Genomic DNA, 72,089 nt, shown 5'->3' on the forward strand with positions numbered 1-72,089 from the left:
AACTTAGAATAAATGCAGAGATTTATTCCCATCATCAGATTGTAACACTTTTATACTTCAACTACTTGTTGGACTGTTTAGACAACTGTAATGAGGGATTTAAATGATTATATTTACATTTATTTAACATTTGATTTGTTTTATTAAATAATATCCACATGCAGAGAGTAAGGGATGTTTTTGTTTGAAGGAGCAGAGACTGTTTTAAGGGGGCAGTAAGAAGTTCAATTTATCTAAATAAATTGTTGGAATATAAATAATGCATGTCTTTTTCTTTTTTTTCTCCACTGTCTGCATTGGCGGCCCACGTTCTGGGTGAACCTAACCAAAGCAGGAAGTCACATACTTAAAGCCGCAGTGCGTAACTTTTGGTGATTTGTAGAAACGATGTAATGTTATTACTGTATTTTTATTATTATTATTATTATTATTATTATTGTTATTATTATTGCTGTGTCCATCATCTGACAGTAGGCTCTGTACAGCAACACTATCAGACATGACTAAGGGTGCGTTAGTTTGTATACAGCAGCAGTGCCGGGGGCGGGTGGAAGCAGGAAGCACTTATCCCGTCAAACTGCTGGACAACCGTGTTTTTGGGCAGTAGGCTTTTCTTAGGCGCTTCTTTTTTCCAACATACTCCAACCTGTTGGCAGCCATCTTGGCATACAGCAGCAGCACAACAGCATAATGCTGATGTTGCCTTCATCAGTCTCGACACAAAAATGAATCCCTTCCTGTGTGCAGCATGTGACTGTTGCTGGGAGAGAGAGGGTCGTGTGGAGCCGGCCGGCTTAATCAACACCGTGTGAACTAATGTCACAATGGTTTGAAAGTAAAGGACAGTTTGTATTTTAAAGCTGTGCACTACAGTCTTATTCGTCGCATGTTTTCATACATCCTTTTTCATTTAAGGAGACGTGCAAACCCACATGCAGACAGCAGAAGGGCAATCAAATTTAAAAAAAATAATAATAATTGAGGTAGGAGTGGACATTAGATTAGCCAGGCATTCAGCAGGAGGCCTTTCTGCTGGTTTCATAGCTCACCACGCATACAGAAAACATGTGAGCTGGCTATTTTGGGTCATGCCTGCCCCCCCCCCTCCCCCCAAGCAGCCCCTCTAACCACACTCCCACATCTCTTTCTCCTTCCATCATTCCCTTCCTGCTGCCACCCACTGCCACTCTCCACATACAACTTCCCCTTGCTGTAACGGTTTATACGTCATAGATAGTGTTACTTCACTTCCTTACTTTTTGAGCAATGAATGTTCTGACTACTACTGACCTAGATGTGAGTGTAACTGCTGAATATGAGTTATGTTGGTTTTCTTTTTTTTCCCCGGCTGTGTTCACATATTATCTGATCAAATCTTTCCTGCCCTGAATCTTTGTGTTGTAGAAGTTTGTCTTTTTGCTCGTGGGTTGGTGTTTGTGTATGGCAATCAATGATTTTCTATTCTCTGCAAACAGTACGTTTAACAATCGGATGGGCAGGAATTCAGTCTCCTTTTGATGGATTATCATTACACTGACCTTTATGGCAGACAGACAGGATCAAATCTCACATCCATTTTATATAAAATCATGGGACAGTGGAGGTGTAGGAGCACTGATCTGCAGTAAGAGGTGACTTATGCAATCTCAGTTTACTGCATGAAGAGAGATCGACCAAACGAGACGTGACACAGCAGATTTATATGGATATACTGTGTCAAAGTAACAAGGCCAAATCCAAATACATTCAAATACTGAAGCTGTAACATTGTGACTTATGTTCTGTGGATTCATTTTAAATTGAACGTAGGCTAACCTCACTTTTCATTCTGACACCCCACATGACTTTAACTGTGGTTTACACGAACTTTTAAGCAGAGAGCATGTTGCACTTGAAAAAAGCAGCACTGGAGGAAACAGTGCAGAGAGGCCTTCCTATTGTCTAGAGGTAGAGACGGACAACCACATGCTAAGACCTCAAAAACAAACTCCTACGGTTTCTTTCCAGAAAACAAACACAGACACACGCACACTAGACAAAAACACAACCCCACCACAGCAAATGAACAGACACACACACATACATGGCACGTAAAGATGCAGACGAGCAAATGTTTGTATTTCATGACGGTCTGTCAACATTCTCAATGTGCCTACAGCTGCTTCAAATTCAAAATTCAATCTCATCAGTGGGTGAGGGTACACACCTGTCAAAGTAAAGCAGTAACAATCAAGTGTCACTCCATTCTGTCAATCAGAACCACAGCTTTCATTTGTGATCGATATCACTTGAGCAGAAATGGACAGATCCAATTTTAATCATGTGGATGTTGGATTGTGACAGAGAAGCTCTGCTTTAGCTGACAGATTGTGTCACGGGCTGTCCTTCCAATTGTGTTGTTTGTGTCTGTGTGCACGTGTGTGTGTTTGTGCGCGTGTCCCGTTTGTCTAGCTCCTGATGTGTCCGAAATCCACTATTTTTTCGGATCAGCTGCTGACCGGCGCTTCTCTCTATTGCATTGGCAGAGATAACTTTTCATCACAGTCTATCATGTCAGGAGCTGCTAGTCTGGTCGGTGTGTCTGACCCTGATAAGAAGAACTGAGTGCACTGCTTTCAGTCACCTCAATCATCCCACATACCCTTGAGCCTGTTTCCATAATGTTGTGGCTGTGCTTCAATGAATTGAAAGCCTTATTGTCATTGTACTGAAATACAAAGAGATTGCAATGCAAAACTCCGACGCTTAAGTGCTTAAACACAGTACACAGTTCACGGTCAACTTTCACTCTCGCACTGACACCATCTCAACAGATCTAAGGTGTGTTTTGCTGATCAGTCTCCACGGATACAGAATATAATAGTGTGGCTTGAAGATTATTGGGTGATTGTGCACAGATTTATGCGTGTGTGTGATGATAGACTAAAGATTCTCTAGTAGATCATTTAATATAACCTAAAGAGATTCACCTTGAACCTGACAAGAACAGTGCCTAACACTAACCCTGTTCTTTATGTCCTATTCAAAAGGTGATGTTCATTTTATATAAATTATTTTCCAATTTAGGGAAAACTACACAATACAGCACAGTACATATGACTGTACGCCAGTGTGATTAACAGCTGGTATTGTCCAGTAGGTGCCTCGTTGCAGGTGACACCTCTGAACTTCAGTTTGGAAAAACACCAACAAGTCGCAAAAGTACAAAATACAAATATATTTTGGCTGGTCCTCCACCTTTAAAGGGCTGTTTATGGGTTAATAACTGGGTTTACATTAGGGTTAGGTTAACCACACTTGTTTTTTATTATTTACAATCACCTGATTGTACAACACATTGTTGTTTTCATTAACCCAGAATGAGCTTTTTATATTACATGGACCACGATGTTAAACCAGCTAAGCATCATCTGAGTTTTGATGCTAAATGAAAGCTGCAAATGTTGTCCAATACACTTAGATGGCATGAGAGATATTTAACTTCCCCAATAAATGTTGATAATTCGCACTGTACCTTTGAGGGGTTAGACATTTAGATGTGATGGCTAGTGTTAGGGCAGTATGTCAATGTGGACTCCTCACTAAGATAGGTTTGTGCGTGTGTGTGTGTGTGAGAGAGATCATGAGCAACCTTTTTACAGCAAACCAACAGGACAGGCATCACGACACTAGCCTAAAACACAAACATACGACAACACACGGGCAAAAAAAAAGCACCACAAAGATACTCATTTAACTGTTTCCTCAAACTTTTTCACTTGGTACAGTAATTGTGGTACACTGACGCACAGCACGCACACAAACCATGCCCCCCCGTCCACCTAGAAAAGTGTGGTCAACTTCCTAACGCGCAACTTACCAGCTCTCTTCCTCTCTTTCCCCCGACTTTGTACCTCCTGTCCACGGAGCCGTCACCGCACAAAACTTCAGCTCACTTTCATCTAACAGGAACAAAGGGGGCCGATGGTTTTTGTCCGCTTCTCACTTTAGAGTAACTTCATATGATTTGAGTCTAAACTTCTTCTTCTTCTTCTTCTTTACTCTCCCTTTCCTTCCCTTCCTCCTCCTCCCCTGCCTCCCCCCTCCACGGTCACGACAGAAGCCACTTCCGCGAACAAATGGCAACGTCATCTGGCCGTGTGTGTGTGTGTGTGTGTGTGTGTGTGTGCGCGCGCGCGCGCGTGTGTGGTTTGGCCCTGTTTTGCACCTGGCCCATTCAGTGCAGATTGCGCAAAAGTAGATATTCCAAAATCGCTAAACCAAAAGCACATACGTGTGTGTTGAAGGCATCGCTATACTATTGTTCTTTTAACCCAGTATAATACACCACCTTCATTATTCCAATTTCTACTATTTTTTAGACATTTTCTACTTATTTTTGATACTTCTAAAATACTTTTTTTCTTCTTTTAATAATGTAATTTCTTCAGAATTATTTTTCATTATCTTTTGAAACAATATATTTTGATAATAATTTCGACTTTCTATTGACTTATTTCAATTCTATCCCTGTTAGTTGTGTCTGTGTGAAATATACTTGATTAAAAAGGGGGGAGCTTTTCTTCCCTTACATTTTCATCAAGAGAGTAATGGTTCACATTGGTCTCGGTTTCACGATTGCATCTATTTTCAGACCAGAAGGACTTTTGTAGTCATGACAAAACGCGCCACACTCAGGTCAGAGGAGTAAGTGTCTTAAATATGGGAGGCTGTAATTAGCCCTTCCAGCCAGCAGGGGCAGATCATGGCTTTTGTCTCTTATATTCATCATGCAGAAGAAGACCTTGGTTCGACATCTGTTAAGACCATGTTAATCGAGTGCTGAAGCTGCAGAGTAATTCTCTCTCTCTTTCTGTCCTTGTCTCTCAGGTGGACGACTTGTTAGTCTCTGTCAAATGACACGCGCTACTCCATACCAGCTTAGTTTATTGGAGCACAACACACGATTTATTTTCTGACAGTCACTTCCGTGTGCAGTGAATGACGCTCTGCATTTAGGCCCGCCTTCTTCATTCTGATTGGCTGTCGTAGAACTCGTGAACCATTTACTCGTTTGTGATTGGACGATCAACGGTTATGCCTTTGAGTGACACATTGGTACAAACATGTTACGAAAGGAGTCAGCGGCTCAGGAGGAGAAGTGCCTCGTTATTGTTGTCACATTAGTAAAGTAAGATATTTTGTGCTTCTTCTCACCATTAAGTGCTAGAAAGAAAGCAACAATATAACCATATCTGCTATGGGAGTGTTATTGAATGCACTGCTTGTATGTTTCCGGTGTCTCAAAGCCTAGCAAGGAGACGGATACAAACAGTCGTCAACTGTTAAAGTATGAAAGCGGGGTGATGTTCATGATGTATATTACATTTTATCTCAGAAGTTTTCAGTTACTCACATGTTATAGTGTGGTTTAGGCGAGAGTAGCGTGCAACTGTCCTGTATACATTTGTAATAACTCTAAAGGACTAAAAAAAAGTAGCTATAGATTAACACACTCCCTGTACTTCGTCATCTGGCAGCTGCTCTATCGACCTTTGCTCCCAGTTTCAGTTATACTTCACATCTTAGCACGTCTTATAAGTTCTTCTTTTAAAATGCTCAGCCAATTAGCAAGCGTAAGCATTGCTCGTCACTTTGGCACACATACTTATTGCTCTGTCTGCTTAAGCCCTAATCTGGGCATTTAAATTAGCACTTAAAGTACAAATCATGTGGGTCATTTAGTCTGTGATTAATTAATATGTGCTGCAGAAGACAGAAGGTGGTTCACATCTGCGTCAGACAACTAATCCACAGGACTCGCTTGTTGTAGCATTGACCACTTAAAGACTTGGCTGTCCAGCATGAACATGTATCAGTATTTTATTACATTACATTACATTACATTACATGTCATTTAGCAGACGCTTTTATCCAAAGCGACTTACAAAAGTATTTTGTAAGAGATGAGCAGATACAATACATAGTATTGGTCTGATACTGGTCAAACTCACTGGATCAGATGAAAACATCCAAGTAGAATATTGTCATACAGTTGTGGTAAATGCATCAGCACAAATGTGTTGTTAACAGCTTAGTAATTATATTGATGTGAAATGTCTGTATCAGATCATCATAGGTATTGATATATACTCAAAGTTGTGATTTTGCCTATACAATTAATAGAGTGATTTTGAATCATCACAAATCGATGTAGTTGTGGAGATCCATGGGGGTCCATTTTGGGGTGGGGGGGGTGTGGACCACAATTGTTTACCAAAACCTGTTTATTTTTTCTAATCTGCAACTTCATGTCTGTCTCCCAAGATTTTTCCTCACAGGACAAGTTATGAAGGAGAAGAGGACCTGAGCTTCATCGAAACCCTTTGGGATAGTCCAAATGGATTCCTTATGTTGATGTGAGACTAAAAATGATATTTTCTTTTTTTCTTGTGGCCATAGAATTGCCATAAAGCGCTGAGAATTAACACTTTTATATATTTTAGCAAGTTAGCATAATTGCATATTTATGCTCATGTCTCCCAGGTTTACTCTTCCCAACTTGAGTAGAGCAGTGGTGCGTGTGAGGAGACTGGCAGCTCAACTCAGCAAAGCAACAATGTCCACAAACCACCAGGGTTCAAGTCCGTCCTCTGCAGTCAGTGGAGATGTTCCCACTGCAGCCATTGTCATCATTGGAGATGAGATACTGAAGGTGATTTGGTGTTAGTGGATACTTGTGGCTTGTATTACTTTGAAGCTATATTTGTATTATTGATATGAACTTTGTGGATTTATAAATAAATATGTGCACTTGAAGGTATGATTTTATGATGTACATTTTCATCAGTGTACCGCAGCGCTAAAAATACTTTAAAAGTACTTTTAAAATGGCATTTATAACCATTATTTCGACACTTGACAAATAGTGATTTCAACATGAAGCCATCATGAAGATTTTGTCTCGATTTTTGAAATGTACTTTTTAGTAATGCATTTTGTTGTTTCTTGTCCTTCATCTCCCAGGGCCACACAGTGGACACCAACAGTGCCTTTCTGACACGTGCACTAAGGAAGCTTGGAGTGTCCGTGCAGCGCATCACAGTCATACCAGACGTACAGGAGGTCATTGCCAAAGAGGTGGCCCTCCTTTCACCTCAGTATACTTACCTCATTACCTCTGGAGGCATAGGCCCCACCCATGATGATGTCACTTTTCAAAGCATTGCCATGGCATTCCAAGAGGAGTTATATGTTCACCCTGAGCTTGAACAGCTGGTGAAACAATTCTTTGGGACAGTGGACAAGAACAGTGCAGCTATGAAGATGGCCATGGTGCCAAACTCAGCCAAACTCAACTATGGGACGGATCCTCAGACTGGACAGCTGCTCCGCTACCCACTGGTGAGTGAGTGCGGGACAGAGCAGGAATACAGCAGTTGTTTTTAAGATTATCTGGGAAATGCATTCACTTATGTTATTAAAGAAAAATATACATGCCATCCACACAAATTATTGGTGTATTGCACTTTCTTTAGGTTTTTAGTAAAAATGTTAAATTGAAGATGAAAACATGTTAAGTCAAAATCCTCTAATGCCTGTTTGTTTAATCTTGTTTTGGTGTAATTTTAATAACACAGATTGGCATTCTTTGATTTAGTGCATGAAGCAAATATTACTACAGTAATGTATTGAAGCAGCAACGAGACATGACCATATATAATAGCTACTGACGTTCTTTATTTACGTCATCAAGTTGTGCCATTTTATCTTTCTGTGGTGGCAGGGACTTTTGTGCCATCTACTGCTTATATCAGTGAACTAACTGATGGAAACAGATATTCTTTCACTAAATATTTGAAAATGTATTCAAAATTTCCTGTACTTGTTAATGGAAACTAGGCTGTTGACGATCTGGCCAATATATTATTATTGTATATCTTGTGTCCATCCCTTGTTCCCAGGTCAGTGTGCGTAATGTGTATATCTTTCCTGGGATTCCATATCTGATGGAGCGGGCCTTCACTGGGCTGGAGCACCTCTTTGTTTTCTCTGGGACTACTTTTCACACTCGAGAGGTAACACCTACACCAGACATTTATTATTTAAAGTTTCTGTCTTAATACTGAACATTAATACAGAGAAGCTCATCCAAAATTGTTGTTCTAGGTGTTTGTGGATGCAGATGAAACAGAGATCGCTCCTGTGCTCACTAAATTGCAAGCTAGTTGTGGTAGAAAGGTGGCTATAGGCTCTTACCCTGACTGGCTTAGCAACTATCACAAAGTCAGGCTGGTCCTGGACTCGGACAGCCAGGACGAGGTGGACAAAGCGCGTGCACAGCTGCTTGATGAACTGCCCAAGGGGAGAGTGGTGCCCTTAGTGACTGACCCTGTGTCCATTGCTACTGCTGAGGTTTACATGCTGGCAAATAATGGTGAGGCGGGTGGTGGGAGAGGATAGTTAAACTGTGTCGGCTTAATATAAAAGTGAATATTATAACTTCTACTTTTTACACAAGCATTGAGACCAATGAAGCCAAGAGACAATTATAACAAGCTGTAAAATCATAATGGGTTGTTATAAAAAAAGAAAAAAAGAATACGAGCAGAGGGAATAGATCCCTGCATCAATAACAAAGACGAGGGATGAGAAGATAATTTTATTTTTATTTGATGTAGATATGAGCGATCATTGATATTACTCCTAACATTTTTTTTTATATCCTCTGTAGAACTGTAAAATGTCCTTCGTTGATTTCATTCACCACAGGGACACCGCTGGGTGAGAAAGTTCTGTCTGCTCTGAAGACGATAGAGGCTGCACTAGATCAGTATTCGACAGAGGAGGTCTGTGTCGGGTTCAACGGAGGCAAAGACTGCACGGCGCTGCTCCATCTCTACCATGCTGCACTGAGACGGTAACAGTAGGGGATAAGACCAAATGAGACAATTAGCGCAATTAATGAGGAGAAAAGATTTAATCAGGACAGAACAAATGACCTAAGAGAAAAGAGTCGAAAAGGAGACTTAAATTAAAACTATAATGATGTCACTTGTGCACAGTAAGGTGTAACAGTAAGAAATAAGGAAATTAGGTGGAGACCAACTACACAGAGAAAAATCTCACACAAGACAGACTTATTTCACTTAATTGACATACCAGGACAGATAGTGGGACATAATGATAAGGAGAATGGACTTTTATCTAATCTTTTTCTGTCCCGCTGTTATTTATCTGTTTTTAATGTCTCTGTTCTCTCTTCCTGTCACTTTCAGGCAATATCCAGATGGTAAAGACAGGTTGAAAGCTTTGTATATCCGTACCGTTTCTCCATTCCCAGAAATTGAGAGATTTGTCCAGGACACAATAAAAAGGTGAGTATTGTGGAAATTTGTTATAAATTAATTTCAATCGATTTTATACATTTTAAAAAGATGATATTTCAATATTTGCATTTTCTGGTGGAAAAAATGTTCCTCATCCTCCCTGTGTGACAACACGGCAGCTGATCTTTTTTTAAAAAACGTGTCACCCTAGATACGATCTGGATCTGTTCTCTGTGGAGGGCAGTATTCGGCAGGCGCTGAGCGAGGTGCAGGAGAGGAAGCCGGAGCTGAAGGCCGTCCTGATGGGGACCAGGAGGACTGACCCCTACTCACTCACACTCACACCCTTGTGCCTCACTGACCCTGGCTGGCCAGAATACATGAGGGTCAACCCATTACTAGTGAGACACTCACACACACACAAAGCACTCAATTCATGTAGAGACCCTCTCTCAGTATGTCTCTAATACTGGATTGTGTTTCCAAGCACGTGGTGTAGCAACTCCCATAAACAAATTCCTTTAAATGCAACACATATGTAACCAAAACACAACGGATACTCGAAATAAGGTTACATGTGGAAATTCACGGTTACTTCCCCTATCAAGCACCGGAATCCTTCAATTTGCCGTCTTTATTTATTCAGTGTGTATTTTACTGTTTTGTTTCTTACTTAACTAAGCAGTTTTCCCCTTGTTGCACTTAATTGAAATGTTCTCATCCAGCCTAAGGTTTACAGGAGTACAGATAAACATCGTCTTACAGTGTTATATTACACCTGCACAGTTAAAAGCTGTGTCACTGCTTTGTAAATTTCAAATATAAACAAATTATATTCATTACATTCTAAACATTAAGCCTATTAGTTTCACACTACTCTCCCCATGTTTCCCAGCAACGTTCCCACACTGCTGCACACAGGAAATGTTTTGTTTTATGTCAAAACAGACGAAGAACAGTAAATTGCAAAACAACTGCAAATGGGTTAGACTATGACTAAAAACAAGAAAAGAAGCATCCAAGAAAAGTTTCAGAGGTTAATTCTTCTGCCCTAAAAATCCAGTTTGACACAGCAGTGATTGTTGTGTCGATTCTGTTCATGATGACCAAACAGAGGCAGAACAACAACATAAACAATAATCCCCAATGTAATAATAGTAATAATATATAAGAAGTTATATTTTGAAACAAAACATTTCTTATTCATACACATATATACTTAAGTAAATTTGTAAAATTCACTGTATAGTGTCGTTGACGCCACTGTGACACATTTGCAGCGAGTATGACACATTAATGGTTTCATGTATTTAACTGTGGCTATATTGTGTTGAAATACATATTTGTAGGTCACAGATCTATTAAAATGGGTGATTTCCTGTTCTTCACAGGATTGGACCTATCACGACATTTGGTCGTTCTTGAGGACGTTATATGTGCCCTACTGTATTCTCTACGATAAAGGGTAAGAATACATCCATTCCCTTCTATTGTGGGGCTGAACACTGTCACAGCTGCAGCGCCACTATTCTTCATCTTAAACTCCGTGTTGACCTGTAGGTACACCTCGCTGGGCAGTATGGACAACACCTGTCGAAACGTGGCCCTGCAGATGGTGGACGAGAGAGGGATAAAGCGGTACAAGCCAGCCTACCTCCTGGAGAATGAGGAGGAAGAACGAAACTGCCGCGCCTGACGTAGTCTCAGCTGAAGCTATCAGATCAAAACGTGCACACGGACCGTCTCCTTGTGCATATTTACAGAAGACTGAACACAACCGACTGCTGAATGAGATTTTGAGTGTGGTCTAGTCGCGTTTGTTTTTTTTGTTTTTTTTTTGTACACATGCATCCATCCATTTTCTACCACTTTATCTTTCACAGGAGAGTCCCCAAGCTCAGCTGACATAGGGCGATAGACGGGGTACACCCTGAACACAGGGCAACACAGAGAGACAAACAACCATTCACTCTCACACCTTAGAATGAATTTAGAGCCAATTTACAGAGTGTTCAATTGACCTAATCCCCATATTGCATGTTTTTGGACTGTGGTCTCAAACCGGGGTCTTCTTGCCGCAAAGGCAAGAGCACTAACCACTACACCACCCATGCATACATGTGAATGTAATATAATGTCTCTTTGTGCTGTTGAGTAAAACCATAAATCTGTGACATCCTTTTCTATTTTCATGTTACTATTTTTAAAGGAGTCTATATAGAAACGGCAGCCTGCAGGTCTTTCAATACAGCTCTCGATCCATCTCACTCATGAATCCATTTGTCTTATTTCTTAATCCAATGAGCTCAATCTGCCCAGAAAGACAGACTCTATCAAAATGTATTGGTAAATAATGTGAAAAGGTTTTCTGTCAAGGTGAGAAAATCAGGTTTGAGAAAGTTGGTGTGCAGCACCAGCACTGAAGGTCGTCCTCCAGCAGCAGCAGCAGCAGCAGCGGCAGCAGCTATTGATTCATGTGCTGCATATCCATAATTGCACAGTGCAGTGTGTTAAACTGAGCATTTCATTTGCACGGTCAGTATTCACTCTCGTGTTGTAGTTCTCTGTACGCACCTCACGGGCGCGTTGTTCTCACGTTTTCCATTTAGCACCACTGATTACAGCAAATTACCTTCTCTGTTTCCAGACATGATTGAATCCAGGCTCATCGATCCGCCCTCCCTCCATCCCTCCATCCCCGCCTGTAGATTAGTCAAAGCCGCGCGGCGAGGATCGATACCGGCCGATCTAATAAAGCGGGTCGCTTATGAGGCCACCGCGGGGCTGTACACACTGTTACACCAGCAATTACCACCTCCAGCCCGGCCCCATCACACACCCTAACTTATCTGTCCGGGCTCCACTGCCTGCTTGATTTATTAATAATAACAGTAATAAAAGAGGCAATGAACAGAGGCTTCATAATCACAGAATAAATGTAATGGTGTGTGTTTTGGTGGTGCGGTAAACACACCGGGACATATTGTCTGCAGTGATGAAATTTGTGTGAAAGAAAAATGATTTTCCTTCAGACTTAAATTCACCTCACTAGACTTTATCCTCGTGTGACTCAAACTCCGTCCTACTTTTATGACGCATACGCAGGAGTTGGACCCAGGGTTGTTGATTATAAAACAGCTGAGCAATTTATAAAGTAAAAGGAAAACCAGGGTGAATGTGTAAGAAGCTTTTCCGTCACATCACACGGTAATATAGACTCGCAGCCTATATTGCACGCATTTATCACCACGAACTAAAAGTAAATCACTGATTAGATGTGAAAAGAAAGGGGTCAAAGAGACATCAATTAACATGTGTCTGCAGAGGAAACAATGGCAATCTTTCCTCCCAACATTGGAGTGGGAAAATAGGCTTTGTGAAGTCCTTATTAAGGAATAACACATTAAGGGATTTCAACCCTATAAAATAAGATCTCTAAGATTATTTTTATGATGCATCAACTTAAAACATGGTGAATGTCACGTCTGTCAAAGCCTGAGCAGGTCTGTATCTGTGTCACATCTGGCGTGTTTCAGGCCATGTTATTAAATTCCTCTTCTTGTTCATTTCTAATACCTTGAAAAATAAAACGATTGAATCATATTTGTATAAAATGCTACACCATAGGCTACTGTTCCTGGTCTGAAGACATGGTTGTTTGTACATTAAGTTTGTACAAAGTTAGTGAGCTACATTAAAAGTTTGCACTGCTCAAAAGCTTAGTGCCTATAAGTCAGTTTCCTAAACCCTGTGATTAAAAAAAGAGCATAAGGAGGCTTTACTTGTTGAGTATTATGAGTCATTTAGGTTCTACTCTGGTTTTCTAGTCTGTGTCTCGATTAATTCAAAATCATGTTTCAGTTTCTTCACTTTTAATGTCGTTTATTTAATCAAACTCTAAATTTATTTTTGCATTGTAATGATATAAACCTAAAACTATACCTAGTTAAGGTTGTGTAGGTGACTCAGTGGTGGAAACATGGACTCACCTGTAAACCCGTCCTGTACATCAGGTGCCAAGTTGTCAGCATCAGAACCTTTAAATCCTGGAAGATATAAGATGGTTCCTGCATGAATTGACTTTTTTTTTTCCTCCACATTTTTCACTTTGATCATTTATTCCCAGAGAATGGGTCAGGACCCACAAACAGGTTGCGGAAACGTTTTGCTGAATCTTTTATACTGAAGATTTATATCTGCAGTTCACCTCTGAGGAGTGGTGAGTGTTACAGAGATGGTATTAAAAAAGAAAACCATTTTCTTTATGCTCAAATTTGCCCTTGTCACAGTGTAAATTATATTGTGAAGTGAGTCATAGTGGTTTGGCATCATTGAAGAAGTCGGTCCCCCACAAAAGAAGTTTGGGAAACTCTGCCATAGATATAAGATTTATGATGTCACTAAGGATGGTTGTATAGGTAAATGTATCAGCATTGTGAAATGTAAATTTCATTAAGCATTTTCCCTTAAATGGGAGCATGATTTGACATATTGATGAAGAAGATGAAGTTGGAATGAGAGGCATGTCTCACCTATTTTTTCTTCCCTCTGCACCACACAAAAAAATCTTCATTTGTTACATTTTACAGAAATTAGGATCCTAATGCAGGTTTGCAAAAATCAAAACAACCAAAGCATGAGGGGATGGAATAAAGTACACACACACAAACAGAAAATTACCTTGAAATATGAGGCGCAGGAAAACAAACTGGATGTAGTGAACTGAAACAAATGAACCAACAAAGCCACAGGCGAATACACGAGGGAGGCAGGTGAAACTAATAAGACACAGGTGAATCACATTGGCGGGACTGGACAGGAAGTGAAACTTCACAATGTACACACAAGGATCAACTAACAAAATAAAACAAGAAACGAGGACAACAGAGACAAAGAACTATAAACCCAAGTTTAAAGAAGAAGTCCAAACAGAATAAGTGTCCAAACAAAAGCACCTGAAGTGATCCAGAGGTCATGACAACATCTGTTAAAAGCACATTCTGTGCCTGTGTCAAAGTAAAAGCACTCCAGTGTTTCTGTTTCCTGTATCCACTCATGTTTTCAAAAAATGTTTTATTGTGAAATGTTTGAGCACTGAGGCATATTAACAGGTATAATGTTTGCAAACCCTATGTAAACCATAGGACCATCTCCACAGTGGACACGCTCCTGTGTGGGCAACATACAGTAAGTGCAGATCTGGCTTTAACATAATCACTTACCTTTAACCCTTTACTCAAACTCTGACCTTAACTCTCAAGAGGCTCTTTGATTTTCAGTTGTGTAAAATGAGGACCAGCTAAAATGTCCTCGCTTTGTCAGGTCTTGTCAAAATGTCCTCACAGATAGGGATGAGATAGAAGACACACACACACACACACACACACAGGATGTGGATGGCTGACCTCTGCTGCTGCAGTCAGGTCAGAGGAGGAGGAGGAGGAGGAGGGAGGAGATGCACTGAAGTCTTTGGTGTGTTTGCTCAGCAGTGGTCAATTCATGTCAGCTGACCAGGTAGAATGTGCTTTTGTAGCACATTTGAATAAATTGCCTGATATACTCTAAGTGTAGTAATTGGTCATGAGAATATTTCCTCCTCCGTGGATTTGTCTCTGAGATACACAACTGTAAATGTAGAGGCTGGATTAGGTTAAGATTTTCTGGGATTATGTTGTGGCTCTAGGCTTTATGATTATTCTTATTTTAATTTCATGTTTAATCTTGTGAAATAGGGATCGTATATTGAAACTGCTAGTAGCATTTTTGTAGGATACAGTCATTAGGACATAATGTGCAATATTCTTCTGGGTGTGTTACACACTCTTTACCCCACATTGAATGCATTTTTTAAACAAATATGATACAAAATGCAATTTATCAAAGCTAGAAAGCGTACGAATTGTTGCCTGGAACTGCAGCAAGTTACTAAAATGAACAAATAACACAAATGCACTAGTGAGAGAAAACACTGGGGACTAGTTAGCAAGCAAAGACACTACCCATGGTACCGTCTTTTGGCTTTAGGCTTTTAGCTGATCTCATTTGATGTTGATAACACAACATGTTAATGTGTTTTTTACGGGGCCTTTGTTGGGAGTGTGTTAAGCTGTTATCGTATCGTATGGTAGTTTGGCAGAGTAGTGGACGCACAGCTGTTCAAGACTGTTGTAAACACTGCCAGTAACCGAAGGCTACATAGGTTCTCCAACACTCTTGGAAGAGTGAGGTGAGGGATATGCAACTTCATGAATAAATGTTGCTGATTTTATTTTGTGTAGAGGTATATTTGAAGGATGCATGATAGCTGTCGAAAGACTATTACATGCGTCTCATCATAACAATCTCTTCCAGTTTTGTCTCCTTCCTCTTTCAGTCGTCACTCCATCATTCTCACTCACTTTGGGCTCCTCCACCTCATCCAGTCACGATCCACTGAGGTCTTCACAATACTTCCTTCCTCACTCATTTTCCGTGGATTTTTGTCCAACTCTTCTCGTGTCAGAATACACATTGAGGGGGAGAAATGGCGACCAGTAGTCCTCATGGAAACCAAAACCTGGTCCTAATGAGGCAGAACCTAATTTCTGCGGAACTGGATTCATTTAGGCAAAGATTTGAACTCTCTCTCTCTCTGTATACCTGGTATTCCTATGTTGTGAGGACCTAAATCTGTTTACACAGTCACATTATGGGGACTTGTCTTCTTTAAGGGGACAAAAATCGATTCCCCTGAAAAATGACAATTACTACATTTTAAGTTGAAAAAATGTTTTAAAGTTAGGCTGAGGTCAAGTTCAGGTCAGGTTCTGGGTTAGGATTAGGCCAGTAGTAATTCTGGTTAAGGTTCCTGGAGTGAGTGCACATTTTCAGACTAATTGTCTAATCTCTAAACACACATTATTAGTACTGAGGTAGTGAAAGTGGCGAGTATGAGAGAAGAGGTGTGGTGATCCGAGTCACCTCCTGTGCTTTAGGCCCATAATACTTTGCTGCTTTCACAACACAATCCTTCTCTCCAAATCTCCCTGGCGGGGCTGAGTTACAACAGAATCCACCGAGCTCACGGTGTGTGTGATAGGGACTCAGCGTGACTTCAGATCACAGTTGGCGTGACTTTGTGTCGAAAACATGCGACAAGCTTTGATATGGGAGTGAACTATTTCAGACGCCCAGACATGAGCCTGCCACGATGACTGTGGCGCTTTTCTTTGAGGGAGTATGTTCCTAATCCAATGCCTCAGCAGTTCCTGCAGTGTAAAACGAGACCTGAAGCAGCATGAGACAGCAATTCAGGCGATGTCCTGGGAGGGATGCTTAACACGGAGGATGAATAGACACTCCATTGTCAGAAAGCATCAAGAGAGAAAAGTCTATGCAAATTACCAACCCATCTGCATGTAAAGTCAACCGACCAGAACTGAAAGAAATGGGATGTTCAGTATCAAAGTGTCACACATTAAAAGTGGATGAAAGTGGGAGCAAAAGAAATGAAAAGGGAGCGAGAGTGAGGAGGGAGGCTGCTTTACTTGCTGCTGCATTACATGTGACTGACTGAGGCTCATTTGTGTCTGGTCTCAGTGTGTTCAAATAAAAGCCAGTCTCCTAATCTTAATTCTGCCACAGCACACACAGTCCGCTATACGTTGGACCAGGACCTCCTGCATGTAGCTGCACACATGGGCTACATTTAGAGAATGCCTTTCACACAGCGGGCCTGACTTTAATGTACAGAGACAGCGTTTGTGAAGCTTCCACAAGAAAACTCAAAACTGATGAAGAAAAGTCTGCTCGGCTCAGTTCAACTGGATCTTATTTGAACATGTCGCAGGGTGTTAGAAAAATGAGGGGCATGGTTATTGATTCTTACTGGATTATAAACATTCAGAAATGTCCTTATTATTTTTTTTTTTGCGTAAAACAGACATACATTTTTACCTTTTTCAGATAAAATGATTCAGATGAAACAGATTGCTGAATGAATTACATTTTTAAGTGAATAAAGAGGGATATAAAATGATTAGCATATCAAAGTATAATAAATATATAAAGACATAAAATGACACAAAGACAACTATCAGCACTTCAGAAATTCTGAATGGAGCCTCAGTACCCCTCTCAAAAATGTCTCTGCAGACCGAGTCTACAGTGGAGATACATTTAATTTAGTCTATATTCTCTTTCGCTTTTTCTCTTATACACTTTTGACGTTTTTCCACGCTACAATTCTAGCACAACTCACCATGGCTTTTCCATTAAGGATATTTAATTCAATCTTTACTGCAGACTCACATACAACCACATCAATCTGTTTAGACAAAATTCATACATAGGTACATAGTACCTGGTACCTTTTTCGTCCCTGCTCTAGTGAGGTTCCAAGTGAGCTGAAAGAGTGTCAGCACTGGAAGAGTCATGAGCTTGACGCCTGAAACAGGAATCTAACCGAACAATGTTGAACAGTAGATCAGTTAAGAAGTCTTAAAAATCCTAAAAACCTGCGTTAACCTCCAACAACAAGTCGACGAGTCGAGTCGTGCTAGAACTGTATAGTGGAAAAGCATCATTTGTCAGTTGGTATTAAATGTATATTAAGTTTTTACAGTCCAGTCTCCTATCATCCATCCATCCATCCATCCATCTTCTACCGTGTCATCCTCCACATGAGGGTCGCGGGGGGGAGCTGTGCCAGTCTCAGCTGACATGGACTGGTCACCAGTCCATCACAGGGACACACACACAGACCAACAACCACCCACTCTCAATTTAGAGTGTCCAATTTGACCTAATCCCCCATATTGCATGTTTTTGCACAGTGGGAGGAAACCGGAGAACCCGGAGGAAACCCACACACAAAGTCCATGTTCTGACCGGGACTCAAAAATCATGTGATACTGTAATTCTCCGCTGTCTGCTTTTTCAGAGAACCTGGCAGCCACGCCCCTGCGCTGGGATTGCAGTAACCAGTTTAAACACAAAAGGTCGCTGGTGAACTTCTTTTACATACGTCACCTTTAACTGACACACGTGTCGACAGGTTCCCTTGCTTGAGATAAATACTAAAACAGTTAACGAGCCTGTGTTTTCTTTTCCTCTCCCCTACTTCATAAGCTAGCGCGTCCACATGAATCACTGTTTGTGTGACACATTGGGAGTACCAGCATCATGAGCATATAGTGGAAATAATTACACTGTTATTGGCGAGCTGTCCTTACATGTGTAAATGATGTGGAAAAGGATATGACATACATAGATCCCGGTAGTTTAACTTGGTTCAACTTACACAGCAGAGCTCTGGATATTACTCATAACCCTTTCAATTAAAAAACACCCAATCAGAGAAGTTGGAACGTCCTCAGATGCACTCCCAATGGCCAATAAAAAACAAAACAGACAAAAACAACAAAACCAAAAACTAAATGTTTCTGACAGACCTCTTATTGTAACTGCTGCATAGGTTTTAGTGTAAAAATGTCAAATCTGTGTTCATTTTCTCATATGAACACACACAAGGCGACAAAGAGTGGAGTGATATCACGGCGATGAATTAGTGAAGTGACATGCAGGAGATGCACAAAGTCAGTAAGAGTAAAACAATAAAAATGACAATAAACAGCAGCCGCAGCCCCCACTCCATCATACTCACACATTTCAGGTCATGGAGCTACATATGGTGTCAGTCAGCATCCTGTTTCTCTCCACACTTGTAATGTGTGTAATGGCTGATTCTGCGAGAAGTATTATTCACCGTATCTCAAATCATTTCTTTCTACACCTTTTTACACGAGTGGATTCATTCTGTGAATAGTTTACGTGAGATTAAGTCTGCTAGAATTATTGATTAGCTCTGATGGCCGCTGAAAATGCTCTCCAATTTTGTCACAAGTGAAGCAAAACCTCTCGGAATAACAAGGAAGGATATTCTTGGATGGAATATTGGAGTGAAGTAAAATAAAGGGTCCTTTTGTTATAACCCACTTCACAGATTTAACATCTTAAGCCTGTTTTTTTTTTTTTTTCACCCTCTACTGCGCAAAGGGTCAAATATTCACCCTGGGAAATATGCACTGTATCCGATTATAAAGTTTTGAAAGACTAGACGCAACATGTGCAAGAGATGTCAAGTGACATTATGCTGAGTGGTGGAGAGCTCGGTCCTCAGTCCTTGATCCTGATTTTGTTAAAATCCTGATATAATGAAGCACAGAGAGCCGAGGCGCTCCAACGTGCTAACAAAACAGTCAATGTTGCTTGAAGACGTCTGCATCCAACAGCGTTCACAGTTCCACTTCGCCACACTTGAATGTACAATTATTTATGTCTGGCTGTGAGATTTGGCGTCAGATGGTTTGAAATAGTGATTCAGTTCAGTTTCCTAATGGAATAAGATATTTTGAAGTTGGCACGGAGCGTTACGAGTTATGAGCAGAGACGAAAACATGAGTCACACGGCGAGATTCACTTTTATATTTAGTCCAAAATAATAAAGATGCTCATAACCAATAAAAAAAAAATATTATTTTAGATGGAGTTTCTGTGCCTGCTGCATTAACTCATTTTAAAATCCTCACCAGGTTTTATTAAATGACAGCGTGCCAAATGTAAAGCCAACACTTATCACTTGACTGCTCATTTTTAATGAACACTGAGTGACTTGAATTAAACGGTAATAATTTAAAGAAAAGCCAAAACAACAAATTCAAAATCATCTTTCCACGTTTTAATTAAGGACCTTGTAATCCTGAGGTATCTTCTTTTTTAATATTCGGAAAGGACACTTCTGAAACCTGGGGCCAGCTCTCCTCACCTCACGTCCTCCTTCTACAATAAGTGAAATAGTCAGAGGTCGCAATTCACAAGAAAAACCATCAGTGATGATTTAAATGTTGATAAAAACTCTTTGAAATGACATTGATCCTTATTCTCTTCCCTCTTTTAGGAAAATGTAACCATACAATCATAAAACAGACGTGAAATGACGGTAAGACAGTGAGAAAAATCAACACCGTTTCTAATAATAGTCGGTGTTTTGTGTTTCTGAAGAAGTAATCAACACCGGCAATCTAAGCTTTAAATATTCAAGCCGCAGTGCAATTAAATATAGGCCAACTTGTGGCTACGGAACCTGCTGTGTTGAAATTTGATGCGGCATAATTACAGCATAATTTGTAAGAGCGAGAGAGCCGCAGTGTGGAGACGCACTGTGGAATTTTGTTTTTTTTCCCAGACAGATATTTTAAATCTAATTCTGTTTTGACAGACATTATTTATGACCACAGTCGGACCAGGAGGAAATGATTCAGCAGGGTTAGCCACGAAAATCTGAGAAATCATTTGTAAAAAAATAAATCTTAACACACACAGTGGAGAGTAACGTCAATCTAAAAATGATCTTTTTTTTTTTTTTTAGCTAATTTCAGGATGATAACTTCATAAAAACATGGGCTTTGGGAATGTGGCGCATATGCGATGGTCAGAATCAGAACCACTTCAGAACAACATGCCTCGACAGTAACAAACATGTCATCAGAAGAGATCATAAACCATGAAATAGGAGCATTAGCTCTATTATCCAGGAAATTGCCTTTCTGGCTTCACGAGAGGCTCAACATTACAGCCTATATAAATGGAAATGCATTTACAGCTAATTTGGATGTGGACTTCTAAATTTAAAACACAAAAAAAAAACATCACAAATCACTCCTCTCACTCTGCATTCGGCCCAAGTCGCGCGTTTAGTGAAAATAAATACAGTACTTTAAGCCTTATGTACTGGCAACGGCGCTTCAGGGTCTATTAATACCAGGGAGTGTGTTGGGCATCGGAGTCTTATCAGACTGGCCATAGATAAAAACGCAGCTCAATATTCCACAAGGTTACTCACATTACAATGGCCTCGTACACCACAAGGTCATTCCAAGTCCCCGTGGTCTCCTTATCTCCGTTCCCCTGTGGATTACACTGATGTGTGTGTTCCGCGAATAAACTTGTGTTTGTTTATTTGTCACTGTCGGCGGTGAAATCATGACTCGTTGTGTTTTAATGCAATCATATTTATTTATGTCTAGCCACGTAAAAAAAAAAAAGAAAAAAGAAAAAGAGGCTCAGATTGCAGATGGCTCTTCACAGAAGAAGCTACATTCTTCACTAAAATGTGAATGCGGAACACACACACACACACACACACAGTAAATGGTTGTAAAATTCTACATATTCTAAACATTGGTTTGTAATCACCCGTTTGGGAAAAAATGATCTAAAAACGACGTCATGATTGACTGATTTTAAAAAAACAAAAAATACAAAAAACATTAAGTGCCAACAATGTAGTTTAAAAAAAAGAAAAGAATAAACTATACAATTAACCTATAGAGCCTCTGACCTCAAGTCCCTCGATTATCGGCATTAACTATATAACTTTATAAATATATAAACTTATTTTCATAAAAATACACACATTTAACTCCGATCGGGGTTTGATTTGTTTTGACATTTTCATTAAAAATGTGTTTGGCAAAAACAAATAAAAAAGAAGTTAATTCCACCATCAGCTCCTTTAACTTGGGTGAACTACAATTGGGCAGAAAACAAACAAGTAAACACACATTTTTGTTTTGTTTTTTTAAATCGTCGCACTTAAATATCAAACCAGTTCTCACTAAAGCCCTGGATTATACAGTTCATGTATCTCATTGTGCAGAATATATTAGCTACACAGTTAAAATGATAATGAACAACCAAAATAAAGCATATCTGCACACCAGACACAGACCTCAGCGATCGTCAGTGTGTTCAGTCAAGAGCGACGTGCACGTGTTTATTCACAGGCAGAGAAGAAGACGTCCGACCAGTGAGCCGAAAACATGCCATGCAAGGTCCCATTTTTCAAATCGTACAACACCACAATATCTAGTGTCCAGTTTGTGTGTTGGACGTCCAGCCCAGTCCAGTTAAACCAGTTTAATCCCAGCAGGGGGCGCAGCAGCCTTGCCTGACTCTGCCAGAATCCCCCATTTCCTACCAAAATACTCATTTTTCAAGAAACTAATTAGTACGAACACATTTATTATTCTAAAACGCAGAATCGTGCAGTTAGGAAACGAGCGAGTCTGAGTTTGTGTCTGCTCGTGTACAGCATGGCAGAAAAAAAACCAAAAAACTAAACTAAAGTCACCAGCTCACTGATTGACCTCTGACCTGAGCCACTCAGTGCAGTAGTGTGTGTTTATTTGGCCAAACGTTCAGATGAAGCCCGTTTCTCGAAAAGCAAAGCGGGCGCGGTAGTGTTTGTCATGTAGCATCGTCTGAGCGCAGACTGCATCGCGTACTTGATCAACTGAGTTCAGCGCCTACGGAGAACGGGAGCAGTCACCGATGAGGACGAATGAGGACGAATGAGGACGTCAGGCTGTCAGCAGGAGAAGGCTGATGAGGAGGAGCTGAAGCAGGAGCAGAGGAGTAGTCCTCAGTGAGACAGCTCCACTATCAGGTGCAGTATCTGGAAAGCGAGAGGAGAGCAAAACTTGCATGAAAATGTACATGTTTGCATCATATATACTGTACTGTAAAGCACACTGGACCAGTGAGCAGCCCCTTCTAATATACAGTACTGAGCAACACGTCCTATGGCAACACAAGCTTTGTTTTTATGTCAAATACTGTGATCTATGTGTGTTTATATATATATATACACATATATTGTATATATATATACATATATATATATACATATATATATATATATATATATATATATATATATATATATATATATATACATATATTACATATATTATATATACACATATAAAGCATGTGTATGTAATGCTGGTGTAATAGCACTCTTTTCACAGCATGTCCAGCGTAGGACAAAACACAGGTTTTTCACAATATTAATGAGGTTCCACCGCAGTTTTAAGTGAACCAGGCTCGTGCCATTGTTCACATTTGAAATACTTGACACTTTAACCTGAAGAACCACCGAAAACAAACATTTCTGGCCGTGGTTTTTCCGATAAAGTGACTGAGACATTCTTCTACTGTATGGTCATTATAGCACTGCTACAACATGTGTAATGGTACATCAGCTGATGTCAGAGGAACATCTTAATGCTACAAATAAAGTGATCGTTTATAATTGTAAGTCTGTAAAAGGCACTTTGTTTCTTTAAGTTTGGGTGGAAACTGGTCCGGCCTTCACAGAATCCTGACCTCACTTCCATCCAAGATGCCAACTATGTTCAGGACCTTTGTTTCCTAACATCAGGAACTCAGGAGTGCTAAATTCCTAAACTGTTTACAGCAACACATCTTTAAGAGTCACGTTTCAGTGTCCACTTCATTAGTTTAGGATTGTATGTGTTCTGGTTTTATTTCATTCTTATTAATTCATACCTGTTCTTCTTTATAAAGTATATTATGGTGCATTCCTGCTCTTGTATATATAATAAGCGCACGAGAACATGATAGAAAGAGACACACACACACACACACACTGTATACACAGGATAATAAGAGGAATAAACTACATTTAAAACGCAGCACCTTACCTTGTACTTGTTTTGAACCCTCTGACGCTGTAATAAGAGAGAGGAGATTTAGATAAAGTTGAGGCAAAGAAACAAGTTGCTGAGGAGTCATTTCTGCATGCTTAACTTTCTCAATAATACTGCTTTGTGGAACAAAAGGAGCGAGAAACAGACAAATGACCAGGGGAAGGTATTTACAATTACTCAAAGCCTAACGCCATGAAAAATGAGTACTGACTGGCTGTGCAATCCTAAATATGTCCCCTATGCAAATTCTCTTAAAGGTCGGATAAAAAAAGAGCTTGTGAAGCATGGCAACAGGAAAATACAGTGTTATGTAAATGAGCCAGTAGAAAAGAATGATCGAGATTATAAAGAGAGGATACAGGAAATGAAACAGAAAAGGGGGGAAAACACAAGTAAACTCAAAATGACAGAGCGAAACCAAGAAGTGGACAGAAGATGAAAGAAAGAGCGGTCGAGACTCGAGTGAGAAAAAAAGAGAAAAGAGAAAAAAAGAAGATGGTTGGGAAGATTGAAACAAGGTCAGACAGAGAGAGAAAGGAGGGAGAGAAAGAGAGACGGGATGGGGGTGTTTGTGTCTGAGCGTCACATTCTCAGCAGGGAGTGGACTAAAAGCAAATAATGGAGGGAAGGATGGAGGGATGGAGGATAGGGAGAGAGTGGAGGAGGGGGAGAAAGGAAAAGTACAAGAATGCAGGTGTAGTGAGACTAAAGACCGGAAAAGCTTAAAACCCTCAGAAGAAAGAGCCGCCGTGTAACACCAGCGAGCGAGGACGGGCTCAGGAAACAGGGATGAGGCTGCACAATTGCAGCTGTTATTAAATCAATCTACAGCCTGGAGTCCAACTCTGACACGGCAACCCTGAAGCCTCACGCACACACACACACACACACACACACACACACACACACACACACACAACGACCACCTCCATCCCGCAGAGACTGACTGAGATTACGCTGCAAACTACACGTGTTACAGTCCGGTCACACGGAGAGAAAGAGTGTGTAATGTGTGTCTTCTTGTACCTACAGGTCCCTGCAGCAACACGTCGCTCCGACAGACATGAGCCTCACAATTACTCCCAGCTTTTCAACAGCTAACGACCATCCCGGGGGTTAACGAAGCATTAAATTCCATGCTGGGTCTGGGCCTCCTCTGTCTTTGTGTGTGTGTATGTGTGTGTGTGTGTGTTTGTAGCGGAAAAAATCGAAATCAAAGCAAACAAAAAAAAATAGAATACTACGCTAAATAGTGCTAAATATCATGGTCATGATAAATTAATAAATGTATTTCTGCTATTAAGGCATATTTTAATGCAATTCAAGAGACAATCTTTTCATAATTAACAGTTTTTTCAAGTTTAGTTGATATGATAGAAGCATCTAAATATGTGCAATTCATATATATTTTGGATTTCAGCACACATTTTAAAATAATGTCGCGCTTTAGGGAATTTATTTTGCGATTGCAGACATATCACATGCAAAAAGCTGTTTTTTTTTAAAAAAATGACAAATATGTTTTTAATATAATTTAATGTCAGGATAACTGAACAGTACACGTGTAGTTAGCGCGAGTGTAAAAAAAAAGCTGAAAAAATGCCTTGTGTTTACTCTCCTGTGTGTGATATGTGTGTTTTGATCGGGCTCTAATCACATCATTGTGCAAAAAGGGAACTCTGAGGACACGCATTTGTGTCAACGTCTTCATTTTGGTCATGGCGAGCACCGCCACAAAATGGCGCCTGTGGTGGCGTGACTGCAAGAGCAGTGCCTTCACTGCACTGCAGTCAGAAACATGCAGCCTGTGTAACTGTACATGCACTCTGGCTACGAGACCGTGTGTGTGTGTGTGTGTGCACGTGCACGTGCGCGCGTCTCCAGTCAGCAGAACACCCCACTGCAGAGATAGACACTGTTTCACCATCCCACCTCTCCTCTGCTGCCGCCATTTTACACATACGAGAGCTAAAGCTAAACAATCCTGACCGTTAACACTTATTTAAAAGTGGGGGGGAAAAAAAAAGGGATCGACATTTACAGAAAAAAGGCAGGACGAAAATGCTAATCGACAGCAGAGGTGACAAAAGTTGGTTTTTTTTTTTTTCGTGTCGAGTTCGGGATTCGAGAGATTGGCCGAGAAAAGAGTGCGTTTAAGTGTGTGTGTGTGTTTGCCTTCAAGTTTTGTCCTTAAGTATCGAGTTCAGAGGATACAAAAGGTATTTGGGGAAGAGTGAGGGGGTGACGCAGGGCAGCCACGTGAGAAATTTCTTTAAAAATAAGAGAAAAAAGGAAAAGGAAAGTGGGGGGAAATTGTGAAGCTCTGCAAACTGAAATAAGTGCAATGGACTATTCACAGCGGGTGGAACGACAGCAAAAAAAAGGAGAGAGAGATGGAGAGAAAAGGGGAATCAATTAGAGGAGAGGAGAGTTGGTCTGTAATGGTTCCTCGCAGTAGGACGGCCGAGAAAGATAAAGACAGAGTGACAAGGAGAACAGGGTGAGATAAACAACGGGAGGAGTTTTAGGCAGAAAATGCAACGGGGGGAGAAAAAAAAGAAAAAGGGAAAAGGTAAGTGTGCGAGAGCCGAAGCGAGCAGGTCAAAGACGCAGTCGAGGGCTGCAGGGTGCCAAAGACTTCACATGACACCAGTCTGCTGATGCCCATTCACAGCCTTGTGTTCTGATGCAACACAGGCTCAAGCACCTTTCAGCAAAGCCCCATTTCTGGCATGATTCATGACAGCGATGAGTTCAAATAACCATCACTACACACGAAAACATCACCGAAAAGACTAAAGTTACTTTGCACTACTCCAAGAAACAGCCAGGATGAGAAAAATAGAGTTAATGCCTAACCCTAACCTTCACCTCACCATAATTCAAATCTTAACCCTTTAACACTAATAACTTTATTAACTTTTTTCTGTGCTTATTTTAAACCAGAAAATGTCCTGTGAGTGCTTCTGCCCATTTTTTCCCAGAATAACTTTCAATATCTAGCAGTTATTTACAATTTACTGCATGTTAAGATAATGTATTAACAATTTAAAATGAAGAAGAACACTGTAGTAAGTATGAGATTTGAACAGTATAAAATCAAAACAATATTTAAAATAACATTTGTTGGAGTTTTTGTGAAACTATGTGCATGCTCTCTCCTCTCTGGTGACAAAGACACTGATTCACCGGCTTCCTGCAAGAGCGTGAGTGAAATTACCGTAATAACCAAATGTTGGTGTTGACGCCAAACTTTCTCAGCTTTCAGAAACCGCCGCAATTTCTGCGATAACACAGACCGTCGCGTAACTGCGGTAATTCAGTCTCGTCTGCCATACGCTCAGACTTTGACCAGATATTAGGTTCTACCTCATTAGGACCAGGCTTTGGTCCCCATGAGAACTACTGGTCCTGAATAAAAATCTGTGTTTATACCATGAAGAATGAGTCCACACACACACACACACACACACAGGATGTCATCAGGAGCCTCCTGCGTCACTGCGTCTGTCCTGCCTGCTTTGTTGTGTTCTTGGGTTAAATTAAGACGATAAACACACACATTCACACACAGGAGAGGTGAATGTGTGTGTCCTTGTAGCAATGACAGTGTACCTGACGGACCCTGTTCACTGTCACCACTCTGTCCTTCAAACCACTGTGTGTGTGTGTGTGTGTGTGTGTAGCCACTGATTAATTCAAACACCCACATGCAACTACCTTTTTGATTACAAAGGCGGCTTTCTGCGAGAAAATAACATACAAAAAACAAAGTTTGGGCAGAGAAGAAAGCGAGGGAGGTGTAAGGTTTGAAGTTTGGATAAGAGGCGAGGTGTAGCTAAAGGAAGAGAGCCACTCTTTCTTTATTTCTCTCTCTCTCTGAGAGTATGGAGGCATTGAGCACCCTGCTGCTATGTTACCTGTCAGATAAAAGACAACCTGAGCAAGAGGGAACCAGGTGTTACCACGGGGAACAACACAACAGCAGCTGTGGGAAACTGCCACTAATGGACAGTTAAAGACAAACATTTTCACAAAAAAACACTTGATTTTCATAAATATATATTTATATACATATATATGTATATATATATATATATACACATATATATATATATTTTTTATCTCTATTCTAATACAAATAAATACAACAAAAATACATCACTCAGTTGAATGCACAGTATGTCATTTGTTGCAGTTGTGGCTCTCTCAATCAAAACAGTAACAAAAGAGCTCATTTGATGATGTTGGGGAATCAGCATGGGCTCATGGGAATTTTTTGTCTTGTTGACTAATTTGTTTTTTTTTTTTCGAGCATGTGTTTGTGTGTGCCTGACGGGGGAGAACGACGTCAGCAGAACAGCGATGAGTGGTCGTGATCCATTAGTGACAAATAAACACAATAAAAACCCTAAATCACAGTGGTGTTTGAGACGGTGACGCAGATGACGTCATTAAAAGAGTCCGAAATGTAGATTTTTATGGATTTATAGTGTGCTGGTAACATTTTGGCTACTGAACAAGTGTTTTAAGATATTTTAATGCAGAAATATTAAGAGTCCAGACAATTACTCGATGAAGATTAAAGAGTTCTGATTTTTCAGCTTCTTAAATGTGAATATTTTCTGGTGTCTTTGCTCCACATAACACAGAAATCATTCAAACTGAATCATATTAGCTCTCATTTTGACATTTCAAAACATCATTCGACGTTTTATCGATCAGTTTAATCAATTAATCGAGAAAATAACCGACGGCGCGAGAAATATTACATGTTGTATCTTCAAAAAAGGTGCAAGAGACCTCTGGACCGCAGAAACCTAAAACTCCAGCAATTTCACTCTGGACAGAACGATGGATAGAGAGAGAAAGATAGAGAGAGAGACCCTCCAACTCTCCTTCATCTCCACCTCTCTCATTCATCTCATTCCCTCTCCTCTCTGCAGCCACGTGTTCTCTCGTCCCAGTGAAGTCGCTGCACAGCGTGTGCGTGACAGAGATGGAGCACAGAAAACAGGGACAGGAGAGTTGGGGAACAACTGTGAAACAGACGTGGCCGTGCAACAAAGTGGTAGGAAGAGGGGAAGGTGGGGGGGGCGGGGGGCGGGATGCGGAGTCAAAGTGGGGGTGCCAGAAAGTGCCATGGATGGCACCTAGATTAGTTTTGGTCCAGTAGCGAAAGATCATAAAAATGAGGAAGGGAGGTTAGAGCCGAGGAGACAGAGAGAAGGGGAGGATTAGTGCCACTTCAGGAATGACAAGAGGAGAGAAAAAGAAGACAGGAGACTGGAGTAGGAGGGAGACAAGGAAAGACAAGAAAAGGGAGAACCCCAAATTTAGTTGGGATTAGTTTTGGTTTAAGGACAGGATGAGAGGGAGAGAAGAAAGACGGAAAATAAGAAAGGGACACAGACGATGGAAGGACTGTATGTGAAACTTTGTAGGTAAAAGTCATTTAAATGTAAAGTGTTTTAACTTTAAAGTCAAGTGTGTGTGTGTGTGTGTGTGTGTGTGTGTGTGTGTACAAAATCCAGATGATTTCAAATATTTTGATCAGATAAGCTGATGTGGGAATACCGTCAGAAGGTCAAGACAACATTAGTGTTTTCTCGCAGCACAACTGTCTGTGGTGTTTCTAATTAATGACAGCAGGATAATTAACATAGTAAAAAAAGTCGTCAGCTGTCACTGTGGTAATAACGGAGCAAATGACTCGGCGTCTCAGACTGCACGGAACGCTGATGGCATTTAAGAACTCACTGGAGATGGATTGGACTTTTCCCTTCATTCCAGTTTTTAATATTTTTTCCTTTACGCCAAATTGACTCAGATTTAATCAAGGTGGCAGGATTGGGAATTATCTGCAAAATGACATATAGGAAGCTGGTAATTACTTCTCACACGCACATGGAGAGAAGCCACCATCTCTTTTTTTTTTTTTTGCCACCAAACGATGTGTTAGTTCAGGTTGGGACAGCACAACAAGCACCCCGCAGATTGCACCGGTATGGGAACTGGGACAGACGTCTCACAAATGTGCACACACACACACACACACACACACTTTGACAAATTAAGCCGCCAGAGGACACACGCAAAGAACCATAGACCCGTGCATACACGTCGAAATACACACACACACACACAGTACAGGGATTCCCACAGTGACTGGGCAACATTCCCAACCGGAACAGGCAGCTCACTGGACTGGAAGACTAACGTTACTCCAGGCGGGCTCTGGATTAGATCAACTCTGGGAATTTCACACTGAGATAGAGTGATGGAGGGTGGGAGAATGAGAAAGACAAGCGGGTTAGTAAAAAAAAAAAAAAAAAGAGAGCGAGAAAGAAAATGGCGGTAGAGGTGGCAGGAGCAGAGAGGCGGTGAGTAATACTTCAAACTTTAGTGTGTAACCTTTAAATATGATCAAATGTCTGTTACATTCAAATCATCGCCAAACGACACGAGGTGTGTCGCTATAGTCCGCGAGCCTCAGCACGACACGTTGTCACAGGAAGAGTCATGAGCGCGACGTCTGACACAAGAATCAAACCGAACAACGGCGAACTGTAGATCAGTTAAAAAGACTTAACAGTCCTAAAAACGTGGGGTAATCTCCAATTTTACCAGGGAAATGTCTAAAATCTCATCAATTCAAAGAGTCCAGCAAACCCTGCCGCTGTACTTAGTAGATCTTTTTAATTAACTGATTCTAATGATTCATTTACACTGAAAACAACTGCTTTACAAGTCACTCGTTCATGTGTGTCACGTGTAAAACAAAGCCACAGCAGTTTCATGCATGTGCGGTGATGACTGGGTTCTATACTGTGATGGAAACACAAGTGGAACATACATTTCAGTAAGTCCGTCATTGTTTTACACCTGGGGGGGAGGAGGCATGAAAACGTTTATGTGTATTGGTAATAGAGAATAAAGAATCATGTGACTGAAACATTCCTCCAACTTCCAACTGCAGTAGTGGAAAAAATAACAGAAACAGCAGCAAATCAGGAAAAAGCAAAACACAACATACACACAACATGCTCCCTGGGTCAGGTCTGATAGTATTGAACAAAGCGCACATTTTCACACAAAAGAACACAGCATACAAATAACGTTATATTGCTTCTGTCACACAGTGTCACACAGTGCAGCTTTAAAAACCCTCAACGTGATTAGGTTTAGTTAATGATAACTAAATAGTTAATAATAAGTTAATGACAGACGGAATCAGAGCGTCGGCATTAGAGAGAAAGATAGGAGGAGACAGAAAGAGAGGATGGCTGCTGTACTGAGCTGATATCACAGTCTCTTGGTGTGCAGAGGAGAGGCATGAAAGCAGGACGAGATGAAAAGGACGAGTGGACTCACTGGGCTCACAGCACACGGTGACGCGCAGCTTCATACATGGCAGAGGAGGGCCTTCATCTGAGGGCAGAGCTGGAAGGGACAAGAAGAGAGATGTGTAAGTAACGAGGCAATAAATAATCAACACACAAAAACGTCACATCAGAGATATTCGCTGGTTATGGACGAAACACTTCCATCAGATCGACTCTCTGAAAACTCCCCTGCTACTCCAAGAATTCTAGTTTTAGTTTTCCTCTTTTTGTCCCCCCTACTACATCAGTGCCTCATGATACCGGGATAAAGAATAACACAATCTTCCCTGCATCACAGAGACAAGCACACATCACACTTATCTACGCAACTAAATAAAAACTATAAAATACAACAATTGAGCGCGCGGCGGTAAGAGAAGGCAACAGCTTCGGTATCAATTGTGATCACGGCTCACATGGGAAAACAGGCAAAACATCCACTATATTAGCTGTCAGGTTAGCATTGCTTTCACAGGACAAATGTGTCTGGAAAGTGCAGTTAAAGGCCTTTATATTTGAATAATTCACACACAGCTGCTAACTCAACGGGGAGCAGAGCGCACAAGCCGAGTCTAAGATGCCCGACGGTCTGTCTCACTCTGTGTCTATAATTTCAACAGATATGCTACGGCACGTAATAACAGAAGGACTATAACTAGCGTTAGTCAATATCTGCGGTGGCTAAAAACACGGACGATTTGTTTTCGCACCAATACTGCAATTAGATTTAGTTGAGTTGAATATTCTCTGTGTAATCCATGTGTCTGATAACTGCACAACTGTTTGTGACGGGCACAATGGTAAATAACCTGACACATTAGACTGTTGAGCATTTTAAATTAAAAAAAAAACAGAAAAAACATGGCCAACTAAACACAGGTTTAGTTGGCCTCCCTTTGTTTTTGTGTGTTTGGTTTGTTATATGTTTTTTATGTTATTTGATGTCATACATGTTATTTATTGTTAAATAATGTGCATTTAAGTTGCTGTTGTAACACTACAGCGTTTGCCATTCACTCACTCGTCTTCATCGCCATCAGGAGCAACGTGGGGTTAAGTGTCTCACCCAAGGACACGTGTACAGTAGGCACGTAGATTAGCGGAGCCGGGAATAGAGCCCACAACCTTCGAGCTGAAGGACAACTTGCTCTACCGCTGAGCTACTGTCGCCGATTGGAGACCGGAGAGAGTGTAACCACACCACTCCACAACATCAGAAGGCAGCAGTGTGTAGGATTTAATGGTGCATAAAGCACAGTGGACATGCAGTGTGTGACGTACACCCAGGGACACAGGGAACACATATTAGTCCACAGTCGTCCGTTCACAGATCGGCGTTCCGCAGACCAGAGGTGTAACGAGTGATTGTTTGACTTACGGTTCCTGCTCTATCATTTTGCACCACTCTGGTCACTCTCTTCTGACCACTGACATCAACAAGGCTGTTTTACCCAGAGAACTGCAGCACACTGGACATTCTCCCTTCTTTTCAGACCAGTCTCTGTAAACACTCGAGACGGTTGAGCGTGAGAAGCTCAGTCGATCAGCAGCTTCTGAAATACTCACACCAGCGTCTGTCTGCCCACCAACAACCACGGCAGGGTTTGAACTTCAGCTGTCCACTTGTGACCTAAATGCAGCCACGCCACTGACACTGATTAACTCATTATCAATACAAATCAATGAAATCATCATTTTAAAACACTGCCTTCAATTTCTGTTGATAGATCCTGCTTTGTCTTAAACACGGAACATTTTAACGTCTCTGCAATTCAATGTAAGGACGAGAACAAAGATATGATGCGTCTCGACATGTATGGACGATCATACAGCATCTAAATATAGATTTTGCATTTAAGAAAAGAGACACATCGCAGCAGAAATACAGGGAATTAAAAATTGATTAAAACACTCAGAAATGTGATCACTCCCTCATTCAGTCATTCATTCACGACTCACTGTATCATCGACAACTGGTGGTTTACGGGCACAGTGAGCAGTAAATTGAGATTTCAAACACTCTGGCGATAAATCACTGTTATTTTCCATCATTGTTGACAGGTGTAATGTCACAGGAGTTTGCACGACGTTTTTTTTTGGTGCCACTGATGCATCTGTGAGGTCACACCGTTGTGGATTTAATCAGAAGTGACCATCACAACACATGGCTCTCTGCCTATTTCATGAGAAATACTGAAAAGTTATAAACATAGTCGATTCTTTATAGTCTTGGTGGTTAATACACACTTTGCTGTGTTTTCCTACTTGGACTTTATTAGAGTTTCTTGTCTTTAATGAATAAAGCTGTGGTCCAAGTTCAGTGAGGAAAAACTACTCGGTTGCAAACTTGGATCATAGTTTAATTCTCATACGTCCTTTGTTTGATCTCCTCTCAAGCATGCAAACAAAAGATTTACAAAAATCAGCCCAAGGATTTTGTGTTTACGTCGACGACGGCCTCGATGGCTGAAACGTGAAATGCTGTTAGATTCAAAAGCCATGAAATATTAACTTAAGGCTTTTTAACAGAGCCTTAAATCTTTTTCAACTCGTCCAACATTTGTTTTTGATCCCAAAACTAAGGAAAACCAGAGGGACAATATTCACCACGCCCGTTTAAAGCTGCAGTGCGTTGTTGTTGTTGTTGTTGTTGTTGTTGTGAATATTCTGCCTGTGTTAAGTCGTCATGAACAGACACGGTGAAACATGGATGTCACGTGACTCGGTTTCTATGAACCGCCATGTTGGCAGCCTGGGAGATGGGACCGGGGCTGGATCCAACCTGTCCCAGACAGATACATCATAAAACCTGACAGACTGAATATATCTGATCCTTACAGTGCTCCTGGCGTGCTTTTTACGAGTTTGGAGAGGACGTGCAGTATCCTGACTTCTCCGACTTCCTGATCAACTTCCCTTCATCTTCCTCCAGCGAGTCACTGGAAGTTTAACAGAGCCTGGAGGGAAACAAATGGACGCAATCTGGCTCTGTGACTGGAGCTGTGTGGAGACGACGGGCTTAAGTGTCTCGGAACTCATTTGACAATAGTCTGAGTGTAACAGACATTTCACAAAGTTAGATTCTGTTACATCTGTGATGAATTTTATCTTCATTCTCCTGATTGAACTGATTTGTGTTTTGCGTTTCTCTGTGCCACTGCTATAACCCGGGTTCATGTTCTCAGCAGCTGACTATCAGAGGACATCAAGGTGTTTCCTGTTTGTGGGGCTGGAGACATGGAGAACCAGTGGGTGTTGGTCAGCGTCCTGGGCAGTGGGTCAGAGCGGCAGAGACAGTGGGTCGTCAGTGTCATGGTCTGTGGGAGCTGGAGAGAGGAGCTGAGCCCAGCTCAGACTGAGCCAACTAATGCCATTAGTGTTTCTAATACTATTGTTCTGTTCAACCCGGGCTAATGCCATTATACTGTCTCCAGTGCTGCAGGCCCATTCAACACAAACCCCAGAGCCAGACATTTGGACCAACTTTACGCCTTATCTTTGATGTGGACAAAACACACACAATCGCTGTGAACCTGATGCGGCCCAGCCACGGGGGGCGAGGGCCATTGTTGCTTTTCTGTGAACTGGTCTGAACAACCACAATGGCCCAGTGAGTGCATGTGTACATACATACATGCGTGTGTGTGTGTGTGTGTGTGTGTGTGTGTGTGTGTGTGTGTGTGTGTGTGTGGGCAGCTCTCTCATGCCCTCACAATGCTCCATTGTCCTTTGGACCGCAACAGTAATTTATGTAAAGATTCTTTCTCTCCCTCAGTCTCATCCATCCCTTTTCCCCGTTGCTTTTGTTGATCTCCCTTTTCTTTCTCCGCGTGATTCGGGCCTCCCTCGTTCACACCCCTCCCCTCCCCTTCCCGTACTGTCAGACTGTGTCCATCTTTTGCTCTTTCTCTCCCTCTGTCAGTCCTCCACGCTTCTCTACCTCGGTCTCCTTCTCTGCCTGCCTTTTTTTTCCCCCCTTCACTGTCATCACGTATTGATCTCCATTTCTTCCTCCTACACTCTGCGGTCCCTCTGTCTCTTTGTTGTCACCCTTCCATACTATGCATTCACTTGACTCTTTCATTCTCTGCCTTGTTTCATGTCCTCCCCCTCTTGGTTGGAGTGACACCAGGAGTTGTAAAAAGTGAGAAAAGAAAATGTAAACTGATTTTACAGCCACTAAGCCATCTTCTGTCTGTTTGTCTCTCCCTCTCTCTCTCTCTCTCCCTCCGCTTTCTCCCTTCAGTGGGCTGAAATAAATGGAGGAGCAAAAGGAGAGGAAACCATCGCTGAAAGTGTGTAACAGCTTTAAGGGTTATTTATGGACACCATTAATGCCATGTGCTGCTGTTTGCCAACACTCAATGACACCTCTTTCTAAAACACACGGGCTAAATATGCTCCATCTTTCAGAAGGACCAGGCCTGTCTGGTTACACGCTTTAACCCAGGTGTCTTTGCACAGACCGATGAATTCAAACATCAAATATTTACACATCTTGTCTCTTTTACAGCTGTTTTACTTGGCTGCCACCAGCGTATGGAGCCTCGAGTGAATAATAATTTTTCCACTCAAGGTTTTTTAAAAAAAAGAAAAAAGCGGTCATTTTACATATTTAACAGTTATTTTAAGTCGTGTTTCATTATCACCTCACGACCAGGGGTTAGGAATTAAATCCTGTGATGTCCAGAGATGTCGCTTTCTGTCATCTTCAGATACAGGAAACTGTGATTGTTATTATATAATATAATTCAGAAACAATAAATAGATTTTTCTTAGAAAACCTCAGTCTACAAATGAATAAATTATTGGTTTTGGTTTGCAGCTCTATCTACTGCACACACACACACACACACACACACGGGCGTGCACAGCCATTTTTGTCAGCACGCTGCACTGATTTCCACCCAAGCTTTATCCCCAACATTATCCATAACCAGCTCATGCCTAATCCTAGCCTTAAAGGAGCTGTATGTGAGAATATTCATGCATTAATATCATTTAATGCCAGTGAATGAACAGATCATGAGGTGACTCCATATGAACTGGAGTTGGGCCCGCCGTTACCAAGGTAGCGAGTGATGAGTGACTTGTTGAGGTTTTTCATAGGAATGGAGTCTGCTAACGTCAACAAACGACCGGCTCCCGGCACAACACGGACTGCAACAGAAACCCCTCGAAAGCGTAAAAAGAGAAAGAAAGTTTTATCGAGAGGAGTCCATCAGGCCGAGTGTTGCTTTAGTAACCTCATCAGTGTGCATCTTGACCAGGAGTAAAACACTGCAGTCTCATCAGTCAGCCCAGGCTGTTTCAACGGTTAGCATTTACTAGATTTACACTGGCTTGAAACTGCAACGCTAATTCTGCACTTTTTAGACCCACTCGTAGGGGGCGGGACCTCATTCCCAGAATGTAAACAGTGTCCAAGGACCAAGTGTCACTTGTGGGCACGTAACAAAGAAAAGAATGAAGATATTTCTGAGTTTGGGAAGCACAATTTTTTCAAAAATACTACCCCTATTCTAGTAGTGAAGTATTCCTTTAATACAAGTGTAACACATGTGTCGCTATAGAGAATGGTTTTTGGAACCTGCATTTAGCTGCTTTGAGTTCTTTTAAGTGCAACAGTTAACTGCTGGTCCTGACAAGGTCAGGGTTTGTACTAGAAAAGGACTTAAACACGAGCACACAGCGATTACTTACAGCTGTAGTAGTAGTGACGACCGGGTTGGAACTCAAACCCCAGCGAGAAGGGTGTGAACCTTTGGATCTTTTCAGAGAAGCGCACTGGTCCAAATGGGGCGTAGGGGCTGTTACACTCCCATCTCTTGATGGCGCCCCTGGTCTCCACACAGCCCTGGAACGTTGCCTCTCCCACCAGGTAGAGGGCGAGCGTCTCCGGCTGCCCGGGTCCCAGGGTTTCTCTGTTTGGATAGTGAGGACAGTAGATGTCCAGGTAGTCGTTCAGATTCACCTGGACGGACAGATCGCCCGAGGCCAACCTGGAAGACAGAATGACAACGGCATTAATGTTTCATGTAATGATTACATCCAGGAATATTTGACTGAAGGGGAATGAGAAGAGGTGATTAAACATAGACAGACAGAGAAAGTAATTCCTTTGCGCCTGGGGGAACATGGATTGTTCCAACAAACGGATAGTTGATCAATATTACATATAACAATTACACAGGGGGAATGATGCAAAGTCGTGGTTTTAAAGAATGTTTTGGGAGTTGATACGAGATCATGACAGGCAATTTCATTTCCAGACAGTAACGGACGAGTGTTTATAGCAACAGATAGAAATCCTTGCATGCTTTTCAAGATCGCTGAGGGGAATTCAGTGTAAAATAAACTCGACTCCCTCTGCCTTTTTTTTTATTTTTTTTTATCTGCTGCTCCACAGATGAACACTGGCGTGTGCAGACTCAGAGCAGCCGTGCATGTGCATGCACAACAATGTCTTCAGTCAAGGTTGACTGGCTTAAGGCATAACAACAGCAACTCTGGACAACACCGCATCATTAGAACAAAAGGGCTGCATAATGTATGCGGGTTCTGTCTTCTGTCAGCCGCAGTATGAAAAAGTTACCCATTTACCAACCAATATGGAGAAAAGGAGCATCAGTGGAGAAGACTCCAGGAAGCACATGTAGGACAGAGAAAGAGACATACATGGATGGTGAATAAGATTAAAGGAGCATGACAAGATGAGGGGAGAAATGAGAGTGATGGAGCGAAATGAGACGGGGGCCCAGAAAATGACCTGATGAAAACAAATTTGCTTCAAGAGTTTCAGGAGGAAGGGAAGCCAGAGGAGAAGACACAAGGATGAACAGGTGTGGAACAAAAAAAACACATAAAGTCTTTTAATTAGCAACCCCAGAGTGTCTGAGCAAGAGACGCTGGGGGGGGGACAACAGAGTGGAAGATGAAGAGGAAACTGACTTTAATTGGTCTCTTCACATGAAATGTAGGAGAAAAGAATGAGGGGCAGTATGTGGCTTTGGCAGAATGTTCAGGTCTGTCAGGGGGAGTCTTTATAGAGGGGTGACAGAGCGGAGGAGAGAGGACGGGAGTGGTGGGAGTCAGTGAAGGGGAACATGGGAGGGAAAAAGTGCGTAGAATGGGAGGGGGAAGAGGTGGCGGTGGCGGCGGGTGGCAAAGTACTCTCAAAGTTAAGCAGGCAGACAGAGAGGAGACCAAAAGAATCAATGGGTGGAAGAATTGAGTGAAAAAGGAGGAGACAGAACTGATGAAAACTGAAATGAAACAGATAGACGTGACAGGAGCCGGTCCAGCGAATCTGCAGAGGGTTTAAGACGGATGGAGCAGTGAGAGGAGAGATGACAAGACATGGTCGCAGGGAAAGAGGAGCCGTAATGGCATGACTTCAAAAATATGAAATCTGTTAACGGAGTATAAATGCTCATAAAAAGGGAGTGTGCGTCATGTGACTGCAGGTAGAAGAAATCTCCAAATCAGTCAATAATCAGAGGAAATGGACAGAAAACAACAAAAACGCAGAAACATGAGGCAGCACATTTAATACCAATTACATGTTGTGTCTCAAAGTGTGTTTTCAACCTATATATAGATTAAACACTTGGAAATTAGACCATTTCTTGCTATATATTGTTATTGAATTTGACCTACAGTTGCAGGTGAGCACCTGGAGGCAGGTCTCAACAAAGCTGCTTCCTGCTTTCCTGCTCAATAGCGAGCGTGCAGAATTGGTGATCTATCAACAGGACAGGACACAATCGATCAGGTTCCCCTGCTTGAGATACACATACAGTCACCTGATCAATATCCCTGCTGTAAATGTGTGTGTGTGGCCACGGCTGATACCTCTATTCACTTGTGTGTAGTAATTACAGCGGGATAAAGTCACTAAATTGTTTGGTTAAGAAAAAAAACCAAGACACGTAAGCCAGAGTGAGCTCACACACACACACACACACACACACACACATCACATATTCTCTTCATATAACCTGCGGTGTTTTCTGGAGTCTCTCTGAGACACACAGATATTTACTTAGGTGCACTAGCTGTGTGTGAAGTGTGTGCGCAGATGTGTGCATGTAATAACAGGCGTGTGCTGTGTCAACACGTCAGTCACCCGCAGCCTCTTCTTCACTGCTCAGGTCCCGTTTGCACCACCCGGCTCCTCCAATCTACATTCCTCCACCTCCTTCTCCTCCCTCTTCCTTCACAAACTCATCTCCTTCTTCAGAAGCCGCCTCTCGTCCGTGCTCTGACTCCTATTTCTGACTCATTTCTCTCGTCCACGAGCCCTCACATCAGCCCCGCGCCATACTGAATGCACGGCAGCAATTACAGAGACAGTGTGCTCTACTGATGTCAAACTGTCAGCCTCCTTTTTCCTCTCCTCTTCCCTCTTCTTCCTCCCTCTCCCATCGTTCTGGCCCTGGTAGGCTTGGGTACACTCTAATTAAACTCGCCGTCCTCCTAGTTCTGCCAGCCACCAGGCAGCGGAGTGCAGTGACAGCACAGGGGCATCATGGGAGCATCAAGGTGCTGTGGGTGTCAAAGAACACAGAGCTGGAGCAGCCTATCAGTGGGGGGTGGGGGGGGAGAGAGCCTGTGGACGAGGAGGAGAGGACTGGTTTGGTCCAGTGTCGTAAAAACACAAGGGAGCGGGCACAAGAACGCACACGCACATTTAAGCTTGTGTGGGTGTGTAAATACACACAAAAAGCACATGGTCACACACACACACAGGGACATGAAAGTACTTGAGAATAAAACATGCTCCATCCCTCACGCCAGAGGGTGATCAGTGACACCCTTCTGAGTTCTTGCGCAAACTCTGGGTTGATAAAGAAAAATCTCACCGAGCAGTCACATCAAAAACAACATGCTGCACTCTTCAGTGGAGAACTTGAAAAGACCAGCATTTTTTAAATCATTACCGGAAATCATATTCCAAATTCAAAAACTGAACATAACCGATGCTCCACTGATGTGTGTCCATGTAAATGTACATACAAATGCAGTGTTTTCTTTAAAAGTGTTCACACGCACGCGGTTATAATGAAATTCAGGGGCTTGACTGTGGCGGAGACCTTTGATCCTTTAATATGAGAGAATAATTAAAGGAGCAACAATCCTACTACACGGCCTCGGGAATACAGAACAGATATTCCATCACATGCAGCAGCTGCAGACTCTGCATACTGAACACGCTGGGGCCCTTAACACTATAAACATTTGGGATAAAATATTCTACTACAATGAAAATGCTGAGAACACGCTTACACTATACTACGCATCCCAAATGAATGAGGAGACTGCCTGTCGTGGGCGCGGGGGTTTTAATAAACACTTTCATGCTTGTGATGGTATGCTAAGCAGCCCGCTGCACAACTCTGTGTGTTCCTTGTAGCGATGACAGGAGGCCGGAGGCTCGGTGGAGTCTCAGTTCATCAGTGGTTAATCACAGCAGGTTGACCGCTGACTCTAATCACTATGGTGACCGAGCACAGCACGCTGTGGTCATCCATGGACGGGCACAGCTTCGGCTTCCACGGTGTGAGATGCAGAGACAGTATTTGGTGTAAGGGTCTTGGTGGTCTGGTGTCAAACTTTGTTGTTTCAGCCTGATTTTCTGGCTGAAAACACAGCGCACAGTGGGGGACAGACGTTACGACTCGCCAACTGAAATCTACACCATGTCTCGCCATTAAACAGCCTCTTCCTGCTGGAAACTCTATAATAACGCACCAAGGTCGAATGGAGAATATTAGCATAGAATATTGCGATAGTGATCTTTCATTTAGATTTTCCCAAGTAACACAAACGTACGCAATGAAGCTGCCTAACAGCCTTCGAAGCTTCAGGTCACAGAGACACAAATTTCATCATCTACCATTCACACTTGCAGCCGTCCGCCTATGCAGACCCTATGCAGATGACCAGTATCTCCATAGTTTGAGTCTGTTGCACACCATGTGTGTGCAACACTTTCCAGTCCAGTTCGTGGCAAGCGCTCGTTTTGGTCAAAACAGAAAGGTAACCATGGAGATATGCTTGGTGTCCGTCAGTATCCAAACATGTACAACTCAGCGCTCAAAGAATACGAGATCGTACAACGGAGGAGGCTAAACTGCTGGCGGGGAAATCACCGTCACTGGAGCGACAGACCAACGCTGACCCTCCTTTAAGGGGAAGACACATGCAGAAATGCAAAGAGACTCTACAGATACTGGACGTGGAAAGTATGACTCAGGCCTAACAGCTGATAGTGAAGCTGTAGTTAAACTGTAAAACAACTTCATAAATGCCATGCCTCAATGAGGTCCACCGGGGTTCACTATGGTCTGCATTTTGACCCATCCTAGAACTAGGAGCAGTGGGCTGCCACACTGAGTAGTGCCTGGGGAGCATTGGGGGTTGGGTACCCCAGCCCTTTTCAACCGGGGGGGGTTTGAACCGGCGACCCTCTGATAACAGGTCAAGTTCCCTTTCCACTTGGCCACGGGGTACCATAAGTACCATAAGTATGTACTGTACGTGTGAGCGCGACAACTCTGTAGACATGGAACATGGGAAGTACGGAGGCAGCTAATTTGTTCTCCTCAGTTCCTTTTAGAAAACTTCAGTACATTTACATCATGTACAATGGTTTGAGCCCAAACTGCCTTTTCAAACATAAAAACGGGATTTATTAGCAGTTTTGTAATGTCTTCCACAGTGTTGTGCGTCATAAACAGAAATAACTGCGCAATCAGTGTCGGGAATCAGCGACAGAAAAGAAAATGTATGAAGGAAAATAAAAATGTCTGTCATGAAAGCACACCGAGAGTTTTTATGTTTACAAAGAAACCAAAGAAACACACATGAGCAGGTGAATGAAACCTGCAGCACATAATGGGAAAACAGGTGAGTACGGGAAATTGATGACATGAGAGAGGTTCCTGACAAAAAGACCCTGAAGACACAACAGGGAAAAAGGAGGACGGCACATAACTAAGAGAAAGAGAGAGCTTTGTTTCCTCCGGCTCTCAGGTTTTACTAATATTCCGAGGAAAACAGGAAAGAAATCATACCACTGCATCTCTGCAGTCACAGAGTGAGAGGAAAGGGATTTTGTGTAGCCATTATTGCAACTTCAATACATTTCTCTTTGTTTTCTGTCTTATACTTGGACATGAACTAAGCAGGATAACCCCCCCCTGTACCCGACCCCTTACACTACTGGTGCCCCATTCCACTGCGGCACAAAGCCACGCTGTGTCCAGAGCCCAAACACCAATGTTGTGTCTAACCTGGTGCTTACTCCCCCTCAGTGCACACAAACAAGGACTTCACCCCCTACCTCTGACCATGTGCAACCCCACCCAACCCACTTGTCCAGCTGGCCACAAATAAAAAAATCCCCTTACTTAGCACCCTCCACCTCCCGCACACCCTCAGGACGAAGAAGTGCAGAACGCGCGTCTTTGTGTCATCGGACTGTGGCCAATGCAGCGATCAAGCGCTCCTCACAGCGAGGAGATAGCGACTTGAGGGGGAGCAAGCTGTTGCTCTTATCTCCTCTTTGTGGCTTGTTATGCTCAGTGAGTCCATGTGTGTCTGCTTCATTCAAGGTCAGCAGGAAGTGTAGCTCTGCTCCATGTAAGACCATTAGACGCTTCTCTTTCCTTTCTGCGACTCCTAATCTGAAACACGGATGTAATGGCAACTTTTCTCCAACTTTTTCCTTCGCTTGCATCTCGGTCCTCTGGCCGGTTTATTGGGTTTATGTAAATTCAGAGAGCTCACTTGTTCTAGTATCTAGTGTGCATCAGCATCTTTAGGTAGACATTCATGGACACTCACTGTTGGGAGTAAAGTTGGGTATGCAGTAAAATTGCTGGCACAGCCCTAAAAATAAACCCCTCACTGATCTGCATAAGGTGAGGTCAGTCTGATCAGATCTGTCAGACTGATGCTGGCAGATCCAGACCGCCCCCTGCATGAAGAGTATTCCAGACGCAGATATCTGCTGCCGACATGCAGGACTAACAGACTAAGAGATTAATTTGTCCCTGCAGCCAGCGATTAGACTTTTAAATGACCTGTTGTAATCTGGTGTGTTTGTGGTTGGACTGTGAAACAAATTGCCCCCCAGGGGATAATAAAGATTCTTGACCTTGAACTTGAACATGTGTTTCCTGCTTTATCATCATCTGTTTCTCTCTAAATTTAGAAATGTGCTGTTGAAGAAGACCTGAAACAATAAGAAACTATTAATACTGATGTTATAAATGGGGTTCTTCTTAATTCCTAGACTTCATATTTCAAACCAGAAGACGAGGTCCATTTCTTATATACAGTCTATGATCTGACCATGTTTTTCCAGGGGAAACCCCTGTGCCATCACATCAATGAAATCCTTCTGTTCACACACACACGCACACACACATAGATAACTGCTGGCCACTATAGCTGTGGGTGTACGTGTATAACCTGGACGACGTGATTGGTTGCACCGTTCTTGCCCTGCAGGCTCCATTAATGGACCAGAAGGCATAGGGCGCTCACACCATTCAACCCCTCATTCAAACTGCTAAAATCAGCAGGCTGCCTCGCGGAGATACACACCCTATCAATTTAAATAGCAATAAAACACTAAGACGTACACACACACACCTGCAGCTTGAGGCCCTAAAAAGGACTCCCGGTCTCAGGTAGAGACAGACTATTTTCTGCCTGTTACTGCATAGGTTTTCTCCTCCAAGTGTGTGTATGTGTCCTTTCCGTGGGACTCAGCAGCACAACAGGATGTACAGCGATGACCATCAAATCTGAAGGAAATTGCACGACTCGGGTCCACGGGACGCATCAGTATGGAAAAGAATCCATCGGAAACCATTTTGATATGGCTACAGGTCTGTGGAGAGGCAGCTCTCCGTGTGAGGTCTGGTCTGCTCCTAAAATAACCTTTCCACTGACTTGTCCTGGGTGCTATGAAATTACTGTCCACAATATAAAAAACGGACAAGAGTGCAACGCTGCTGCCAATGGATCACTTTTATTTCTGCTGTTGAAAGGTGGCTTGGTGTGACTTGACACTCTCACCTGCTCAGCGTGAAGATGACCACACTTTTAAGAGCGCGAGAAGGGGGAAAAAAAGGAGCACAAGAGTTTCAGATCTCATGCAGAAAAAAAGAAGTTAAGAAAGAAGCGTGCACCGGCGAGAACGCATCGCGTGCGTACACCAAGAGGTGCGTGAGGGGGTAAATAAGGTCAGATGTGCCGTTGCCAGGACAACAACCAATTGGAGCCGGGATCCGTGCCAAGCCAACGCCCCACCCATCCATCCTTCACTCCCATTCGCCCTTTTTTTTTTTTCCCCCCCTTGCATCCCTCCGCCGGACAGCCTAAACCTCAGAGTAATGAGTGCTCTCCATGTTTCTGCAGTCTAAATGGAGATGCAGTGTAAATACAGGGCTGATTTGTACAGGTGCCAGGCTCGGATACATAAACCTGAATATAGCGACAGTAGCTCTCGCTGCTGAGACGCTGACAGGAGAAGGACGGGACTGAGAACGCGGTGACAGCCATGATGGGTGGACACGAAAAGCCATGATTCAAAACCATTTATGAAATCTATCAAAAAGTGTATCGCTAGAAGAGTGGCAGCCGGGCTTATTTACTGTGTCAACATCATTTGTCTCATGTTTATGGACTAACTTTGCCGTGTGGAACCTTCAGCTTTGCAGACAGAAGTGCACATAAACTCATGTTATAGGTTTGAAATGACAACACTTACACTATAGGTTAGTTGTGTGGGTACTTTTTTGGGGGCTAGAAGGAAACGGGCAAACTATTTTTCTATCGATTTGAAAGTTAAGCCTTTAAATATGAGAGCAAGATGTTAAAATGACATTTTTCTTAAAGATTTGTCAAATGGCTTCTATATAGCTGTTGGTTTGAAGCTGGAAGAGGAAAGAAAATCTCCCATAGAACATCCAGAGAACATCAGGTTCCAGCTTCTTGGCTGTTAAAATGTTCACCATTTCAGATTATTAAAAAAAACAAATATCTTTGGGGTTGATCAAACAGGCAGATAAAAGACGTTTCACGATTCGCTGACATTTTATATCCCCAACTGAGCAGATGAATCCATGATGAAAATAATCATTACTTCTAATCCCATGTTGGTCTGGACTTGTCGTCCCTGCTCCCCCTCTGTGCCGTCGTTAAGTCGGAGCCGTCGTTTCCTTCTCAAGTCGTAAAAAATTAATCATTTTAGAGACGTCGGATCCCTTAAGAACTCCATTGGCATTGAAATAAACGTGTGCTAATGTTTGCATTATCGACGACACTCGTCACATGACGTGCTGTTGTCTTTAACCGTAGACTATCGGTGTCATCTTTTACTTTTCCGGTCTTTCAGAGAGGTCCACCTGCATTATTGGGCTACAAAGACCCACATTTACTCAGATACACTCTTCACTTTAGAGAAAAGGGCACTCTCAAAGCAAATACATGCATACAATAAATCAGACTTGACTTAGAGAATCCATTATTCACTAAGTGGGTCACACTTAGACAGATGCTGTAGATACTCTCTCTCTCTCTCTCTCCCATTCACACTGTTTCCCTCTCTCTCTCTCTGTGTCTCTCTCTCCATGATGTGCATTTGTTCACTTTGCCTCTGCGTCTGATTATTTGGTGGTCATTAGCAGAGGAATGGCCAGTTAGAGAACTGGAGCTGTCCTTCAATCCATCATTCATTCAGTCAGCCTGACACACACACACACACACACACACACACTGTTAAGACATGTCAGGGAAACCTGCCCTAATACAGCCAACAGCCCTGAATTATTTAAACAGAGGGAAGCAGAGAAAAGGAGAATATGGGGAGAAAACGGCTGGAGAGGCAAAGGAGTTAAGGAGTAAAGAGAGTGAAACAGGTCGTCTTCAGACTCCTGGAGAACTTGTTTAAAAACTTCTATACTCGCTTTCATTCCCATCTGTTTTCTTTCAGCCCGTCTTCAGCCTGTCTCATTTCCTTGCCCTGACAGCGAGCCTGCCTGCCCGACTCCTCCTCATCCTCTCCTCCCTCCATTGCTTCTTCCACCACCACTTCACCCCCATTGCCATCTTTCTCTCTGTTTATCTAAGCACTTTCACGGTCACTGCTTTGGAATCCCAGGAGTCTAAACTGCCCCCTTTGCCTCTCCCTTCTCTCTCTCCCTCTCCATATTTCTCCGTCACAACGGTTGAGATTCATATCGCTCTGTGAATCGGGGCTATGAAAGCCCGTTCACCCTCAAGGCAGCCAGCTTTGTCCTTTTCTAGTCACGCACAGCTGCCGACCCGCCCCACACTCACCCATGAACAAATTCACACCGGTGGAAGGGAAGGCGAGTTACATCGATACTGTTTAAAACCAATCACGACGGGAAGGAAAATTAATGAAATGTTACTAAATATAATGTTATTTACTCTGTAAAATCTTTATATCCAGCGCGAGTGAATTAAAATGAATGCTTTCGACATTTAGACTAATATGTTTGGACGCGCAGTCCAACTTGAGGCCGGATGCCCCCTGAATTTCTTCGAGAGGCCGGTTCAGTTCCACAACACTGATTAAGGGTTTAGACACAATGAGCGGGAAGGAGTGGGGGGGTGGATTTAGGAGCAGAGAGGAAGGAAGTGGCGAGGGTCAAGAGAAGAGGTGCAGACGTCAGTCCCGCATAGTGCTAACAGCAGCCCGACTGGGATTAACTGATTAATTTGGGATTAAAAATGACTGGTCTCTACTTGAGGTAATGAACCACAATGACCCATAAATTACAAGATTAACACACAGGAGGTGTGTATATGCGAGTGTGACATAGTAACACAAAGTCCACCGGGAATCGACTGCAAAGTAAGCAAATAGCCACAAAAGTGGCCTCTTTCTTTAGCTGTGTGGGACTTTAATGAAGAACATGGCTTAGAATAATCTTCTGTTCTGAAAGGAACCTCTTTAAATAAAAAAAAAAAATGGAAAAAAAACAAAAAGCCAACTTTTTGACTATGCTTTTGTCACTGGGTGAATATGAGGGAAGCACACATTAATTCCACAATAATAAACATGCAGCATCTGCTCCACTGTTTTGAGCGGGGCACTGCATAGAAGAACTCCATTTCCCCTTGAATGGCAGAGCAATGAGATTCATGAGTTCCTCGGCTTCAAGGCCAGAGCTATGGAGATTTGGGACAAGGCTATTTCACCTTTTTTTTCCCCCCATTTGCCACAACTCCTGATTCTCCCAGACAGTGAAATACAACCATCTGATTGTCCCTGATGCATATGACAACTCATGCATTTGGACAGTGACAGGGAGCAATTCCATTTTAGAATTATGGTTTACTCAAAAATGTCAATAAATATAAAAGCTAAGACTTTACAGTTTGGAACAAGTTTGTACATTTTGTACAGTACTGTAACACGTCAGAACGATGGTCACATGGAGATGCCGTCTAACTATCACGTCTTTCTTAACCCGGAATAACAACGTTAACATAGACTGAATAGCTTTTCTTGATGTGTCCAAACTAAATAAAATACGCTGTAACGTCGTTATTTGCGACTGTTGGGCTGGTAGTGTTAGCAGATCCACAAACACAGCACGATAAATCACACACACACACACCACAGGCTCTGCTATCTTACACAGCACAGCTCATCAAGCGTCACTGCTTGTTTCAACCAAAACTACATGATTACAATGTGGTGTGGTCAAGTGCATTGTTATCTTGAGGCAGCAGAAAACCACTGTGGCAGTGACCAACAAAAACCTGGTCTGAACGTACACTCACTTGTGTTCCACACCGGCACACATGTGCTTTAGTGCTCCTGTGAAATGCAGGTGAAATGCCTTATAATGTGCAGTCTAATAGAGTTGTTGTTGTTGAGACAGAGGATCAGTGGACGATGGTGGCAAAGGCTCCACTGAAGAAAGAATCAAATACAGTGAAGGGTTCTTGCTTCAACCGTCGATGCAAAGGCAGAAACTTAGCAGATAAATGTTCACCTCTCTTTCCAGTTTGTTTCCTGCATGCACCAATTAAATAGCAATTCACTGGTGCGCACATGGCTTTTTAAAGCAATAATAAGCAAAACTCTGATTGGCTGAGATCATGTTGCGCCCAAAACACACCTGTGAATAATCCAGACAACATGAACGTTTTAATGAAACAATTATTGTACATGGTATATGTCTTTACTACCCGGGGATTCCACTGAGCTCAGTAAATAGCACGACACCGTGTTGCCTGTATATTTAAATGACTTTTGTGTTCTTTTCCATTATATTCCCATTCAGGTGCAGGGATGACCATGCACAGGTGGATGTCAGTGGCATGGTATGGATGGGTTATTTTAGAACCCCCATGAATGGAACTGTACCACTTGGTAGAAACAGAACTAATCCGTCATTCAGGCATCAAGGTTCTCAGGTATCTCTGAAGTAACTCTGAAAAATATAAATGAATTCCGATTTCCTGAAAATCGTCGAATGTTGATGAAATACGGGAAAGCAAAGCGCGGACAAAACAACAACAACAACAACAACAACATATTGGCAGAAAGAAAAATAGAGCTCGAGCTTTGCATTACAGAAGTGGTACTGGTTATTTCTACAAAACACACACACACACACACACACACACACACACACACACACAAGCATGCACACGCACACTAAAACCATATCTCCTCATCATCTGCACGCCTCAAAAACTCTGCACTAGAAGAGTTTAAGAAAAAAATAAAATAAAATAATTGATACCACATTCCATTCATGTTTTGACTCAGGTGAGGAGAGTTCCACTGTAATTTGACTACATGCATACAGTAACCTGTCGTAACACACACACACACACACACACACACTCAAAGTAGAGTCAATATCAAATGAGGTGTCATCCCTACAAGGCTCCTCCTGGAGTTAGAGCAGCTACTACTGGTAGTACGTGTGTGCATGTGTGTGTGTGTGTGTGTGTGAGGGGCTCTCTCTCAGTGTGTGTGTGTGTGTATTGGTAAAAAAGGGAGGGGCAAAGGGGAGGTTTTGCTCCTCACGCCTGCTCGTGACAGTGATAGTAATACCTGCTGACATCCTTTCTTCCTTCTCTCTCCCTCTCCCTCTCTCACACACACACACACACACACACACACACACCTCATTCCTCTATCCCGGGAGACCTTCCCGAGCTGTTTGGGGAGTTGAAATCTGTTGACTCTTTCCCTACCATTCCCCCCTTAACGCATTCTCCATCCCTCACTCTATACACTGCAGGTCTAATGTTTTTTATCATCTCTGGGGGCAGACTAGAAAAGGAAACAGAGAGGAGAGTGTGTCCATTCATATGTGGTATGTGTGTGTGTGTGTGTGTGTAAAAAAAAAGAAAGAAAGAAAAGAAACAGCAGAGGAATGTGTGTGTCTCGCATCACTGGGGGCTGGAAAGTGGGCTGTGCTGCCATACTTCTGGGACTCAATGCCAAAATAATATGAGTTTTTGCTCCGCCATGGAAGAAGTCTCCACAAGTCATGCACAATTATCTACATGATGAAACAGTTATCATGTTGTCATGTGATCCAGCTCCTCTGGATAACGCACAGAAAAAAAAAAAAAGAAGGGTATTTTCTTCAGAACGCAGCAATAAAACTCCTTTCTGACGAGCACAATCATTTATTTATTCTATATAAGTTCCCGACACATACGTGTACACCCTCTAAACACACATGTACACACCCCTTCAAGAATGTATGCTTCTTGCCCATGAAGCACACAGAGGAGCTTTGTTTGCATCATGTTAGTGAGATTATGAAGTTTGCTCTGGTTTGACGACACACCCTCCCAATATTCCTTTTCCACGCTTTCTGGATTCAGACCATCACACAAGACAAACTGTACTGCGAAGAGTCCGTGACACTCCCATTCATTTAAAACTCACTCACTCTTTCAAAAAAATGGCCAAGTGTAGAATATAATTGGTAATTAGCAGACAAAAGACAGCAACTCACAAAGGCATGAACATGAGGAATGACGCAGCAGTTATGCCCCCCGCTTTCCCACTGTTAAAGGATTGTTCCAGGGACTGAACGTGTGATTTCATTAACAAAGGTGAATCCATCTTTATACAGTAGCTTTTTTCCATGGCAGGATTACAGAGGTACGTCATGCACACGGTTAATATTTCTTCAGGTGATAAGAAAATGTCACGTAAAATCAGAACGATACTTTGTGACATGAGCCGAAGAGTTAAGCCTTCTCTTCTGCACTCTGATCCAATAACATGCTGCACCTATTAAAACCTAGATATGGTTATTAAACTCGAGGACGTTTTCCATCTTTCTCTCTCATTCCTCTGATCTCACTGGCTACAACACAAGGTTTGACACGAAACAGATTTTTAAAGATTTATGTTTAGAGCGAGCAAAACAAATGTTGAATTTGAGCACTAATAAAAAGATGGATTCATGAAAAGCTGTCCGATCCATCCTATCCTACGCCATCTCTGCGGGCGACAACAACAAGATTCATATTGTAGCCAAGACAAAAACACATCATTGCATGAAGTTGCTCTTCTAAACTCCACATTCAGAGCAGGGCCAATATCTGTGGAAATGAAACTGCAGGAACCGTTGTGCAGTGAACACGGTCTGGGAAAAAAAGAAAAAGAAAAAAGGAATGGACTGACGCAACTGTCCTTAAGCACCTTTGAAGACGGGAGAGGGATGATGGCAAACATGTCTCAGTGTCCTCCTGACAGCGAGGAACCTTGTGCGGCACAATAATCCAGATTCCTGCTCCTTCCCTTTGCTCTGCCTGGGTCAATACTAATTCAATTTCTGTCATAGGAAATTCCCCGGTTGCCTCTTGGCAGGATTTCTGAGCCGAGTGGAAGAGCATTGTGTGAGCTTTCATGTAAGAGAGTGTCTGTCTGTCTGTCTGTCTGCACACGTTTATGTGTGGGGGACATTTTTAAATATACAGTACACACATGGCTAAATAAGCTGATAGTGTACATCTTGGTCAAGGTTAAATTGACACAGTTTCCCCAAATTCAGACCGTATGCACTCTCATGTTGGCACTATTTCATTTTCAATTTGTAAGTCAAAGCACAACACAGTCGGCCCGACACTTACAACAATGCCAGCTCACTGAATGATGACTGAATGAATGAATGAATGGACGCACAAATGAACGCCCTCCCACTCAGCGCTGACCGACAGACCTTAACCACCACAACCACCCTCTTTCCCCACTCATGCAGCACAGCGGCCATTTTGTGCCAAAGCCCGAGCGCGCAGTGCCAACTGATGTGTGGACAACGCTGAACCTCATTTCGTTCCACAGCTGTTCCACCGCACTTGGAGACATCCATTCAATGCAACTTATTACAGCTTAATGCGGCCTAATATTGATGTATGTGTGCACACGGAGAAACAGGGCAGAGAAATTGGGAAGGAGACGGGTCCATATGCAGCCTAGTGATAATGGGAGAAGCCCGCGATAATATCTGGGTGTTAAATTGGTATCGATTTACTAAATATCCTGACCAGGAGGAGAGCGCGCCCGTCCTTTCATGCTTGTATACCATGTCTGCTCCGACGGCTCCAAGCTGCACTGTGACTATCTGATCCATTTTAATTCAGATGTCCTCAGTGCTAGGCCTCAAACCTCGATTTTAACACAGTGTGCTCCATTCTCTCTCTCGCTCTCTCGCTCTCGCCGTGTATATCAGCTTCTTGATTCAATTGCAAACATTACATTTGTTGAGCAATCATCTTGTCTTAATGTTACACTAATAAAGAGTGCAATGGGGGATTACTGATTGACAGAAACAGGAATCAGAGTCAGTCACTCTCCACCGACACCGCTGCTCGTGAAATAATTCAGAAAATGAGGCCATGTGGCATTTCAGAGCAAACGGCAGAGTTGCACAACACTATCGTCACACCCCACCTTCCGAAAAACAAGAGGAAGAAAAAAAAAAACAGGCGTCCAAAGGCAATAACACGCCTTTTTCCTTGAACACATTAGTCACACCTAAATCCAACTAACAAGTGGAAACAAAACAATGACCTATTTAGACGAGAAGCCGGCACAGCGGTTGGTAAATGTTCCCACAGCAGCAAACCACTGGCAGGAATGGAGGACCTGCTGCTGCTGCTGTGGCTGCTGCTACTTACTGTGAGCAGAAAAGAAAGTACTAGAAAAGATAAAATCATATGTAAGCTCAAATCAATTTTAAAAGGGCTGGGTATCCTGGAACTTTTTTAGGTTTTGTTTTTCCAGTAGTGAAATTTATCCAAGGAAACAAAGACTTCCCTTATACAGTATGCAAACCATAAACTCAACACACACACACACACACACACACACACAGGCTGGGCTCTATTATTGTTAGGACACTGTACTGACTTCTATTCATTTGTGAAAAAGTTCTGACTCATTAGGACCAGGCTCCATTCCCCATGAGAACTACAGGTCCTGAAAAAGTCAGTGTGAAAAAAAAAAAAGGGTACAAATTACACACACACACATGCACACACACACACACACACACACACACACACACACCTCTGACAGAGCCATTGTTTCACTCAAAATCAACTTCAACAGACAACAATGAGAGCAAACGTCAATTCACCGGCTCACAGATAACTAAAATCACTGCTCGGCATTGTTTTCCGACAGAGATGAAGAAGCTCAAGTGTACACAAAGTCGACTCATCCACAGTTTACCTCCAGATAATACACTCAATACCACAAACACACACACAGAGCACATTTACAAAGACAGATAAGGTACACAAACACAAATCTCTGGATCTACACAGACCACAGCACTGCAGCAGCAGCAAGTGAGACAATACCACTGACAGAGCGAGACAGAGAGGAGGGAGAGACACTGATACAGCCTGATGACAGATGAGGAGAGAGAGAACCAGAGAGAGACAAGGAGAGATAGATGGAAAGGGGGGAGGGGGCTGCTTTGTTAGCAGGACAGGGAATAAAGTGGTAATTACTTCACTGTGGGTTTGTTGATTATAGTTCAGCCAGGTTCTCCGTGTTAATCATTTACCAGGGGAAGACGGAGATTAGTAGAGAAACTGACAGAGAGAGAGAGAGGAGGGATAGCAGGCGGTGAGAGGAATATATTCATTTGCATGCACGACAGGCGACGGGTGGACACAAATGGACCTGTGGACGAAGAAATGATATTAGGGGGAGAAAAAAAATTAAAAAAGAAATCAGTCTGAGGGTGCAATCATCTTCCCTGACAAGATGCAATTACAAGCAGTGTCTGCTTTCACTTTACTGTACGCTGGATGTGTCTGCTCGCAACCAGCCAATCGCACATGCACGTGCGCGCGCACACACACACACACACGCGCGCACGTGTTAAGGTATGGTATTCGGAATGTGATTTACTCTGGTATTTAAACTAGATCATTGTTGAGTGCACACAGAGGGAAATGGTGCATAAACAGAGCAGAGATTACACGCAAGACTTATGAGGGCTGCTTTCAATAAAGATACAGAAATTCAATACAAATATTCATCTCCTCACACAGCCGTCAAACATGCTCCACTAGATTTGAGCTGCACCTCGGCCTCGCACAAACGGAGAGAGGGGGAGAGGGGGGAGAAGAAGAGAGGGAGAGAGCGAGAGAGAGAGAGTTCTGATGGGGTTTTAAAAGCTTTCACGTTTGTGTCCAGACTTGCACACTGGATTTAAACATGAGCAACAGAGAGCACAGGTATTCCTGTTGTCTAAAAAGGAAGGAAAGACAGGAAGTGGCACAAGAGAGAGCATAAGTCTGAGCGGTGATCCAGAGAAACTACTCAACACGACAAGCTCGCCTCCTGCCATGGAGGATAAAAAAAAGCAAAAACAAAAGGTAGAAGCGTGAGCCAAGAACGAGGGTAAATCACAGGACAAAGGAACAGAGTGGCTGTTTTCAGGTCCGAGCATGGGTGATATTTATTCTCGTTACAAATCTATAAGCCGCTCATATGCAGCGGTAAGAGCCTCATTCAAGCCATCGTTACATAAAACAAACAAAAATGAAAGTTTTGGTGCGCCGACTAAACTCCCTGACAGCTTCTAAGTAAATTTATGAGGATTAATGTAGCACAGGAAGCAGACGCTGTAGGCTGGTCAACATATTCTGGTCCGATGGGTTTTAAAAGCACAGTATAGCACACGAGAGGAGGCTGAACATTCCGGTAAACTAAACTGAGGTAAGCGGAGGTTATAATATTTTACTAACCTTTAACTGCTCGAGGAAGTAAAACAACAAAAAAAAAAAGAAGAGAATTTCTCTCTCTCTTCTAATAAGGAAGTATTGCTGCGAGGGAGACATGGTTATAAAAAGGAAAGCTATCATAAACTCTGTTCATAAAATCATAAAACAGGGCAATCGAACCACTTGAGCCTCGCAATGAAAGAGGCCAGGGAATCTGATTCCACAATGCTCGACGCTGACCCTGCAGTCAGTCTATCACATTCATTTCAGAGCTCCATTTTTCAATCTGGAGGGTGCTAAATGTGAGCCAGTTAAAGTGTTTCACCGAGCCTTTGTTACAACCATATTAGCCATCAAAGAACAGAGAAACGAGGCCCTTCAGTCTCCACTCCACTGCCCCTGCTTCATTAAAACCATAAATCTAGATGTCGAAGGAAAGGTGATGGCCACAGAATGTCTGCTGTCGTCGGGATTAAAAAGAGCCTGTTTGCTCACCAGCTCCGTTTTGTTATATATTAGCTCGGCCTTTAATGTAACAGCGGTCGAGCGCAGACTGCTGAAAACGCTGCTTTTTAAAACTGTCGAAGCAACTTAGTTCAAGTGTTCAAAAAAAAAAAGTTTCAATTAACAGCGAAAGGTCGTGGAAGCAAAAGGTGAAGGTGAACAAAGGTCAGAATAACAACAACAACATTCAGCCGGTGTCTCCCACACTTAAATATCATGTTTCTGCTTTCGGCTTCAGACGTTCAATTCATATCCAAACGTCACTCTCCACTAAATTCAATATTTTTTTTAAATTTTAATTCTCTACCAACTCCTGAGGGAAATATCCAGCTATTAGCCAATAAAAAAAATAACCTTTTTTTCCCTTTAATATCTCCAGTGGTGGTGCCGGCCAAGTCGCCTACACTACGTTTGTCTCGTCTGTTTTGCTATAACAACTGCAGTAAAACTTAATTTTTAACCAAAACAATAAACTTACAGCTGATAAAACAGAAAAAAAAAAGGATTTGTCTGCATCTCGCACCTCCTGATCCATAGTTAGTGTAAAAATAATAATGCCGCTTCATAAAGCAGCTTTAACAAACGTGTCGAGAACTTTGTTTTGGTATATCTAACAGCAAGATAACACTGTGCAGAAATAAACAGAAAAGCCAAAAACCTGGTTGTTTTGTGCTATTTGCACCATCAAGAGCTTCGTGCCAACAGAGCAATAGCTCTCCCCTCCGTCCCTGTGCTCCTTTAGCCTCAACAGGCTGCATTTACAGGCCTCGGGACGACCTGTCTGTGTGGCAGGCAGCGAATAGAAAATATGGTATGGGAAAATGACTGGAGCTCAACTAATCACACTGCCAATATCCATCACTGGACAGGAGGGAGTTGCGAGCGATAAAAGGGGGCGAAGGAGGTGTGGGGGGAGTGCAGACAAAAAATGAAAAAGGAGAGCGGGATGTAACAAGGAAGGTAATGGGTGAGGAGAGGAGAAGAGGTAAGTCCTAGTGATAAACCCGAGGGATTCTGGACCGGTTGCAGCACCACAGCTCCTCTGATAGCTTTGTGATTGGGTGGTGTGGCTGATGAGAGTGGTTCTCTGCCACAGTGGGTTAGCCTCCGCCGTCATGCTGATGGCATTGTGATTGTGTGGTGTTGCAGCTGACTGTGTGGCCCCCGACACAGGCCGCGTGACCGCTCATCCCTGAACCTCAGGGGGAGAGGGGGGAGAAGGTGCTTCCTAATCCTCCCAGCGTTTCTCCCGACCATATTTCTGTAAGAGCCCAATTACAGGACTGGGTTTTTACCTACATAGACACACTGCATATAACCTCAGCTGATTCCAGTGCAGGAGGAGTCCTGCAGACCTGACAAAGGAGCCCTCGGAGAAATTATATCTCCCACATGACAAATTCTGGTCACACTTTGTGCATCCATGAATTTAAAGTACAAGTCAAAACCCTCCAGGAGTGTGAAAGTGGTCTGTGCTGCTATTCAAAGTGCAGTGCATGACTTTTAGATGTAAACAAATGTCCGCTAACTTCTAGGGGCGGGACTCACAGGGCACCTCACGATACAATATGTGATACATGGTCCACGATACAACGATTCGGTGATAATCAATATTATCAGTCTAACTGAAGAAAACAAAACGTCAGTGAAAAGTTATAAGTGCAGGATTTCTCTATTTATTCACAACAAAGTGCATAAACTATGTCTCTTAACGTAGCATTCTCTACCATTATCCCGCTGTGAACGCCCCCTTCTTCAGCCAGGTAACTTCCACAATGATCGTACTGCACGATGAAGGACGACGATATCGCCAAATCCATATTTTCACCCACCCTTAATACATTTAAACCCTTAAGAAAAGGATTCACACGATGCTAATGCAGCCTGACGTGACTGTTTCTCAGTGTAGTGGTGTTCAGATTTCCGTGTCGCCCGGCGACATTCACACACTGCAAACAGGAAGTGATTCATTTTATGGCAAGACAGATGGAGGCAACGGCAACATTGCTGGTAAAGTGCGACGACTGAAAACACACATAAGTGGCCACAAAATTTTTAGAAGTAATTTCTACTGCTCAAAAAACCTGGTTGGATGAAAGCTTCTTGACCCCACCCACCCCTGCGCTGCTGCTGTATACACACACACACACACACACTCCCTCAGTCAGGTGTGATAGTTTTGCTCCACAGAGCGTGTTTACAAACGAAAGACACAGCAAACAACTACTGTTATGAATGACATCATCAACAACAACAACAAGTCACAACAAGTAACGTACTGCAGCTTTAAATAAACACATCATCCATCCAGTGTTTGGGAAATCAGACAACATAGAGAGAGTCTCTAATAGGTCTGTTTTGCTCCTGTGGGGCAGTGGATGAACTGGCCCCTCCAGGTCTCCCATTAACCCCACAGACTGGAACACCTGGATCAGCAGGTGAGCCCGGCTACATCCGCACTCCTCTATTCTAAAAACATTCTAAAAACACATAAATTTTGTAGGACACGCCCACTGTCCACACGCCAGATAAATCAGATTCCATGTTTACACCAGCACACACACGCCCAGTGTCCCTGAACGGTCACGTGATCGCCGTGTTCAGGTGTTAACGTGGATTCTAAATAGTGTGAAATCCACAACATATGTTGTTAAAAAAAAACGGAGAAACATTTCACAAATCTAAAAAGGCAAAACATGTGTGGAGGCCCTGCAGCTCTGCCATCAACCCCACAATTAACCAGACAGGAACACCTGGATCAGCAGGTGAGCATGACTCTGCCCTGCTAATGGCCCCAGTCAACTCACTGTGTGTGTGTGTGTGTGTGTGTGTGTGCGCTCAGCACCATTCAGAACAAACATTTAAAGCAGAAACCCTTACTTTTGGTTTCCTCTGAGCAGCATAATCACTAAAGGCACAAAGGCAGTGGACAGGTGAAAGCCAGGGTTAGAGTGTGGTCATTATGACGATAAGTACCTGCAGGAGGACACTCTGTCTGTCTTTACTGAGACGAGGTCTTTCACTGCTGATTCCCCACAGTTCAAGCTCCTTTTATGTGAGGCACATATCAGTCTGATAGCTCCGGGCTCGCGGCAGGTTTTATGTAATCATACACACTCTGCACCCTCTTTTCAATTAAAGTACACAGGGACGTGATCTACAGCATAGCAGGGATTCTTTAAAACCAACTCAGGCTTGACTCATTTAGTAGGAATTATTGTGCAATAGCAATTGTGGCAGCGCAAGTTCAGGCACAGTCCAGGCCACATCTCACACTTTCAACAATAGACCTAATCCTTCATTTGGCCCGTGCACACAGGCAGTGTATATATGCAGCAGCAGCAGCAGGCTGCACGAGCCCGGAGCAACAAATGCCTCCTCACCTCGTGTTTGTGGAATTCCAGAACACGGCGTGTCGCTTGGCCACGGCGGCTGAGATTATGTTGATGAGCAGAATCGCGGCTTTCCATGAAGGAAGAGCTCCCGGTGCCAACATGAGGAGGGAGTCCATCCTGGCCGCCGGGGGCCACGCAGAGGCTGCAGTGTACCGGGGAGGGGGGGGGCGGGGGCCACAGGAGAGCGAGAGAGAGGTGTGTGTGCGCGCGTGTCCCAGGTAAGACACGAACTCAGAGGAAACACAAACTTCTCCCAGCGCCTCAAACTTCTACGTCATCTGCTGCTGCAGCTTCGCATCGTGGAGAAAAGTGGTTCAAGTTGTTTTAAGTGATTTAAAGAAGAAGAAGAAGAAAAAAAAGTCGTCACAGACAGCAGAGGTGGAGGTGTGCAGCTCCACACGCAAGACTCCCCGAGACTGTGTCCACGCGCTGCATGGCGCTGCTGTTACACTCCACACCTGAAGGTTTAAAGGTCACCACTGCGCGCGGACCACAGTCAGCGTCAAATCAAAGTGCCGGCTGCTTTGGCAGCAACAGATTGCGGCGCGCGGGGAGGGGCGTGGTCGCGCTCCGGAGGGGCGGGGCCCGGGAAACTTTAGACCAATCCGGTGACAAGGGTGTGGTGGTGTGTGAGCGTGAGTGAGTGTGTCTGTGTGTGTGTGTGCAGGGTTAAATGTTTGTGAGGTGCGCCCACTGGTGTGAGGAGTGTGTGGGTGTCCCACCCTCTGTCTGTCCTCTGTCCTTCATCCTTTGTCCTCTGTCTGATCTAACACTGTGAACAGAAGTCAACTCATTTTGTACAAAAGAGTTCTGTCAGATATTATACAGTCTGTAAAATGTATTCATTTTATTATAGCACATAAGAGGAGCAAATGTAAATATGCTTCTTTATGCACAGTGCATGAGAAAATACAAGGAGACTGATGTGCAGGAGGAAGCACAGTCCTTCAGGGCTTTGTTGTGTGACAATACTAATGTGAGACATCGGGAAACACAAAAGAATGAATATATAGAATAAAAAAAATGCATAAAAAGAAAAAATCAGGGCCCCTCAACTTACCTCAACGACGTACCGGAGGAGATATGGCTCAGAGATGCTGTGAATTCTTTCAAATCACTTTTTTAAAACCTCCTTTCATGTATAATCTATTTCTCTCCAGTTTTAGTGTTGTTATTTTGTTTTATTTATTCTGTTATTTGCTCTGCTCCCTTTTGTCTGACGCTTTCTTGTGTTTTTATTGCTCTTTTCTGGTTTTTATTCTGACAGTTTGGCGTTCTCATTTTTTGACTTTTGTCATTCCACTCTGTTTACGCGCTATATAAATACTTATTATTGCCATTATAAATGAATTAATGTAATAAAAGTAGGGTCACGGGGTGCTGTGCCAATCTCAGCTGACCTAAGGCGATAGGCGGGGTAAACCCAGATCACACATGGGACACATGGAGACAAACAACCATCCACTCTCACACTCACAGTCAATTCAGAGTGTCCAATTGACCTAATCCTTAAATCTGCATGTTTTCTCCGGAGAACCTGGAGAACACCCATGCACACACGGTGAGAACATGCAAACTCCGCGCAGAAAGACCCTTGTTCCGACCAGGTCTTGCAGCAAAGGCAAGAGTGCTAACCACTACACCAACCGTGTGGCCCTAATTAATGAATGAATTCTATGAAATGAATCTTTGGACTGTTGTCGAAAGATTGAAAACACACTTGTCACTTTTGCTCTTATCTTTAGTGAGCACCCACTTTTTGATATTGTCTTGTTTTTATTTGCTGGGTAACATTGTCAGACACCGTCTCACAGATTATAGTTTGCAAAATCTATATTTAGTTCTGCTATATTTACCTGTGTGTGTGTATGTGTGTGTGTGTGTTAAATCTATGGTTGTTGTCTGCCGCCCCAGGGGAGGGTGTAGTGACAGTAATCACTACGCCTCCATGGGCAAAAGCCACTGGTGGTCCTCTCTAATTATCTTATTCTCTTAAGTGTGTGTGTGTGTGTGTGATTATTAACTCCAGCGCTATCACTCATTGAGACAAAGTTACACGAGTAGCTCTGTGCTATTAACTGCTGCGACGAGCGCACGCCTGGCAATCTCCCTCTTCTTGTGCTTTTCTTATCTCCTATTCCCGCTCATGTTTGCATGTGTGGCTCATAGTGTAAGTGTGGTACTAGCACTCATTAGTTCACTTCCTGGAGGTCCCGATCATTAATTCCCCACGATGCCACAGTGCTCCTGTGTGGCTAATTTGTCCCTAGTGAGCTGCCTGGCACTCCCACAGCAGGCGTGGAGTAAGTCATTCTGCAGGGGTCTCTCTCTCTCTCTCTCTCCCTCTCTCTCTCCTCTCTCTCTCTCTCTCTCTCTCTCTCTCTCTCTCTCTCTCCCTCCTTCCCTCTCTGTGATTGGTCTACAGGACCAGACGTTTGCTAACAAACTTTGTAAGAGTTTGCACGAGTGCGAGTAGTAAATCATGTTTTGTGAAAATTCCTTTTCATCCTCCTCCTGTGTGAGTTTTAGTTTGCAGTGCAGGCGAGTGTGGAACAGTTGAAGTATTTAGCGGCCCTGGAGCGAACTCTTCCTCTCACACTGTGGATTGATCAGCTTCCCTCCCTGACTCAGATAATAGCCGAGACAAGAAGCGTCTCCTCATTTACCTCGTGGGAAAAACCAGTGAAAATCGACAGTCGCCGTGCACTTAATTGGAAGCTATGTTGATTTCACAGCTGATGAATCTTGCACGTACGAGTGGTTATTTTGATTAAACAGGCAGAAAAGACAATTCCAACACCAACTTTATAGCTTTTCTTCTTCATCTTCTTCTTCTGCCTCAAACCCTCTGTCTCTCTCTCTCTCTCTCCCTCTTTCTCCCTTGATATGTGTTTCAGGTCTTGTGGGTCAGCTATTCATCATTATCAATGCTCTTTACCAAACCTTTTCCCTCTTTGCTCATCAGTCTATATCCATCACCCACGCTGCTCACTTTTTGCTATTCCTCTAATATTGGCCATAAACATCACCCGAGTGAGCGGAGTTGATCTGTGTGACTCCATGTACACTAATTATTTAACTACACTCATTATTAACGAGGTCATCACCATCTCCTCTCTCTCCTCTCCTCTCCTCTCCTATCCTCTCTCTCCTCTCCTCTCCCTCTCCTCTCTCCTCTCCTCTCCTCTCCTCTCCTCTCCCTCTCCCTCCCTCCCTCCCTCTCCCTCTCCTATCCCTCTCCTCTCCTCTCCTCTCCTCTCCTCTCCTCTCCTCTCCCTCTCCCTCTCCTCCCCTCTCCTCTCCTCTCCTCTCCTCTCTCAGTTGCAGTAGTGTCAGTAGCCTCTTAATCCTGTTATCTCCACATATACAGGCTGACACCACAGCCACTCACCAGAGCTCTAATCACCTACACACACACACACACACACACACACACACACACTTCATAATAACGTGTGTGATCGGCCGTATGCTTTCACGTTTCATCCAGACTATCTGTCATCATTTAACCTCTTCTTCTTCTTCCCACTTGTCACTCTCCTCTCCTCTCCTCTCCTCTCCTCTCCTCTCCTCTCAACATTTATAGTTGCTCTTTCCTCCCCAGCCTTCCTTCCTTCCTTCCTTCCTTTCTTTCTTTTTCGTACGCCTAACACACATCCACGCAGCGCTGCCATGTGGTCGTCACTTTACTTGTATGAGGTTCTCATTCTCACCTTTTTTCCTTTTGTAAAAGCACACAGTGTGCAGCACTTTTCTTGTGTGTACCTCCCCCCCCTTACTGCGTCTCACTTCCGTAATTATAGCTCTGGACTCAAGCAGTGATGGTAAATGCTTTTCTATTCCTCTCTCTCCATCACCCAGCCTCAATCTCCATAGTTCCCTTTTTCTCTCTAGGCAAATTACATCTTGGTTACTATAGAGATGTGTTTATTATGCTTTTTGGCCACTTTCTGTCGTCACCTGAAGTCCCTTTGCCCTTTCTACCCTCTTATTTCACGATCGCTCCGTCTCTCTCCGTGATGCACTGTTACATTGACGGCCGTCTTCCTTCTTTTCGTTTCTTTTCTCACATTTTTCTTTTCTTTTGCCACCTGGAAAGCCAATTAAACTTTTTGGTGAACAATCATTGCCATTTGTGAAGAAAAATGAGAAAAAGGTTTTCAAAGCAGTCGTCGGGGCTATTATTGTTGCCATGTACTACATATAAGTAGATAAAGAAGACGAGGTCTTTTATTGTGCTCATATGGCACATGCTCTCCGTTATTATTGACTGTGTAAGTGGTCCCAGCTGAATACAACACTCGGTGATGTGAGCAACCACATTGTGTCTCCTCTTTCTTTTATCATCATATACAGTGTCCATGTAGGCTGCTTTTCTTGCTTTCTTTCGCTCCAACTTTACTTTTTTTCTGCCTCTTCATTCCCCTCCTGTTTAAAGCTGCCCAGCTTGTCCTCCTTATTTTCAATTAATTGCTTGATTTGATGCGCAGTAAGCTTCAGTGATGTTTTTCTACTGGGCATGTGTCCAATATTGAAAGCTTACATTGACAAAATGAGTCAGTCGGTGCTTCCACAGTATCTGTTCTTATACAGATACTGTGGAAGCACCGACTGACTCCCCAGAATTCCCCAGAATTGCACTGTCTAACACAGGCCAGTGTTGGATATGTTGAAATATTGCGTAATATCCCATTTTCTTTTTGCTCTGTCTCACTTTGAATCCTTGGACTATATATGGCGTCCATGGATGCAGTCGATGTCGGCTTCATTTTAAAACATTTACTGCAACAGTTTCTTCAAATACAAAGTAGAACGTGTTAAGAAAAACCTCAAAGACTAATGTACTCTCCAGGTTTCAGTGTTTGGAATAAACCTTTGCCAATCACAGGCAGCACAACACACCATCCCACCAAGCAAAAGCCACTAATTGACACTAATGAAGCTGCATTACAGTTATGAATCCGCTTATCCTTAACAGATCAAGATCTCTTCCTCCAGGGAGTCGTGGTCAAGATAGCAGCATAGTTATCAAAACAAGACAATTTCAGGTATAAAACTCACAACAGAATATAAAAGTGAATTAAAAGAGAGTAAAAAAGGGAGATATAATTTAGTGCAGAAGTATACAGGCCATAGCAACAGGATCCTTGATCCAAACCCCTCGAAGAAGTTCTGTAAAACAACAACATGTTTCGTTCATGACGGTCCATAAAATGCCTGTGAATGCTTGAATAATAATGATTATGACTTTTATTCTGATGCTATTATGACATTAACATTACTTTCTTCAGTTTGGCCCTAATACTCTATCATAAGTAAGAGACATTTTTGTGAGATAATAAAACTACATTATTATCTGCCAGATCTCAAAATGTCACACAGTATCCAGTTCCTCATCATGTGTCCCTCTCACCCTCTCACCCTCTCACCCTCACTCGATTCCCATGCATTCCTCTTTCTTGCCAGTCACCTATTTCCTGCCCCTTCTCCCTCCCCCCTGCTCCTCCTCCTCCTCCTCCCCCCCCTGCACTGCATTTGTGGATGATTAGTGGAGTCAGATGGAAGCAAGATGAGGACACGCGGCCCTCTCTGCATATTCATCTCTCCTTCTGTTCCCCCATTCAGCAGGGCCCTCTCTCTCCATCCTCTCTGTGTGCCAGCAGTCATCCTCCACCCCGAACACCTCCACAATTTATCCTCTCTCCTCTCCGCTCTCCGTCCCCGCTGGATTGGCGCTCCCTCCTCTCTGTCCCAGATGGCCTAAGTGCAGTGGAATTAACTTTGAGATGAACAGAGCTGCAGTTTTATAATGTCCTGCCAAAAAAGCGCAATAAACGTTATGTCTTGATGTATTTACTGCTGCTGCAGACGTTCACTGGTGTGTCGCGTTCTGGTGTTTAAATACTACTCTCCTCAAAAGCCAAAAACACATTTCCATTTAAATATAAATAGCCAAAGGGGAGGCAGCGGGGCAAACAAGTGGTTGGAGTATCTGTCCCATTACAGCACATTCAGGTTTGAACCCCATCACAGTGCCGGCTCGGTCATGTGGCTCTGAAGGAAAAAAAGAGAGGAGAATATAAATGAATATACATCTTTTTGTTGTAGCAGCAGCAGCAGCAGCAGTGTCTTTTAACAGAGGAGGCCAAATACTACAAGCACAGAATTGTCACTGGGTGTGTTTTAATAAAGTGTGCTTCGGATAACAATATAAAGAAGAGAAATGGTGGCAGTGACACCTTGATGTGAAGTCTTAACGGCGCGTATCCACATTTAAGTGGTTCCATACTTCTTGCTGGAAAAACTCCAGGAACTTCTATGTGTATTCACTTTGTTTTTTCAAAAAAAAAGAAGGAAAAAGGCCGTATCTTTCTTCACAAAGTGTTGTATGGTTTGTGTGTGTGTGTGTGTGTGTGTGTGTGTGTGTAATCTCTGACTGTCAGCGTGTGTGTGTTTTTGTGGGCAATGATCTGATGGGGATTTGGCAGACATGCTTATGTGGTAGGAACCAAAAGCAAGTTAATTGTTCCCCGAGGAAACATCCAAACAGGCCGGTCCACTTAAAAAAAAAAAAGCAGTTTATTTTCTGCTATTACTGACTTCTCCAACGTGATTTTTTTTCTTCTTGTGAGTTATTAATGTGGAATTAGACACTGTGTGTGTGTGTGTGTGTGAGTGTCCTGCGTGACTGTGACTCAGCGTGTCATTAAAAACCCTCTTTTCCGCTCTTCTAACGTCACAACATTGAGCGTCTTTACGGTAGAAAACCTGCAACCTGATTAATTAAATGGCAAATGTGAGCACGTTATCCCAATAATCCCACTTCATGCTCTGTAATTAACTTTACACACACATTACCTTCATTTCTCGTGTTGGACACACACTTTAAAAGAACAAACAATATTTTCCCGACTAAAGCTAAGACTACATAATTACCCCGATCGGATACACACACATAACTAAGTGAAGGAGAGGATAAAGATTCTGTGAACAGGTTCCGTTGTGTCTGTGTGTCGATGTCGTCGTGGCGGCGGCGGCGGCTGCTGCTGCTGCTGCTGTGTGATTTGAATTATTAATTGCTAGTTATTGTCTTATTGCTTGAGGATGTGGATGCTCAGACTGTGCCGTTCTTCCCCTCATCAGAAGAGGGGTGAAAGTGATATCTTCTAATGATTACCCTCTCTTCTCCCCCCCTCTCCTTCGCTGTCTTTCAGTAAATGAGGGAAAGTGATATGGTTCTCTAATGACCAGTGTGAATAATCACCATCTAAATAAAGGCTCTGTTTGGTGCTCCGAGATCTCCCACGATCTGCGTCTCACTCATCCTCTCTTTAACTCTCCACTGGCTCATTAGCTGATGAATGCACTTTTCCATCGGCGTCTCTCGGTGTTGTGATTTCACACCTCTAATTCTGCTTTTTATTCTTATTACTATTAACACACATCCGTCTTTCATCTTCCAGTTGAGGTCGTCAGTCTTTCCTCTGTTTTCTTTTGTGCCGTTTTGTGCCTTCTTCCTCAAACCAGATGGTGTGTTTGTGAAAGTGCTTGTCAGTTTTTCACATCCTCAGTCCATTACATGTGTGTATTTTTCTCGCCGCAGATCAGAGAGAAGCTCAAATTGACGTCCATTTTGGCTGCGTGTTTAGCTTTTACATCTTCAGCCAGACTGAGCAGCAGTGAGAGGACCCGGAAGACACGAAAGAGCAGAAGAGTGCTGTGGAGGAAAAAAAAGAAAAAGAAAAAAGCATCAGAAAAAAAACCCTTGCTGTCTGTCGTCTGCACGTTTATTTTGTGCTGACAAAAGTTCCTCTTCCTGCACAGTCTCTCTCTTCGTTTTGTGTGAGGAGGAGCTGAGTTATTAAAACGCCAACCTTTCCAACAAGAGGCAATAAATCAAACTAAATATCCAGGGGAGAGAGAGAGAGGGGGGAAAGAAAGGAGAGAGGGACAGAGAGGATGTGGAAATGAAAAACAGGGAATGTATAAGTCGAGGAGGGGGATTTGATGAGCAGAAGGCCTGGGAAAGAGATGCAATAAGAGCGTATTATAAATTGATGTAAAAGGATGAGAGGAGAAGAAAGTAGCGAATAATGAGTCTCATCCGGCCAGAGTTGAAGTCTGCCCTTGTCTCATCCACTTTGATTACAGACAGACAGGCCGGCCAATCAGGGTTAATTCAACATCACGGCAAATCAGTCACTCACTCAATGACTCCCTTTCAAGGCCACTATCAACTGTTTTCTAGTTTGTGGCAAATGTGCCTGCAGCTCCTAATCACTTGAGGAAGGTAAAAGAGTGAACAGACGGCCGGCCGGATGGAAGATGATCACAGCCCTCGCACAGTCTGAATGAGGTGATTTTCACCATCACTGCTTATTAGTTTTGAATGAGTCATTTTTTTTTTCTCCCCCCAGGGTTGAAAAACTCAAAGACAGTTAGGGAGAATTGTTATGTATCAGGAACTTGCCAACCTCAAAAGAACTGGAGCAACGGTTTTGGCTACAGTGCAACCGGCATTGTAACATTTTAGAGGGTTTATTGGCAGAAATGGAATATATTAACCATAAATATGATTTTTATAAATAAGTGCCTGATTGCTTCAAAATAAAAATAGTTGTCCAGGGTGAACCCCTATGTCAACTCCCCCCCCGTGACCCTCATGTGGAGGATAAAGCGGTAGAAGATGGATGGTTTTCATAAGCAATAAGCCTTTCATATGTACGTTAGGCAATGGTCATGCTTTAATGAAGTCTACCATGTTGAGCTATCAATCTCACCATTACATGTCACATATTTGACCTTTTAAGTGCTCACCAAAATAAAAGCGCAAGAGTCTTTTTATTTCATGTCCTTTTGGAAGGAAGTGACCTTGTCACAGGATCAGGAAAATGTCAGGTGAAGCCACAGCTTCAGAGGAAAATTAGTAACTATTAACCCTTTAAAGCCCAACATGTTTGTGCTAGTGCAATTTGAATTACTTGTTAAGACTCCACAAAAGCAGGACTCAAAACAGTTCAGATTTCAAAAACAAAATCACTTCACTCATCTCAAAAGGCAGACGTCAGTGAACAGGCGAGAGTCCCCCAAAAATAAAACACAGGAATATAGATCACGATGAATTGTTGGAACGTTCGACACAGAGGAGAAAAGAGAACACAGCTTATGTACACATGAGGTGGAGGGAGACAACGAGACACAGGTGAATCTAATGAGGGCGGGGCAGACAATCAAAACACACACAGGAAGCAGGAAGTGAAGCGGTCTGAAACCAGAGGAGACTTTCACAGTTAAACAGGAAACATGTGACATGAACGTGACGTTTGTGCTATCGGAAAAATGCTAACGGTTTCTGAAAACAGGAGCGCGTTAAAACCAACATGTGGTTATTACGGTGTTTCAGGAAAGCGGAGAATCAGCGTCTTTGTCGCCAGGGAGGAGAGAATGGGACGAACACCTGAACATAGTCTCCATGTTTTTGGCCTTTATATAGATTTTGATCTGCTTTTGTCTACTTTTTTAATGCACTTCGATTTGGGCATTTTCTGTCATTTCAACACTAAACAACGGGTCATAAACAATGATCGACACGTTTCAGTTTGTAAATCAAATCACCCTTACTGTAAATACTTAACCTTGGAGGAAAAATGTGTGGCGATACTTTATTTAACGATTATCGCTGCAATAAAGAGTCCATAAAGCGGAGATGAAGGCAGCGCAGAGGAGACCGAGGACAGACGAGGCCGCTTGAGCACGATATCGAGAGGGCTCCGAGGTTAAGTGGTTAAATGGTTTAGACCCTCTTAAGTGGCTGTTTTCTTTTGCCTCCTTCATCCCGTGCTCCCTTACCCTGCCCCATTCATCTTTAAATGCCTAATATGAGAAAAGAGACATCAATCATAACTAAGAGACGCACACACACACAGAGTCAGTGAGTGCTGTAAATGCTGTAGTTCTCCCTCATGAACACATGTGTTGCTTGTGTGTGGACCTTCAGAGATTCAGGAGACGTCGGAGGAGCGTGAAAAGAGAGAGATAAAGCAATAACGCTCCTGTGTTCTCTCCCCCATGTCGTCTCCCACTGGACCATGAGATGAGCTCTATTTCGCTCGGTGCGTTTAAAGAAGGAAAGCAATTATCATAGCCAAATCTGGGAATAATTATGTCATTTTTAACAAGCTTCCTCGAAGGGAAGTGTTTTATGTTTATAAAAAGTATTGAAGTTTTTTTTTGTAGTGAAGCTCTGACTTTATTATTTATGAAAATATAGAACCCAGGAATCCCCCCCACTGAGAGCTAATCTGAGACACTGTTGTGGAAAATAGTGCGTCGTGAATAAAGGGAAAACTGGGAAACTTCAGACGTGGACTTTCTCCCAGTAAAAAAGACTCAAAGTCACAAATGTGTTGACTTGTCTCCCTAAATAATGAAAAAAAAGCTCTTCCGTCTGAGAATAATAATTGACATATATGAATTATTGTCAAAGATGGCAGTTAAAGTAATGCACTTCCAGTGTCGTGGAGTAACAGACACAGTTTAGTAATCAGTAACCCTCCCATATATCCAGGCTTGGTACCAGCACCAGGAGAACACTGGACATGGTCAAAGTAATGCACTTCCAAGAAACTAAAAAAAAATGCTCATTTTCATCTTCTTCCTTTTTACCTTTTGTTTGTGTGTTTACACTTCAGGGTCTGAGACGGGAGTTGAGCCTTACCAACAGACTTGAAAGACAGTGGCACATCTCTCCCTGCTGTTGTAAGCATAAGGAAACAACTGAGTGCATGAAAAACAAGATGATGAATAATGGAAAAGCAAACAGAGATAATTTGGAGAGAGCATTAGCTCGAGACGGTATGGTTAGTCTATTGTTTACAGCTCTGCCAATTCTTGAGCTTGTAGTCTCTGCATTTTAAAAAGCAAAATCACAGGGTTATTATGTATCTGTTGTTTTCAACAAACAACACACTCGGCACTATACTATATATACTGTACTATATCTATATCTGTCTCACCACGCCTTGAATGAGTCTGCAGCGCTGAAAGAGTGACTGTAGATCCATATTTCAAATAAAATGAATACTGGTATCTCACTCCTGGACATCCTGGGCGTGTGTGTGTGTGTGTTTATAGGTCACATATTGAGGCTTATGAGACACACACTACTTGATCCCTGATACTACTCTATATTAGAGTGTAATTATATCTTTTTTACTTTTTATTTTTTGGTCATTTTTCTTACTATTGTATTGTATTGTATTTTATTTTTATTTTTATTTTTATTTTCTTTTCTTTTATTTTATTTTTATTTTTATTTTTATTTTTATTTTTATTTTTATTTTTATTTTTATTTTTATTTTTATTTTATTTTCATTTTTATTTTTATTCTATTCTCATTTGTCTTAACTGAGCTGTTGTGAATGTGTGTTTCCCCCCTGGGGGAGGAATAAAGTCATTTAATTCAATTCAATTCAATTCAATTCAAAGTTATGATTCATTTTGTATCGCATTTTTAGTAGTGATGAAAAGTAGCAGTAATTGTGAAGAAGTCACAAAATTAGACCGTTTTTTCCTCTTCTTTTTGTTCATAAAAACGAACCAAGGGAACTTTAAACTGGGACGCATTTCCAAATTTCACAAATTCAGTCCAATTTTAAACCTTTTAAGTACTCCTTGCTCAGGTGTGTTTCATCAGATTGCCCAGGTTGTGCTGAAAAAGGGGTAGAAGTCAGTCGATGTTGCACATTCTTATAGCCTCTGTATATATACTGTATAAAAATGTGGAAAATGCTCTGTGTTCTAAGGGTTAACCTAGAGTTTTCTGCTGTCTTGCTTTACTAGTGTGTGTGTTATGCTGACAGACTCACTCATCATGATGCAACGCAAGTCCTGAGAGGTTGAAGGAGAATCTGTTAAAATGTCTCACACACACACACACACACACACACACACACAGGTTCTTGTTAGGACACGACAGCATTGTTGACTGGCATGTTTGTGGGCAGCCTACTAACTAACTAAACCTTAACCAGAAGCAATTACTGCCTAACCACAGCGACTCAAGTCTTGCCCCAAACTTTAACCAGAGCCTCAGAAATTTTTACCACTCAGAGAGATTCTGTCTCATTAAGACCAGGCTTTGGTTCCCATGAGGACTATTAGTCCTGACAAGGTCAGTGTTTATACCAGATAAGGTCTTAAAGAGGAAGCAAAAATGAACACACACACACACACACACACACACACGCACACGCACACACACGCTGCTCCGGCTACTAATTGAATCACGTATTACATTTCCTGGAGGATTAGTTTAGCCTGAGCGACTGACTGCATGGGCAGTGAGACAGTTTGTGTTTGTGTATTTTGTGTATTCATTGGCATGGAGAACCTACACATCAATTATTCATCTTGTGTGCTGCTCAATCAAATACTCAGGAATCCATTTCTCCCTCTTTCTCACCTGCAGGGATTACAGGAGATGCAGTGATGGGACACGCTGAATTTGCATGCCGCTGTTGTGCCGGCGAGGAGGAATTATGAATGTGCCACAATGGTTACTGATGGCCAGGTGATGCTCCTGCTGCTGGTCTAACTGGGCGATATGCACTTGCAAAAGAGTCCCAGTTGACTGTAGGCAGCTGAATACATTTAGAACTGTGAGACTGAGAAGAGGGGAGCGTATAAATTATAAAAACAACCTCCTAAAAGGGCAAATAAACTGCCTCAGAAATATACAGCGAGTGTGCAAGTTTTATTCTGTGATGATTTGGGATTGGCCCTGCACAACAAGTTTTAGATTTACAACCGCATCTGCTGCACCAGAGCCTGCCGATGGAAACAAGGTCTTAAAAATTCCCCATGCAAATATCACTCAAATGTCTCTGACACTGATAAAAAAAAAAAAACCAAAAAAAAAAACCTTTATTACTTTAAAACAAGAATAAGAATCTGGAGAAATGCTCTTCATACACAATCACAGTGTTTTCAGCTAAACTGCTGACAGCAGAATGTCAACATTGATTTGCAGGCTGTTTGTTTGTTTAATATCATTTTAGTATAATATCAACATTATCATAAGACCTGTTTGCCCTCTGGAAGAAGACGGCGCAGCATTAAGGCCACAACCTCTGGGCTGAGGTCCAGCTTCTTTCCTGAGGCTGTTAGACTGCTGAGCGGCTGATAATGAGCACTCACTTATGCCGCGTGCAGATTCTATTTCCTTCTTTTTTATATCATCTCTTATATCTGTTTGAATGATTTCATATATTCTGTTATTGTGTTTCCATGGGCCTTGAGAATGAATGCTAGTCTAACCCATAGTGTTCATCTCCAGTGTCAGGGAATTTCTTTTAACATTTTGTGCGTGGCATTTATTTATATACTCTACCCATCAGTAATACCTGTACGTGTATGTGTAACCACTGTAAAATACAGCATTGTTTGATTTCCACAGCCTAAGAACAAAAAGCCTTTTATTTGTACTTAATGCAGGGGCCTTGCTCTACGAAGGCCACCGTCTTATGTCCCCGTGTCTCTGGCAGCGTGAATGGACAAAGCAGACCGAGCATTCATAAATTCAATATTTCTCACCATTAAAAGTCACAAATACCAACTTTATTGTCTGACTGTAAAAAGTCACTTTGAGTGAGCAGGCTTCAACTTCAG

At 42.6% G+C, this 72,089-nt stretch overlaps 3 protein-coding genes and 1 long non-coding RNA gene across 9 annotated transcripts in view; 1 reads left to right on the plus strand and 3 right to left on the minus strand.

The window, feature by feature from the left end:
- Positions 1 to 4,077, minus strand: part of shc1 (SHC (Src homology 2 domain containing) transforming protein 1) — a 21,737-nt gene extending 17,660 nt beyond the window's left edge. For 2 of the 3 annotated variants that reach the window (XM_044033838.1, XM_044033837.1), the window contains exon 1: positions 3,860 to 4,077. The gene's annotated coding sequence lies outside the window, so the exon portion shown is untranslated. The remainder of the gene's footprint in view (positions 1 to 3,859) is intronic. The other variant, XM_044033839.1, reaches the window with a different exon arrangement.
- A 695-nt stretch (positions 4,078 to 4,772) lies between these two features.
- On the plus strand, positions 4,773 to 11,575 carry flad1 (flavin adenine dinucleotide synthetase 1). Of its 4 annotated transcripts, none has more exons than XM_044033109.1 (11): positions 4,773 to 4,834; positions 6,307 to 6,398; positions 6,526 to 6,694; positions 7,006 to 7,383; positions 7,944 to 8,057; positions 8,149 to 8,416; positions 8,752 to 8,899; positions 9,258 to 9,356; positions 9,520 to 9,709; positions 10,700 to 10,773; positions 10,869 to 11,575. In XM_044033109.1, exons 2-11 carry the CDS (start codon positions 6,391 to 6,393, stop codon positions 11,002 to 11,004), a joined length of 1,584 nt encoding a protein of 527 aa, XP_043889044.1. In that variant the 5' UTR covers positions 4,773 to 4,834; positions 6,307 to 6,390; the 3' UTR covers positions 11,005 to 11,575. The 4 variants fall into 4 exon arrangements, with proteins under 4 accessions (XP_043889044.1, XP_043889045.1, XP_043889041.1 ...); XM_044033106.1 differs by lacking the exon at positions 4,773 to 4,834 and adding an exon at positions 4,899 to 5,170; XM_044033110.1 differs by lacking the exons at positions 4,773 to 4,834; positions 10,869 to 11,575 and adding an exon at positions 4,895 to 5,170 and having other exon boundaries at positions 10,700 to 10,777.
- Positions 8,629 to 14,064, minus strand: LOC122774099. Its single transcript, XR_006360963.1, has 3 exons — positions 13,989 to 14,064; positions 13,298 to 13,354; positions 8,629 to 8,891 (listed from the first exon to the last, which is right to left on the minus strand). It is a non-coding gene; the product is annotated as an uncharacterized LOC122774099 (long non-coding RNA).
- A 7,309-nt stretch (positions 14,065 to 21,373) lies between these two features.
- Positions 21,374 to 58,943, minus strand: si:dkey-246i14.3 (ephrin A4). Its single transcript, XM_044034960.1, has 5 exons — positions 58,410 to 58,943; positions 36,949 to 37,247; positions 31,235 to 31,303; positions 23,855 to 23,881; positions 21,374 to 22,803 (listed from the first exon to the last, which is right to left on the minus strand). Exons 1-5 carry the CDS (start codon positions 58,535 to 58,537, stop codon positions 22,709 to 22,711), a joined length of 618 nt encoding a protein of 205 aa, XP_043890895.1. The 5' UTR covers positions 58,538 to 58,943; the 3' UTR covers positions 21,374 to 22,708.
- Positions 58,944 to 72,089: the final 13,146 nt, after the last annotated feature.

This window comes from Solea senegalensis, linkage group LG9, assembly GCF_019176455.1.
Source record: "Solea senegalensis isolate Sse05_10M linkage group LG9, IFAPA_SoseM_1, whole genome shotgun sequence".
Taxonomy (NCBI): domain Eukaryota; kingdom Metazoa; phylum Chordata; class Actinopteri; order Pleuronectiformes; family Soleidae; genus Solea; species Solea senegalensis.

Coding starts and splice junctions, on each gene's coding strand:
- flad1 (XM_044033105.1), top strand. CDS start 6,509: ATGCTCATGTCTCCCAGGTTTACTCTTCCCAACTTGAGTAGAGCAGTG. Junction 7,384..7,943: donor AGCTGCTCCGCTACCCACTG/GTGAGTGAGTGC, acceptor CCTTGTTCCCAG/GTCAGTGTGCGTAATGTGTA. Junction 10,774..10,868: donor TGTATTCTCTACGATAAAGG/GTAAGAATACAT, acceptor GTTGACCTGTAG/GTACACCTCGCTGGGCAGTA.
- si:dkey-246i14.3 (XM_044034960.1), bottom strand. CDS start 58,537: ATGGACTCCCTCCTCATGTTGGCACCGGGAGCTCTTCCTTCATGGAAA. Junction 31,304..36,948: donor TCGTCACTACTACTACAGCT/GTAAGTAATCGC, acceptor TGTCCCTTCCAG/CTCTGCCCTCAGATGAAGGC. Junction 22,804..23,854: donor GGGTTCAAAACAAGTACAAG/GTAAGGTGCTGC, acceptor CTCGCTTTCCAG/ATACTGCACCTGATAGTGGA.